Source organism: Hippopotamus amphibius, chromosome 3 (assembly GCF_030028045.1).
Source record: "Hippopotamus amphibius kiboko isolate mHipAmp2 chromosome 3, mHipAmp2.hap2, whole genome shotgun sequence".
Taxonomy (NCBI): Eukaryota; Metazoa; Chordata; class Mammalia; order Artiodactyla; family Hippopotamidae; genus Hippopotamus; species Hippopotamus amphibius.
This window is the reverse complement of record NC_080188.1, coordinates 46,971,165-47,032,112: the sequence shown is the minus strand read 5'-3', so window position 1 is coordinate 47,032,112 and position 60,948 is coordinate 46,971,165. Positions and strand designations below refer to the sequence as shown.

General features: G+C 36.4%; 2 protein-coding genes across 4 annotated transcripts; one reads left to right on the top strand and one right to left on the bottom strand.

Annotated features, from left to right (window-relative positions):
• Positions 1-1,455: 1,455 nt before the first annotated feature.
• Positions 1,456-18,205, bottom strand: THAP6 (THAP domain containing 6). Of its 2 annotated transcripts, none has more exons than XM_057726837.1 (5): positions 18,133-18,205; positions 17,089-17,191; positions 15,646-15,853; positions 11,361-11,486; positions 1,456-4,184 (listed from the first exon to the last, which is right to left on the bottom strand). In XM_057726837.1, exons 2-5 carry the CDS (start codon positions 17,166-17,168, stop codon positions 3,930-3,932), a joined length of 669 nt encoding a protein of 222 aa, XP_057582820.1. In that variant the 5' UTR covers positions 17,169-17,191; positions 18,133-18,205; the 3' UTR covers positions 1,456-3,929. The 2 variants fall into 2 exon arrangements, with proteins under 2 accessions (XP_057582820.1, XP_057582821.1); XM_057726838.1 differs by lacking the exon at positions 18,133-18,205 and adding an exon at positions 17,650-18,055.
• Positions 17,972-34,954, top strand: RCHY1 (ring finger and CHY zinc finger domain containing 1). 2 transcript variants are annotated; one of them, XM_057726834.1, is made up of 9 exons: positions 17,972-18,453; positions 23,406-23,525; positions 23,951-24,066; positions 29,391-29,469; positions 30,926-30,970; positions 31,081-31,139; positions 31,231-31,257; positions 32,224-32,344; positions 34,307-34,954. In XM_057726834.1, the coding sequence occupies exons 1-9, from the start codon at positions 18,364-18,366 to the stop codon at positions 34,433-34,435; spliced, it is 786 nt and encodes a 261-aa protein (XP_057582817.1). In that variant the 5' UTR covers positions 17,972-18,363; the 3' UTR covers positions 34,436-34,954. The 2 variants fall into 2 exon arrangements, with proteins under 2 accessions (XP_057582817.1, XP_057582819.1); XM_057726836.1 differs by lacking the exon at positions 31,231-31,257 and having other exon boundaries at positions 17,976-18,453.
• Positions 34,955-60,948: the final 25,994 nt, after the last annotated feature.

Below are 60,948 nucleotides of genomic sequence, written 5' to 3'. Positions count from 1 at the left end.
GAAGTTTGAGGAAGCAAAGTCTGGAGGTAATCAGGTGTAAGCTTCCAAGAGCCCTCTCAGCATAGCACTTAATTCCTATAGTATAGAATTGAGACAATACATATGAAAGCCTGCCTACCAAGGAAGCTCATGAAAAATTCAATGTCCAAGTTTTACTGGGGGCTGGTCACGTAGGCACTCTTTGCCTAAGACACTCCCCAATTCCAGACTCCCGAAAGGAAAGCAGGTGTTCAGTATAAACCACATTGTTTCTACAAACTGTTAAGGCACAGAGAGCCCCTCTTATCAGTTAGGGAATGGTGGAAACCCTTCTCAAAGCCAAATTCCCAGATGCCAGTCAAGAGCCAACCTCACAATCAGGCCTAAGGATAGCAGTCTCAGACCTGCTACGTTAATTTCTTTTTTTCGGATCCCTCGGCTTCGATTTGTGTGGGGTTGGCAAAGTGCCACCGGTACAGATCTTACAGGATGTAGGAGCAGTGGCCCCCAACATATCTCCATTTAATTCACCACTCTGGCTCTTGGAAAACTTAGACAGATGCTGCAAGATGACAGCACACTAAAGCAAATTCAACAAAGTAGTAGACCAGACTACAGCTGTGTGCCAGATGTGACATCCTGCTAGAGTTGATTAACATGGCTCTGGGTACATAGTACGCGATCAGTGATCAGTTGGGTGCATGCTTTGCCATCCCTATAATAAAACAAGATCAGAAACAGTTCACATTCACCTGGAATTAATAAAAAGCGATGTTAACAGCCTGCATTATAACTCTCTTGCTTCTGCTATAACTGAAAGAGACCTAGACCAGGTAGACATTCTACAGAAGATCACTTAGTTTACTTTATTGATGGATTATGTTAATCAAATGGGATGAGCAAGATGTAACTAGTAAATTTGAGGCCTTGATAAAATATATATGCTCTAGAGGGTGGGATAAAACTCATGTAATTCAAGGGGCTACAACATGAGTAAACTTTTGGGGGAGGAGTGTCCAGTGACCAGGGGCACATTAGGACATCCCCTGTAAAGTAAAAGACAAATTAGTACAACTTGCATCTCCCACTATGAATAAGGAAGCACAATGCCTAATAAGCCTTCTGGGTTCTGACGGCACAAACCTAAGAATACCGTTCTCAGCTATATACTGGTGATGTGAAGGCTGCCAGTTTCGAGTAAGGCCAAAAGCAGGAAGGAGGTATATGGCAGATCCATAGTGGTAGAAGCAGCCCTGACACTTGGGTCACCTAACCTAGCAGACTCTAAGATATTACAGTTATTGGTAGAGGAAAAAAAGTAGCAGAAATTAAAGTAAAACCATCGTATACATACTTTTGATTTTTCTCTGCTCATTATATTGAATAATTGAATATATAAAAACCACACAGAGCACATTCATGGAAAAATATTTTATTTTTCAAATATATAATGAATTCTTTACCACTCAATTATTTCTATAATTTTATCTTTTTATTAAAACAAAATACATATTTTTAATACATTTCATCTTTTCTCAAAGGAATGACTATGGTATAATTGTGATTATCTTTACTAACCAAAGTCTATTTCCAGAAATTTAAACTTGATATGGAGAAAAATGCCATATCAAGTCCTTTGTACCTGATTTGGTGTTGAGGTTGAACTGGTGTATTGGTTTGTTCCAGGATCCAGAGGCTATTCTGAGCTTGAAAGCAAAGTGAAATCCAAAGGTTGGCCTTGGCTGCTTAAGGAACCTCTGGATGGGGTGTGACAGGTTCTGCTCTGCACAGGACAGTTCTTCCTCAGGCTAAGCTGGAATCTCTAGGAACAGTGGACTGAGGTATGTACTGTGTTCAGGCATTTGTTTGGGTGGCAGGTGGGGAGGACCCTATTTCTTCTGTCAGATTTCTATTGGTAGCCATCCACAAAAATAAAGGGCAAGTGGGTAGCTTCTGGTTCTTGATGATACAATATTTTGCCCACAGTTCTCTCTGTCTCAATGATACCAAGACCAACACAAAAGAAGACAAAAGCCAAGTTCAGTGTGAACACTGAATACAAGTAGTAAAAGTGACTGTGGCAAGTGTGATGATAGTGGCAGAAACTGGGAACTGACTCTTGGAAAGGTCTTCTGGGCTTGATTTATTCTAAGCAGCCAGTAGAGATCGAGGATTTGGACACACTGTGTTTGGATCTATCCTCTTACTTTTCTCCACTGTCCACTGACTTTAATCTTTTTACTCAAAAACAGGGTGGGAGAAAGAGTCTCCATCTCTATCACAGAATCTCCATAAAACTTAAGATCATACCCAAACTTCCCATTAGAGTGTCTACTATGAATTCAAAATTAAATGTAAATCAAATAAGTAATGGGTAGCTAATGAGTTTTTTTTTTAAGGTAGTAAAAAGATAGGACCTCAGTGATATCTTCTTAGCATAACGCTAATCTTTCAAATGTGTGTAAAATCCCATTTAGAGGGAAGGTTTGGAATCCTACATAAACATATAATGTGTTAAAACAGAAAATTCTTAAATATAAAAAAATTCAAGTGACCATAACCTTACTGATATTAATATAACACAAAACTACAATAAACATTTTAGCACAAAATGCACTTCATTTCTAGTTAACATACTGAAATAACTGATATTCAAATTGTAACTATAATAGCATAGACGAGTGAATGAAATTCATGTATGTACATATGCTTCAAAGTAGAATCTGGCTTTGGACTAGTAATTTTTATTCTAATCCACAGTACCTATGACTCTTCATTTCAGTTGTTTTTACTAAGAAATTAGGAGATAAACCTAAATTTCTGACCACTGGATCAATCAGAAAATAACTAAGAGTTATTCTTCTATAAATTCAGTAAGAAGCTATTCTAAAATTGCTGTTTACTTATCTATTTCTCTAAATAAAAGTTCCTGGATAGTGATCTACTGTCCTAATTAAAGGAAAATATTATATCCCTCTCTCCAATTCCTATTTTAACTAGAAGAGCCACATCATTATTTTTAATGGTTTCTTCTGTATTTTGTATTTTAAAAAGATGTTAGTAATACTGCTTTCTGTAAAAGTATCCAGTTACTATTAAAGTATTCAAAGTATTGTAAGTATCCAGTTACTACTGGCATTCAGATTTTGAAGATATAACTTAAGATATACCTTTATGATGAAATAACATTCATGAAACAAACTGTTCAGAAGAACTGTCAGAGTAACCGTTTAAAAATCAGATTTATGACCCTCTTTAAAAATTTGTTAAAGCTATGCTGGTTTACAACAAAGTACTCCTAATGAGAAGAAATGATGTGTTGTACTGAAAAAACAGGACCTCATCAGGGGTCTTCTTAACTTGGCTCTGAACAACTTTAAAAGCCAAAAGATCTGCACCATATGTTGTTCTCAAGGTCAGTACCATGGAATGCCCTGTAAAAAGATCCTTTGGTATTACTGATAACAAAAGCACCTTGGAATGGATCCAAGATGGACATGTGTTACAAATGAATTCTGCTTTGTAGTAAAGTACAGTTAAAGTACAATTCAACATACTTACCATAAAGCCTACATAAGCAAAGGTACTCATTTGAAGCCAAAAATCTGATGCTGCTGAAGTGTCCAGTTTCTACTACAGCTTAACATGCCTTATTTGCAATCATTTCCTTAGTCCTACAGAATTTTCTTGATCTTTTAACATCTTACAGCAGTGACCTGGCACTAGTTTAGGTCTATAAAAACATAATTGTCACAAGTCACCCAAAAACATGATAATCAGCACAAATTTCTGCACATCTTTAAAGAAAGCCTTTGGATACTAACGCTAACGCATAATGCTGCAGAGAAGCAAAATAGATGATGGGTATTATTTCATAATGGTAAATGAGAATTACTTTGTAAAAACCTGTACCAATATCAGTTTTAGGTAGAATATAACATGAAATTATTTCATGAAATATACTCTTGTTCTATGCTCTCCTGACACCACTCCCAACAGAAAGCTTCCAGTCTATTTGCTGTTTCTTGGCTGATGAGACATTCATCCTTTAATTCCCTGATTGTCTTCCTTAATGATTTTTGGAAACGTTTTTCTCGGTCTAAAACATTCCGCAGACTTTTCTTGGTATCCTCTAGCTCGCTGATCACATGATCTAATTTATGCTTAAGTTTCTTTGGACTGTCCATTACACTGTAGCTATGTTCCTAAAAACATAAACACCAAGTTATTAAACCAGACAGACAAACAGTGAGATAAAAAATTATAACTAGGCCTCAGCTATTTTTCCACTTACTATGCTTAGAGAAGAACTTTAAGTTGGTGATACTAAGCGGTTTAAAGAACATAGGAAAAGGATGGGGGTAGAACAGTATATCAGGTGCCTAGGGCCTCCCTCCTTGCCTAAGGCCAGGCATACACAAGGAGTGCAGAATCCTGTGGATGGGAAGCATCTCTCACCTGGAGGTAGGTATCTGCTTATGAACAGCATGACGTTTGAAATGACTATACAGCTTTTGGTCCCTAAGTGTGGAGCTGCTAGGTTTAAGTTTTACCTATCAAAAAAACTTAAATTTTTAAACTTTTAACTGAATTGCTTTATTTTGATGTATATTTCACTTTATAAAGTATGACAGGAAAGGAGCACTGAAGCAGGTCCTCAGTCTGGGTGTTATGGATTTAGAGAGGACTCTGGTCTTGGATTTTTAAAGAGATACTTTAATCTCTCAATATTTATTATGGTTATGTTTATATTTGCTGGGTATAATTTTTTTCATTCAGAAACAACACTGACATATCTTATAAATGTAACATAAAATAATTTTGAAAAGCTGTTACTTAATATTAAAATTAGTGACGAGGACTTTGCGTTCAGCCAAGATGAAATAACAGAGACTGGACTGACTCCTATCTAAAAAACCCCAACACATGGGCCAAAAGATGTAAAAGTTTTGAAGATAAATGGACATCAGGCAAGGAAGGCAGAGACTGCAGAGAGATGGGAAACAAAGAGGTGAGCCCTATGACTGTCCAACTTCTGCCCTGAGAGAGTTCTAGGCCTCAGTGCAAGGAGAGGAAAACCAGGCAGAGCTTGGTAGATTGAGTTGAGGAGATAGTGCAGAGTACCCAGAGAGACCAAGGTGGCAACAGTTCACAGGGCAAAGTACTAGAGAGGAAAGAGCTGCACAGAGAGAAAACCCTGGAGATCTTCAGAGGCTCCCCCTCAAGTACTCCTCTGAATAAGATCAGAGGATGTGTGCAGGAAACTGCTCAATGCTGAGGAAAGAGTGACCAGGAAAGATCAGGAGTGCCCTGAGCTCACAAGGCATAGACACTACTCCCACCAGCCAGACCAGATTCTTGGGGCACTGAGTAGATTATACAAAAGTCTTGCTTCAGTGGTGGAGAAAAAATAGCCAAAGACTGAGCACTGTTCCAGTCCTGCCTAACAAAGCAAAATCTGAAAGGATCAAATTGTTTCCAAATCTAACTATACCCCATAACAAAGCTCAAGAATACAGGATACAGGGCTTCCTTGGTAGCACAGTGGTTAAGAATCCACCTGCCAATGCAGGAGATACAGGTTCAATCCCTAGTCTGGGAAGATCCCACATGCCATGGAGCAAATAAGCCCATGCACCACAACTACTGAGCCTGTGCTCTACAGCCCATGAGCCACAACTAATGAGCCCTTGTGCCACAACTACTGAAGCCCACATGCCTAGAGCCTGTGCTCTGCAACAAGAGAAGCCACCACAGTGAGAAGCCCACACACTGCAATGAAGAGTAGCTCCTGCTCTCTGCAACTACAGAAAGCCCGAACACAGCAACGAAGATGCAACGCAGCCAATAAATTAAAAAAAAAAAAAAAAAAAAAAAAAAAAAAGAATATAAGACACAGAATACCCAACATCCAGTAAAATAAAATCCATAGTGTGTGGCACACAAAATTTACCAGGCATGCAAAGCAGCAGGAAAATATGAGCTATGATAAGAGATAAACCAACCCAGAACTAGCAAATGTTAGAATTAGCAGACAAGGGAATTAAAGTTATTAAAACTGTATTATTGCGTATAAAAACAGATGATTGAACTTGGTGTACCCCCCAAAAAAATAATAAAAAAAATAAAATAAAATAAAAAAAAAACAACTGTATTATATATGTTAAAAAGTTAGGCAGAGACGTGAAAGATACAAAAAAGAATCAAATAGACACCTAGACATAAAAATTACAAGGTGTGAGGTGAAAAATACATTGGCGAGGGTTAATGGCAGATTAGATATTTCAGAAGAAAAGAGTAGTGAAGGTGAAAATATAGCAATAGGAACTATTCAGAGTGGACTACAGAGAGAAAAAGAGAATATTTAAAACACAAAAAAATGAACAGAGCATCAGTGAGAGATGGCACAACTTCAGACAGCCTAACAGACATGTAATTAAGACTCCCCAAAGGAAAAGGAAGAAAAGTTGATGTAGAAAGAAATATTTGAAGAAATCATGGCCAAAATTTTTCCAACTTTGATAAAAACCATAAACCCACACAGATAAAGAAGCTCAACAAATCCCAAGCACAGGAAACACGAAGAAAGCTAAACTAGGGTATATCACAATCAAATTATTTAAAACCACTGGAAAAGAAAAATTCTTGAAAGCCAAGAAAAAAAAAAGAACTGTTAGGTACAGAGGATAAAGATGACAGTAGATTCCTGATTAGCAACAACGCATGTGAGAATACAGTGCAGCAACATCTTAAAAAAATTAAAAATGACAAACAAATCCCAAAACTTCAACCTAGAATTTGATACCTAGTGAAAGTATCTTTCAAAAATAAATAATGATTTCTCAGCTTAAATAATGATTATTTAGAAGACTGAATAATGATTTTATAAAAGCTAGCTGCACTGTAAAGAATGTTAAAGCACAGCTTTACATCATCAGCATAGCTGCACTGCGAAGACTGTTAAAGAAATCCTTCGGACATAATGATACCAGATGGAAATATGGACTTACACATAGGAATGAAAAGCCCTGCAATGGAAAACATGGGTAACATGTAAGTTTTTTTCTTATTATTTAAATCTCTTTAAAAGATAATTTACTGTTTAAACAAAAATAATATAATGTAGTGTGGGGTTCACAGCATATGTAAAGTGAAATGTATGATAGCAGTAGCAAAAAAGGTTGGAAAGGAGAAATAAAAGCATACTGTGATGACTCATATACTATATGCTAAGGGGAATAATATCACTTATCATGTAGCCTGTGATAAGTTAAAAATGGATGCTGTAGACCCCAAAGCAACTAACAAAGAGTTATGGCTAATGAGTCAAAAAAAAGGAGATAAAATGGAAGTGTAAAAAAAATTCAGTTAATCCAAAAGAAGGCAAAAAAAAAAAGACGAAAATGAGAACAAAGAACAAATGGAACAAAGAGGAAATAAATAAGATGACAGATTTAAACCAAATCATATCACATTAAGTAGTGATATAAAGTATATAAAGAAATGTGATAATAATCACATTAAGTATAAAGAGTTTAAATAATCCAATTAAAAGGCAGAAATTATCAGGTTAAATTAAAAAAAATCAAGACCCAAGAGTACAGGTTGCCCAGAAAAAATGCACTTTAAAGATAAAAAGACACAAAGAGGTTGAAAGTAAAAGACTGGAAAAAGATATACTACAATAACAGTAATAAACAGAGAGCTAGAGTGGGTATATTACTATCAGAGAAAGCAGATTTCAGAGCAAAGAATATTACCAGGGATAAAGAAGGCCATTTGTTACTAATAAAGGGGTTAATTTATCAAGACATAAGAATACTAAATATTTAGTACCTAATAACAGCTGCAAAATGTAACAAGCAAAAACTGACAATTGTAAGAAGAATTAGACAAATCCACAATTATACTAGAAGATTAACAGCTCTCTCTCAGTAAAAGATAGAACAAGTAGACAGAAGTTAAGAATGCGATTTGAACATTATCGATTTGACCTGACATTTATAGAACATTAGAGCTGACATCAGCAAACTATACATTCGCCATGACAGACAATATTGTAGGCTATAAGTCTCAAAAAAAAAAATAAAAGTATTCAAGCCATACAACGTATACTCTCTGACCACAACATAATTAAGTTAGAAATTAATAATAGAAAGATATCAGGGAAATTCCCCAATATTTGAAAACTATATAACGCACTTCCAAATAACCCATGGATCAAAGAATAAATAAAAATGGAATTTGGAAGTATCTGAACTAAATGAAAATGAAAACATATTTAATTTGTGGAATGCTGTTAAAGCAATACTTAGGGAGAAATTAATATCACTAAATGCTAACATTAGAAAGGAAGAAGCCTCAAATCAATGACCTCGGCTTCCATCTTAAGAAATTAGAAAGATGAGCACATTTTACTAAAATTAGTAGAAGGAAATAATAAAGATGAGTGAAAATCAGTGAAGTTGAAAATAAAAACAATGAAAAGAAACAAATAAAAACAATAAAAGCAAAGAAAAATGAGAAAAATCAGTGAAAGCTAGTTCTTGACAAGATCAATAAAACTGATAACTCTCTAAGCAGACAGACAAGCAATAAAAGAGAACAGCAACAAATTACTGATATTAGAAATGAGACAGATGGTATCACTACAGATTCTATATTGAAAAGATAGTAAGAAAATGTTTTGAATAATTTTAAGCTGATAAACTCGACAACTGAAATAAAATGCACAAATCCCTTGGAAGATACAAGCTCCTAAAAAAACTTTCCCACAAAGAAAATTATGGTCCCAGATAGTTTTACTGGGGAATTCTACCAAATATTTATAGAAGAAATAATTGCAAATCTATACAAACTTCTCAAGAAAACTGAAAAATAAGGCAATATTTTCTAACTTGCTCTTTGAGGTTAGCATTATGCTGATGCTGAAACCAAAGACATTCAAAGGAAAGAGAGCTATAGGTCATTATTCTTCGTGAACATACAAGGAATGATTTTAAACAAAATTTTAAATTTAATCCAATAATATATAAAAGGGATAACATCATGAAGAAGTAGGGTTTATTCCAGGATGCAAGGTTAGTTTAACATTAAGAAATTAACTGGGGAACTCCCTGGTGGTCCAGTGGTTTGGACTCTGTGCTTTCACTGCCGAGGGCCCGGGTTCAAATCCCTGGTGGGGTAACTAAGATCCCACAAAGCATGCAGTGTGGCCAAAAGGAAAAAAAAAAAAGAAATCAATCAGTGTAACTAGTGACATTAACAAATTAAAAAATAAAAGCCATATGATCTCTCAATAGACATAGAAAAAGCATTTGACAAAACTAACATTCCTTTCTGATAGAAATTCTCAGCAAAGTAGGAATAGAAAGGAACTTCCTGAGTAACAATATGGATGGACCTAGAGGGTATTATGCTAAGTGAAATAAGTCAGAATGAGAAAGACAAATACTGTATGATTTCACTTACATGTGGAATCTATAACACAAAGCAAATGAACAAAAATAAAGCAGAAACAGAGCTGTAGATACAAACAGGTGATTGCTAGAGGGAGAGGGGAGGAAAGAAATAGGTGAGGAAGTAAGAGAAACAAACTTCCAGTCAAAGGTATGAAATGTACAGTGTGGGGAATACAGTCAATAATCATGTAATATCTTTGTATGGTGATATATTGTAACTATACTTACTGTGATCAGTTTGAAATGTAGAGAAATACGGAATCACTATGTTGTATAACAGGAAGTAACATAATGTTCTTGGTCAATTATACTCCAAAACAGACAAACTCATAGAAAAAGAATTCAGATTTGTGGTTACCAGAGGCAGGGGATAGGGGAAGGGAGAATTGGATGAAGGCAGTCAAAAGGTACAAACTTCCAGTTATAGGAGAAATAAGTACTAGGGATATAATGTACAACATGATAAATATAATTAGCACTGCTGTATGTTATATATGAAAGTTAAGAAAGTAAATCCTAAGACTTCTCATCACAAGAAAACATTTTTTTCTGTTTATTTAATTTTGTTTTTATGAGATGATGAATGTTCACTAAACTTACTGTGATAATCACTTCATGATGAATGTAAATCAAATCATTACTGTGCACTTTAAACTTACACAGTGCTATATGTCAATTATACCTCAATGAAACTGGAAGAAAAAAAATACAAAATTACTTCCTCAATCTGATAAAGGGCAGTTACAAAAAACCTACAGTTAACATCATATGAATATTTTTAATAGTGAAAGACTGAATGCCTTCCTCCCAGAATCAGGAGCAAAGCATAAAGATCATTTCTCAGTACTTCTATTGAGCATAACCTTGGAGGTTCAAGGTAATGCAATAAAGCAAGAAAAAGAAATGAAAGGCATTCATATTGGAAAGGAAGAATTAACACTTTGTTTTTTTTTTTGGCCACGCAGTGTAGCTTGTGGGATCCTAGTTCCCTGACCAGAAAGTGAACCCCGGGCCCTCAGCAGTGAAAGCTCAATTCATTCCCATACATTAATAGTAAATAAAACAATACTGTTTATAATAGCATCCAAATATATAAAATACTTAGGCATAAATCTGATAAGAGAAATGAAAGACCTGTACACGGAAAACTACAAAACACTGATGAGTGAATTTAAAGGTCTAAATAAATGAAGTGATACAATGAATTCATGGGTTAGAAGGCTTAAAATAGTCTCTTAGTAGATGTTAAAATTGTAATACGCGTCAATTCTTCCCAAAGGGATCTGCAGACTCAACATAATCCCAGTTAAAACTCCAGTAGGATTTGTGTAGAAATTTACAAAGTGATTCTAAAATTCATATAAAAATGCAAAAGACCTAGAATATCCAAAACAACTTTGAAAAAGAACAAAGTTGGAAGATTAACACTGCCTAATTTCAAGAATTATTATAAAGCTATAGTAATCAAGATAGTAAAACAGATCTGGATTCCAGGCCTGGTTCCAACATGAACAGGCAATGAGATGGATAAATAAATGCAAGCTTCAATAACGTGTATGTGTATGACTGTCCTTCAAGAAAACCTAAAGACATGACTACTTTTTAAATTAGATATTTCCATACAGAAACTACAGTACTTAAAGGGAGGAATTTATTTTATTGGTTGAAATATCCTTGTGAAAGCATTCTTTGAACTAACTATGTAACAAAAGATTAACTACCTATGGATCGTTATTGCAAATATATAAATTATAATGGCCCAGGGAAACAAATATTTTTGGATATTACATATTTTAAAAAAAAATCTGAAACACCTAAACTCCTAGTTTTTAAATAAGATTTTGAAAAGCTTAATCCTAATGGACAGGACGTGGTCATCTTAAAAATATTAACATTAGCCCAGTAAGTAACTTTACTTACAAAAACGAACTGGGACTGGAATTCTTCGATACACGAGGAAGCACCAACAAGCTGGTGATCGTGGTTTGTAACTGGAAGGGCTTCGAGGGTGAAGTTTTTCCTACAATGAAGTTTTTCTCTTTTTCCCTGTTAAGAATAGTTAATAACAATCATTGTAGATTTTCTGTCCTTCTGAAAATTTTTAATCTTATTAATTCTTAACTTTGTGTAGTAAAATTAACATATTTCTTTTTATGGGAATTGCTTTTAAAAGTCAGTAAAATTTAAGTTCATTGAGATTACTTTAAACAAACTTCCCCAAAATAACTCTAAAGTTTATCTGGAAACATGAATTTTCCTGGAAAAAAAAAGTGATAATGAGGGAAGATATACCCTACAAAGTATTAAAAATATCCTACACAGTAACAATAGTTAAAATAGCATACTACTCTCTTTGAAAAATCTGAATAGATCATGTAGATAAAAGCCTTTAGGATAAAAAATGGCATTCTAAATAAGTGGAGAAAGGCTATAAATCATGAAAAAAGGAACTAATTATGAAAAACAGTTATATCTTTCATGTATAATAAATCACAAAGAAACTATATATACTGAAAATTTATGTAAGAATGAAAACAATGAGGAAGTAAAAAAAAAAATACATGGGAAATACATAATCTTAAGGGGGAAGGCTAAATTCAGACAGCACAAGAGAAAATATAGGACTACTTAAAAAAAAAGTCTGAATTTCAAACAAAACAAAACAAACCAACCCTATTATTAGAACTAAAGACAAATAACAAAAAGTAACTGCAACATAGATGGCAGTTAAATGACTCATATCTTCAATATCTAGTGTTCTTACAAAACAGCCTAGAAAAAGACAAAAATAGAAGAGGACCTAGATAAATAATTCACAAAAGAAGAGATAAAAATCTATAATAAACACATGAAAAAAAAGGCAGAAACACACTAATACTCAGAAATAAATTAAAACAGTAAGATGCCATTTTTACCTAACAATTTTAGCAAAGGTTAAAAACACAAATTACACTGAGGATTAGGGTGAGCAGACACTTTTATATATAACTTATAGGGGAGGAGATTGGTATAAGCTTTATGGTGGGCCTTTGGAAGGACTGTATCAAAAGCAAAAACCTTAAAAATGTGTATAGGGGCTTCCTAGGTGGCGCAGTGGTTAAGAATCTGCCTGACAATGCAGAGGTCACGGGTTCGATCCCAGCTCCAGGAAGATCCCACATGCCACGGAGCAACTAAGCCCGTGTGCCAAAAAAAAAAAAAAAAAAAAAAAAAAAAAAAATGTGTATAACTTTAGATCCAACAATTTTACTTTCAGAAATTTAGTTTGAGGAAATAAGGATATGTACATAGATTCAGCTAAAATAATGTTCATTATAATGCTTTTTAAAACAGTGAAAGATGATAACCTATATACAACAGTGAGGACTGATTACATAAACTACTTATTGTTCACACACAGGATCAACCATTATATGGTCATTAAAAATATTCTATAAAGATGACATCACCATGTACTAGCAAGGATATAGAACCAGAGGAACTTTTATAAGCTAATGGTGGGACTATAAATTGGCAAAGCCACTTTGGAAAACTATGGCAACATCTACTCAAGCTGACCCTACGACCCAGCAATTTTAACTTCTAACAGAAGTGTACATATACCCTGTAGAAATGTGTACATTTAAGTGCATCAGAAGACATGGACAAAAATGTTTGTAGTTGCACCATTCATAACAGCCCCAAAGTGAAAATAATTCAAATGTTCATCAACATCAGAACAGAAATTATAGTTTATTTATATAATGGAACATTACAGTGCAAAGAAAATGTGTGGCCTAGCATCACATGCTACAATGTGGATGAATCATAAGAACGAAATGTTGAGCTAAAGGAGCCCGAGTACAGACTATGTACCACATGACTCCATTTACATAACTGACAGTGATAGAAGTGAGGACAGTGGCACTTTTGGGGGTGTAGTGACTGAGAAAGAGCATGAGGGAGGCTTCTGGGGCACTGGTCTGAGAGGAGTTACATGAGTGTATTCACTTTGTGAAAATCCATTAGTCTATACACCTATCATGTGTGCACTCTGTCATATATATGTTGACATCACCATAAAGTTTAGTTAAAAAATTGATGTTCCATATTAAGTTCCTCTTAAAAATGTGATCCACTGAGCTGCAACACAATCATGTGGGGGTGCTTGTTAAAAAGTGCAGATTCCTAGACTCCAAACCAAACTTGCTGAATCAAATTCTTTGGGAAAAGGGGCACCGGATTCTGTATTTTAAGCAAGCTCCCTGGATAATACTTACATAGACTAAAGTCTGAAAGCCACTGTTGTGGGAAAAAAAATATATTTTTAAGAGGACATTTGTCATACCTTCCTCTTGTTCCTTTTTTTATGGCCACATGGCTTGCAGGATTAGTTCCTCGACCGGGGATTGAACCTGTGCCCCTTGCAGTGGAAGTGCGGAGTCTTAACCACTGGACCACCAGGGAAGTCTCCTTGCAGAAAAATGTTTAACAGCATGGAAAATAGTAGTTAAGAGTGAATTTTGGAGTCAAAATGCCTGGGTTCAAATCCAGCCTCTGCCATTTAACAGCACTGTGACTTGGGGAATGTATTCCAGCTTTCTGAGCCTAAGTCATCTCAAGTGGTCAAATGAGAATAGTTGTATTTAACTCTTATAGTTGTTTTGAAGACTAAAAGAGTTAATATATATGTAAAGTGGTTAGAACAGGGGTCTGGCACACAGCAAGCATTATATGAATGTTGAAAGAGTGAAGCAAATAATAAAAAGGATATACAGTATAATTCTATTTTGTAAGAATATATAAATATAGATGAATTTATATATAAACATACACATACAAATGACTGGAAAGATATACATCAAAAGTGTTAACAGTACCAGGACTTCCCTGGTGTTGCAGTGGTTAAGAATCCGCCAGCCAATGCGGGGGACATGGGCTTGATCCTGGGTCCGGAAGATCCCACCTGCCTCGGAGCAACTAAGCCCGTGAGCCACAACTACCAAGCCTGTGTGCCACAACTACGAAAGTTTGCTCATCTAGAGCCCGTGCTCCACAACAAGAGAAACCACTGCAATGAGAAGTCCGTGCACCGCAACGAAGAGTAGCCCCTGCTCGCCACAACTAGAAAAAGCCTGTGTGCAGCAACGAAGACCCAACGAAGCCAAAAATAAATAAATAAAATGTTAAAAAAAAAATGTTAACAGTTATTTCTGGATTGTGTGATTATTGTTAATTTTAATTTTTTTGATTGTTTCATCTAATTTCCTATAATAATAAATTCGCTGTTATTAGGAAATGGTTTTTGAAAGTTAGTAATTTATGGTCTATTTATTATGCCCATATTTCTTAAGGTCCTCTTAACATTACAGATGACACCCTGCTATATGAAACAAACCCTTTAGAGCAAATTGCACCCTTTAGAGCGAATTTATTAATATGGAAGAAAGTGAGGCAGACCACCTGGGAGTAGGCACTCTTCTAAACTACTTCCCTTGTTTCCAGCTGTCAGGAAGGAGACACCTTTCAATGGAGGTTCACTACTACTGTGGGAACCCACAGGCTCTCCCTAAACTTTCCACTTTAGAATCAGTCAGTCTCTAAAGTATCTGGAAACAAATACACTTTCAGGTATGTGAAGTCAAGGGAGATACTGAGGGTGAAGCAGCCCACCCATGGCACTACTATCACTGAGAAAAAACAGAGAATTCAACTAGAGTTTACTTAAACAATCCTTTAGTTTTCTTTTTCTGACCTCTTCTCTCCTTTCTGTCTCCTGTTCTTATCTCTTTTGGTTTTCCACCTTCTAGTCCTACCTTGGCTTTAAGCTTGAATGTATGTGGCTCTAAAAAGTAAACTTTGGGCTTGTTAGAGGCTCTGCTTTTGACTTCTGCTCCAGTGTGAGGAACACTGCCTGCATGGAACTTCAGTTCAACCCTCTCATGTTCCGCCATTTTTTAGACACAAATCTTGAGCTATACCAACTCCTAAGGTAGCCTGCTTCACCAAACCTTAGTAATGTACAGATATTTCTGAGTGGCTACTGGTAAAATACTCCTACTACTCATTACGAAAGCTTAAGCAGCAGTTTACAAATCTAAAAACTTAAAGTTTTCAAATTCAGATTAATAAGCAAACAATAAAAATGGTAGCAAGTGTGCTGAAGTTTCTTAAATACTACCATAAAAAGTGAGTAACGATGGTAAGCAGTACCTCATAAACAAACCTGTAAGTGAGATGGGGAATCAAAGATAGAAGGTATGACTCCAGGTTTCAGTTTAATATTTGGAGCGCTTCTGTCAAAATCTGTCTTCTTAAAGTGCCTTGAACACAACACATCTCCTTTTTTAGGCTCCCAGATGCCTGCAGCATTCACATCAAGTCTTTTCATTGCTAATACCCATTTTCTTTTGACATTTTCATCTGTGGGGAATCTAGAAAAAAATATTTTAAAGTTAAACACTATGCATATATATGTGAATTGAGGCTGTGCCTAAATTGATTTTTTGTTATTACTCTTAGGAACTGGAATTCAGGAAGCCATCATGATTCATGCTTTCATAACTTTCAGTTTTAATAGTTAATTTTTATACCAAACATGCTGCAGGCATATGGCCCTCATTTAAATCTTTCTCATATTATAAAGAAGAAAAGTTTCAAAGGACATTTAACACCTTACAGTAAGATCCACAATTGAAGGTTTTTCTTCCTCTATAGATGATAAAGAATATCACCTGGGCCTTTTCCTATCTGAGGAATTTATCCCAGATGAGCAGAGAGACCTGTACTTTCACTCTTCTGCCAGTATCAAAAAGTTGCTTAGTAAAGCATTTAATACAAAACAGGGGTATAAACGCTTAGTGAATGAATGCAGAGAACGCCTGCAGAGTTTGGAATTCTGGAGATCAAAACTATTTTGAGATCTGGAGGCCAATAACCATATCTTTTCCAATTTTCCAAGCTGCTTCAAATCCTTTCTTGAATAAGGTAGGGTATACACACTCATTTTTGATTTCCTTATACCTAGCAAAGTAGGTAGCAGATCTTCCTCTGGCAAATAGCATAGTGCCTGGCACAAAACAAATGTATAATTATAAATCTTATTGCTCCTTCTTTCCTATGCTGTCAGAAGAATGACTAAAATTCTAAATTAGGACCATCTTGGTTTGTCTGCAATATAGCTAAAGAATCCTTGGCCTGAACTTGTAATTTATATTTTTTCTCTATAACACAACCTTGATCTATTTCTAAACATCAACAGAAACATGAGCTTGATCTATTTTTAAAAGACAATATATTTGGGCAAAGATACTTCAGATTGTAAACCATATGTAAACAACACTGAATTTCTTTGATGGTATGTTAAAATACAAAGTAATAATAGCAAAAATGAGTTTGATGATATTTTTGTTAATCAGCCTGTGATACCTCTGCAGGTATCTTAAACTTCTAAACTAAATTATGAAAGTGTGAAAGTATCACTGTCACTTCAAATTCAACTAAAAAGGTTATTTAAAAAGAACCTGAGAACTAAAGTTCAAAACTGAAGATCTAGGGGGTATAGCTCAGGGGCATAGCATTTGGCTGCAAAATTGATGATTTAAACAGAACTATCTTTTGCTTTTTCTAACAGTCAGAAGTACTTGGCTTAACCACAGCAGAATCTTACACGTGAAACGTCAGTCCTTTTAACTTGGAATTCGGTAAACATCGAGAAGCACACCCAATGGCCGAGCAACATTTCACCATGGTTTTAGCAACTCATACCAGAACTGAAAGAAAATTAAAAGGGTAAGCGTTAGTAACTTCAAAGCTAAGGGGAACACATTCACCTGTCCCAGTACATTCCAGTGTATTTTAGGTAACATGAAATCATGTTAGAAAGCCAAAGGCAAATATTTTCTTCCAAATCCTGCAGCTCTGCTCATAAAATTTTCCAGGGGTTTGGCTCTTTAATAAGACAAGTCATATTTAGCTATGCATTGAAGCGCCGGATTTCAGTTTAGGAAGCTGGTACATTTCCCTTCCACCGCTTCTTACGGCACCATGTTCCCTCTGCCACCAGGCCTTGGCACACTGACTCTTCCTGGCACCCTATCTCATCCTGAGCTCTCAGCTCATGTGGTGCTTCCCCAGGGAAACCTTCCTTGACACCCAGATCCCCTCTAGTATTAGCTCTCGGGGAACACACATTTCTCCTTCCTAGCACTTCTCAAAGCTGCAATCCTACATTTATTTCAGAGACTCTGTGATGGACGTCTTTCTCCTCCACCAGTCTGTGAGTTCCCTGAGGGCACGGTGGGGCGTGCGTCTTTTCTCACTTTTGCCCCCACGGCGTAGATGGTGACTGGCACAAAGTAAATGCTAATATATACATTGAAGGAATTAGGACGTAAAGGAGAAGAGGACGTAAGCAAGGAGCTCGGGGCGCTGGCGAGCGCCTGGCTACCCAGCTGACGCGGCGCGCGCAGTGACCCGCTCAGAGCCTGGAGGCCAGGCCAGGCCGAGCTCCGCCCCCTTCTCGAGGCTCCGGCCGCCACGGGGAGAGGGAGGGGCCACCCTGTCACAGGTGCGGATGTGGCCGGAGAGCGGCCCTTCCTCAGGGGTGACCCGGCATCTCCGCGCCGCCGCGGTCCTCCAAGGCCCGAACCACGCCCAGGGCGTGGGCGGGTAGCGATGGGAGGAAAAGAGGAAGCCACCTAAGAATCATTACCGTTAGCGGCGAAGGCAGCTACTAACGCCGACGACGATTACGCCTCCCCTCGCTTCCGCCCCGTCGGCCCGGGAACCGGAAATCCGGCTGCCCCGGGTCACGTGCCCCGCTGCCATATTGGCTCCGGTGGTAGCTGTAGCCCGGAGGGGGTGGGCCAGAGCGGCGCTGCTTTTCAGGGCGTAGTTTTCATCCTGGGGAAGGGTCTGTTGAGTTTGAGGGGAGGTGGAGGAGATGGCGGCCTCGGCGCGGGAAGATGGCGCCAGCGGTCAAGCGCAAGGGCGGCGGGGCTGCGAGCACTATGACAGAGGATGTCTCTTGAAGGTGACGACTTTAATGGGCTCTTCCCCTACGAGCTTCCGCCGGGCTGGGGGCGGGTGAGCAGGGCGGTTAGGCTTGGGCTTAAGTTTGAGGTTAAGCTGTTGTCAGGATATCTTCACCTCTGACTGGGTATCTGCTGTAGAGAACGTTTTTGGCAAGGCGACCACAGGCCCCACCTTTCCTCGTGCTTTGCGACAGAGCTCTTGCTTGGGAAGAGCCTGGCCTTGCACATTGGTTACTTTATCAGTGGGTTCATTTGTTTAGTTTTTCGCTGCTGGAAGTAGACGGAGGCAGCCCCAGGCCTGTGCCGGCTTTTCTCCAGGATCTCTTTCAGGTGTGTGATGAAGTAATGGAAGAAGGGTAAGAAAGTGGAGAGTCAGCATACGACTTCATCTCCTGCAGTAAATAAGTTTTACAGCTTGCCAGCTTCATTTGAGAGTCAGTGAGTATGCCTGAGCCTGTCAAGAGAAAACATGTGTGAAATAGGAAGACAGTTATGTAATTGCCACTGAATAGGGAATTATGTATAGGAGAGTGTCAAGTATGCGTATATTGTTACTTCTGCTGTTTGAGAATAATTCTTAGTCAATCTAGAATTTTACAAGTTGGCATCCGTTCAATTAAAGTTCATTAATTTTTCTTGCAAGAAGAGGTTTAAAGATTTTGCTTAGAAAGCTTGAGCTTTGCAGTCCCACAGCGCTATCCCTAAACTTTAGCTCTGCTGGTTAATAGCGCAGTACTTTTGAGAAAACTACTGTTTAATGCCCTACATATAAAATATGGGTGAGAGAAGGTCCTGTAAGTATGAGGCCTGTAGGGATAACGTAAAGCCTTTTCTGCAGGCTGTGGTTTGGTGACCATTCCTCCACTGTACTGGATGAGGAAGCTCTTTTCATTCACCAAGTATTGTTTAAGGAAATTGAATGCAATCCGTATGATTCCATCTCCATTGAGATGTGTTAGAGTTTCAAACTTGAGGTCTAAAACTGAATTCAGCATCCTGGTCTGCCTCTCATTTCCCCCAAGAAACCACACAAATATCTCTGTTTCATAGCACTCAGATAGTTGACCCTGAGTATCAAATGCTTTTTTGCCCATGCTCCCCTTCCCTTAAATACCGGAGACCAAGTGAAGAGTTTTAAGAAGGAACTAATCAACTAAATTAAATGCTGCTGTTTACATTTGGCAAGGAGGTCACTGCTGATCTTAACGGGAAAAGTTTGGGACAAAGCCTGATTGGAGTGGATTCAAGAGAATGGGATTAGTGGAAATGGAAATAGCCTTTATAGACAATTGTTGGAGTTTTGCTGTAAAACAGAACAAAAAAAAAATAATGAGGCTGTAGTTGTTGGGAGATGTGGGATCATGGGATTTTTTTTTCCCCTTAAGAATGGAGGTGCTGCAGCATGTTTATATATTCTTAGAAATGGCCCCCCAAAATGAGAACATTTATCATTCAGGAGGGAGAGGAAAAATTGTAGGAGCCCTGTCTTTGAGTAGCCAAACAGAAGATGGGATCCAGTGCACAAGGAGAATTGGCCTTAGATGAAAACCTGGACTGTAGACTGTAACAAAAGGACAGAATGTGAGGTATATTTGCAAGTAGATTGATAGGGTTTGTGGGAGAATATTCTCTTTTGATTATCTCTGTTTTCGTAGTGAAATAAGAAGCAAGGGTGTAAGAGAGGAAGAAGAGGTTTTTGAGGTTTGAAGAGAGAGAAGATGTGAAATAATCATCTAGGTGTTAGGCCCTGGGCTCTGCAAGAATGAAGGAATTGACTAGGGAAACATGGTAGTAAGGGCCTACTTTTTCTTAGTGGTTGTGATTTATATCTGAGAACAGCCAGTGTGGTGGGGCTTTTGCTCTAGCCATAGTCAGGTGTTCCTATGCAGGTTAAGTAAGAGAGAATTGGATTTAACCAAAGCTGGGATTCTGGGTAGGTGAATATGTAAAGAGAGAAGGAAGGAACTAGGGTGTGTGCAAGAGAATTGGAATGAGTTGGAAAGGGAGGAGGTAGTGGTTAGAGAATTTAATGCTTGAAATTAAGATACAAACGGGATTCAGTTCTTGTTCTAGAGCAGTGGTTCTTAAGGTGTGGGTGCTTGGACCCCTGGGAATTCCTGAGGCCCACTGGAAGACTGTTTTCTAGTACTAAGACATTATTTGTCTTTTTCAGCATGTGTGAAACTAATGACTAAAACTGCTGGCATCTTAGCATGAATCAAGGCAGTGGCACTGAACTGTACTACACCTGTAGTTTAAAAAAAAAAAGAAAAGCCAGTTTCACTTAGGAATGTCATTGATAAAGCAGTAAAATTATTAATTGTATAAATTATCAAGCATTGAATACATGTCTTTTGTATGTTTGAAATGGGACTTTTTAAAAAAATTATGTGCAGAATGTTGTGTTTTTTTTTTTTTGACAACTGAGATAATCACATTTTAATCTGTTCAATTAAACACAGTAGGATTACTTTTTTTTTTTTTTTATAATTATTGGGTGGTCATCTGCCTTTTTATTTTATTTTTTTTATTTTTTTAATTATTTTTTGGGGGGTACACCAAGTTCAGTCATCTGTTTTTATACACATATCCCCGTGTTTTTTTTTTTTTTTTAAATTACTTATTTATTTACGTATTGGCTGCTTTGGGTCTTCCTTAGGCTTTTCTCTAGTTGTGGCGAGCGGGGGCTACTCTTCGCTGCGGAGCACAGGCTCTAGGTGCATGGGCTCAGTACTTGTGGCACACGGGCTTAGCTGCTCCACAGCATGTGGGATCTTCCCAGACCAGGGATTGAACCCATGTCCCCTGCATTGGCAGGTGGATTCTTAACCACTGCACCACTAGGGAGGTCCCATGAAATGGGATATTTTTATCAGGCACGTTTGCAAACTTACATTACGTGGTTGTTATGAGGAAGAGCTGTTGTGCAATTGGGTTATGAACTGGACTGGTTTCTTTTTTAATGGGACATTTTTTATTTGAACTATGGTTATTCAGACTTCGGTATTTGGTGGACATTTTCTTGACTAGGAAGGAAGTGAGACTGTTATTACAAGGAAAACAATCAGCGGTGATAAAATTCAAGCTTTAATGTAAAAATTAGAATTTTGGAGAACTTGTGTTAGCCTCTGTGAGCTTGAAAGCTTCGCAGTACTTAAAGACTTTTCTGATAAGATGGCTAGTGATGTTAACAAATGTGATTTTTTGATATGGCATGTCAAATGTGGGAGCATTTGGAAGATCTGCATACTTCATTGAACTGATATTTTCCAAATGACCAGGGGATGGATAAAAGGTCCATTCAAAATGCAAGATAGACCAATGGATTTTAATGTAACAAAGGGAGAAAAGTTCACTGATTAATTTCAGATTCCATGTTGCAACTACCTGTTCTTAAGAGTTGTTGAGTTTTGGTTTTAGTATCAGAGAAGAATATCCATAATTTTCTGAAAAGGTTATTAAAATACTCCTCTCTTTTCCAGCTATGTGTTTGTGTGAGGCCGAAATTTCTTTATATACTTCAGCCAAAACTGAGTGAGTGCAGAAACAGATATGAGAATCTACCTATTTGGGGGAAAATATAGCTATTTTTCATTAAAATATGTTATGTATGTTAACATGTAATTGGTGTGTTGCTATTATTTTAAAAGTAATAAATATTTTAAAAACCTGTAAGTTTTAATTTATAATATGGTAGGCGTCAATAGATATAAATTCACATAAATAAAAGCTCTTTGGGATCCTCTGTAATTTTTAAGACTGTGTATAAAGGGATTCTGAGACCAAAATGTTTGAGAACCACTGTTCCGTGGTATGACTGAGAATATGTGATTGAGGAGGGTTGGAGGACCAAGGCCATTGGAAGTGAGAAAGGGAGCTGAGAGTTCAGGGTATTGGAGGGCTTATCACTGTGGATGTGCAGATCACTAAGATTTAGGACAAGAGTAATATTGGAAAGAAAAGGAGCCAATTGAATGATAAAATAAGGAAAGAACTGGGTTATGGAAAGTCATGGCTTAGAAAGTCTTCAGAAATGAGTGAATCTGAAAGGTCACAGTGTACTGGAAAGTGTAAGGTTAGCTTACTGGCCTGGAGACTTCTCGATTGTACTAGTTATGGTAAGGGTTAATTTGTTGAAACAAAAAGACCCAGTTGTAATGTGAATTAAAGAATAAAGAGTTTATTTCTTTTCACCTAACAATTCAAGGTGAATGATCCAGTTTGGTAATGAGGCTCTGTATCACATGATCACCCTAGGGACAAGTTTTTTCCATTGTATTATTTTGCCACGGAGGAGGCGGCATGCCTGGTTTCTTAATACACAGGCCCAGGAGTGGCACTCATTTCTTCTGTTTGTATTCTTAGTAAGAACTGAGTCATTTGGTCACAGGTAACACCAAGGAAACTAGTAGAGCTGGGCAGTCATGTGCCCAGGAAGAAGGAGACAGCAGATTTTGTTGGACAGATGGTAGTCTTTGCCACTCTTGAAAATAAGGATTGTCCTTTACCCTTATTGCATCCTCTAAAGTATCAGACACATAGTTGATGGTTAGTAAACTTAAGTGGACTAAAATATAAACTTTATAATATTTAATGCTTTGGGGTTGAAGCTGGTACATGAACTTATCTGGAATGTCTAAAAAAAGCTGCCTGCCTGCCATTTAGGCTGAGAATGAGTTTAGGGTGCTGTAGGATTAGATTTTCAGTCTAGGGACTTCAATCCTTCACAGTTCTTCTGTCTTTAACTACGAGGCTGTGTTCAACTTGGTGCAGGCATATAGGTGTTGAAGGGAAAACAGTGAAATGTTCTGTTTAGTGTCAATTTACCAAATGATCCATTGGTTGTAATCTTTTGACCTTGTTCCAGGAGGAGGAGGAAAGAAATTTCTTTTTGTGTTGCAAACTTGTCTTTTCTTGCTGCTTATAACACTTTTTCTCCCCTGGGGAGTAGGCACCTTGCTGTGACAAGCTTTATACTTGCCGGTTGTGTCATGATAACAAAGAAGATCATCAGCTAGATCGGTTTAAAGTAAAGGAAGTGCAGTGCATAACCTGTGAAAAAATTCAACGTGTAAGATTTTATCACATATTTCTATTTTCTTTCTTTTAAAAAAAATTATCCCAAGGTGGTTTTAAAAATTTAATCAAAAATATTGCTAATATGACTTCTTAGATCTTTTTTAAAAAGAACTTTTATTGAGATATAATTATATAATTGACACAACAAACTGCATATATTTAAAGTGTGCAATTTGATTTTGATATTTTTTCTTATTAGTAATGTTTACATGGCAATCCCAATCTCCCAGTTCACCCCACCCCCCGTGCTTTCCCCGCTTGCTCTTTAGCTCTTAAAGTAAGCCATATCTTGGATTTAAATGTATAAAAACTTATAAAACTACATGTACATTAATAAAAATTCTGGATATTTAAGTAGTAATTCAAAATGTTTTGGTAAGTTTATTCTGATTTTTTAGTTACATGTGTTTTTTTTAGGCACAACAGACTTGTGAAGAATGTAGCACATTGTTTGGAGAATATTATTGCAGTATATGCCATCTGTTTGACAAAGACAAGAAGCAGTATCATTGTGAAAACTGTGGAATTTGTAGGTACTGTATGTAAAATGTTCTTTTCTAATTACTTCTAATATAACTGAGCAATAATAGTTTTTAAAATCAATTTAATTGGAATATAATTATTGATATATCTTATAAAATGCATTCATTTTAAGTGCCCTGTTCAGTAATTTTTGACATATATGCTGTTACTACCAACACAAATCAAGATAAAAAAGTTTCCATTATTCTAGGAAGTTTCTTCATGCCTTCATCATTTAACTAGCCCAACAACAATTGTGTGCCTATTTAAATTTTAATTTTGGGGTAGAAAATATGCTTTTATATGAAGTGTTTTATAGGCAACTAAGGTAAAAAATTAGGGTAGACCTTTCCTTTTTGAAAATTAGTTTAAAAAATTATCAAAAGTTTTGATAAAATCTGTACAGGCTTAAAAATTGGAAAATGCAGAAAAGTAGAAAGAATGAAAATATTGATAAAACAGCCTGAAGTCCAGTCACCCACTGACAAACTACTAATTGACATGTTGGTATATAGGAATCTTTTTCTTTCTAAAAATCCTGAAGTGTTAGATATATACATAAACATGTATGTAACATATGCATGTTTTAAAGTATGCTAATAGAACAAGCCACTCATTTTAAGAAATAGAATGTTACCAATACTGCTGGAGCTCTAAGTGTTCCATGTTAATCCTTTTTCCTTGTTTCCATTGGAAAATTTTAAATCACTTTCTTTTCTTTTATGTAGTTGTTTTTAAGGAAGGATAACAAACATACCAAAAGATGTAGCAATCATAAACAAACAACCTTTTCTAGTTTTTAACTCTGGAAGTTTGATTTGGGTCTTTTTTTTTTATATCTTTCATGTTTTGGGTCTTTTTTTATATCTTTCATGTCTATACTCTTTGAACATATGGAATATAATAATAATTGGTTTAACATCCTTCTCTGCTAATTCTAACATCTATGTCAGTTCTGGATTGATTTTGATTGATTGATTATTCTTTTTCGGTTGGGTTTTCCTGCCTCTTTCTGTGACTGGTCATTGTTGGATACCAGACATTGTGATTTTTACCTTGTTGGGATCTTTTCATACTCCTGCAAGTCTTCTTGAGCTTTATTTTGTGATGCAGGTAAGTTACTTGGAAGCAGTTTGGTACGTCTGGGACTTGCTTTTGTAATTTGTTAGATGGATCTGGAGGTGTGTTTATTCTGGGAATAATTATTCCTCACTACTGAGGTACTACTGAGTACCTTCCTGAGTGCTCTACCCAGTATTCCATGAATAAGGTTTTCCAGTCTGCCTGATGAGAGTAAGCACTGATCCTGGCCATTTCTGAGTGCTGAGCACTGTTCCTTCCAGTTCCCTTGGATGGTTCTCTCCCTGGCCTCAGGTAATTTCCTCGCATGCATGCATGGATGTGTGTGCTGCTAAATACTTGAGGGGGCTCCCCTGTGCAGCTCTGTCCTCTCTGGTACTGTGTGCTGTGAACTCTAGCCATCTTGGTTAACTTGGACTCTCATCTTCTCAATGAGGAAGTCTTTCTGGTTATGCCTTAGTTCCTCCAACTCGTTCTGCCTGAAAGTGCTGTAGGCAGTAAACTGGCGCAGTTATAGGGCTCACTTAATTTACTTCCTGTATCTCACAGATCACTGTCCTTCATTGCCTAACGTTCAGTGAAACTTGTTTTATGTATATATTTTGGGTTTTGTGGTGGTGGTTTTAGGCAGGAGGGTAGATCCAGTCTCTGTCTGTTATTCTGTCTTGGACAGTAGTGGAAGCCTCCCTGCAGGGTTTTACTTGTGGAATTTGACAGGCTGATTCTAAATTTCACCTGGAAGAGAAAATTCACATAGCTAAGCAGAGTTTGAAAAGGAAGAACAACAAGGAAGGGGATTGCCTTTCCACATACTCAAAACATGATAAAGTTAGAGTAATTCAAGTGGTACATTCTTTGTACAGAAATAGACAAATAGATAAAGGGAAAAACAGTGTGTTTGTGAGAGAGAGTGTGTGTGTGTGTGTACATTCACATATTAACACATATGAATTTATAACAAAAGTGGCATTTCAGATCAGGGGAAAGGATATTAGGATAATTGATTATCCATTTGGGAACAGAAAATTGATTACTAAAACTGTTCATTCATTAGAATATGGTTTTAGCATGTTGTGACAGAAACCTTAAATAACAAGTGGCTCAAAAAAGGTAGATGTTTATATTTCTTATGGAAAGTCTGAACCATGTAGTTAATTAAATAGAAGTCCAGGTTCCTCTTATTTTTTTTGCCCTGCCATCCATAAGATATTTTCTTGTCTACGTAGTTTAGAAGAATTCATATTCTGGTCAGTGGAAAGAGGGAAATAGGTGAAGGGAAGGTACACCCTTTTCTCCTAAGGGCACAGACAGAATTTTCATTTGTTTCTTCTGTTCACACCTCCAGAGAAGTTAAAAAATAGTTTTTATTCAGAACAGCCCTGTGCTTAGCTAAATGTCCTATTGTTATACAAGAAGAGGGTAAGAGAAATTTGGGGACAACTAGCAATCTCACCTTTATACTATATTTCAAATGGATGAAAGAAAAATATAAGAATTGTGTATATAAAATTTAAAAATACAAAAGTTTTAAAAATATAAAATTTATATATATATAAAATATAAAAAGTATATAGAGAAAGATGTTCATGACGTATAGGTTTCAAAAGTCTTTTGAAAACCAGAGGCAGAAGCATAAACCTTAAAGGGAAATATGTCTTTTTTATTACATAGGAATTAAAATGACTGTATGACAAAAGATGTAAAAAAAAAAAGATTGATGACATACCAGAAAAATAATTGTAACGTTCAAGTGAAAATGATTAATATCCAAGATATGTAAAGAGCTCCTTTATGTTAGGTTACATGAAAAACTAAAACTACCACATGATACCATATGCAATTCTGCTCTTGGCTACATATTCAGGAAAAATGAAAACACTAACTTGAAAAGGTACATGTACCTAAAGTAGCCTAGATATGGAAGCAACCCAAATGTTCACTAACAGATGAATACATAAAGAAGATGTAGTGTACTCTCTCTCTCTCTCTGGAATATTACTCAGCCATTTAGAAAAAGAATGAAATTCTGCCATATGCAATGCCTTGGGTGGACCTAAAGAGTATTATGCTTAGTGAAAAGCCAGACAAAGACAAATGCTGTATGTTATCATTTATATGTAGAATCTAAAAAAAAAAACAATGAATGTATACAACAAAACAGAAACAGACTCACAAATATAGAAAACAAACTAGTGGATACCAGTGGGGAGAGCGAAGGGGGGAGGGGCAAGATATAGGGGTAAGGGGTTAAGAGATAAAAAGTACTACATATAAAATAGCTAAGCAACAAGGATCTATTGTATAGCACAGGGAAATAATAGCCATTATTTTGTAATAACTTTAAATGAAGTATAATCTGTGAAAATATTGAATCACTGTGCTGTACATTTGAAACTAATATAATGTAAATTGAGTATATTGGTCAGTTAAAAAAAAAGAGCTCCTTTTTTTTTTTTTATATTTATTTGGCTGTCTTGGGTTTTAGTAGCGGTATCTTTAGTTGGGATCTTTGTTGCAGCATGTGGGATCTTTTAGTTGTAGCATATGGAATCTAGTTCCCTGACCAGGGGTTGAAGCTGGGCCCTCAGCATTGGAAGCATGGAGTCTTAACCACTAGACTACCAGGGAGGTCCCCAAAAGAGCTCCTTTAAATGGATAAAAGACAAACACTAGTAGAAAAATGAACCTAGCATATCAGCAATCTGCGGGAGAAATTCAAATGGCTCATGAACATTAAAATATGCTCCATGTCTCATCATTTGAGAAATGCAAATTAAAATAACTTTTTTTATTTGTCTGTCATATAGGTAACCAGTGTTGGCTAGGTTGTGGGGAACATGGGTGCTGTAACACACTGTTGGTGGGAGTATAAATTGCTGATATGTTTGGAGGTCAGTTTGGCTGTATCAGAACTGATGATGCAATGTCCTCTGACCGCATTGTTTCACTTTTCGGAATCTTATAAAAATCATCATGTTGGTTGAGTGATGTCTGTATACAGATATTTATTATTGTATAAACTAAAGATAGTAAATTATATCAATAAAAGAATGTTAAAAAAATTATGGTATATGCATACCATGTAATACTGTAGAACTATGAAGAGGAGTAAAGTGGTTCTGTGTAGTCATACAGAGAATACTCTTCAGGAAATATTGTTCAGTGAAGAAACAAAGTTTCAGAACAGGATACACAGAAAGAATCCATTGGCCTCCCAGCCCAGCGTTCTTGGCCCCACTGGCCCAACTCCTGAGCCTGGACACCCAGGCCAGGCTGTGACTGCCAGCGGGCTGGGGAGAATGCAGCACCAGGCCTAGGGCTTCCTGCGCTGCCCTCTCTCTATCCCGCCTTCAGTCCTAAGTCGTTAGCCCCCTCCCTCTGTTTCCAGCAGTTGTCTTTCAGCTCTCAACTTGGTGCTGTCATAGACCCCGACCAGCCCCTTCCAACCCTGATAAACATTGTCGTCATGTCCCAGCCCAGGATACTGGCCTCTGGCAGTGTCCCCACTGGCCTCCAGGCCCAGAGTAGGGCCGACCTGGCCTCCGGGTCTCCCTACATCACCTATGCTTTTGAAAATTACGAAGAACTTCTCTGGTGGTGCAGTGAATAAGACTTCATGCTCCCAGTGCAAGGGGCACGGGTTTGATCCCTGGTCAGGGAACTAGATCCCACATGCATGCTGCAACTAAGAGTTCACATGCCACAACTAAGGACCCTGGAGTCACAACTAAGGAGCTCGCCTGCCACAACTAAGGAACCCTGGAGCTGCAACTAAGGAACCCATGTGCTGCAACTAAGGAGCCCTGGAGCTGCAACTAGGGAGCTCTGGAGCTGCAACTAAGGAGCCGGCACTCCACAACTAAGTAGCCTGCCTACCAGAGCTAAGACCCGGTGCAATCAAATAAATAAATGTTGAAAAAAAAAGAGAAAAAATTACAAGCCAGTTATCTTGTAAAACAAAAAAAAAAAGAATCCATCTGCGTAAAAAATAAAACCCAAAGTGTGTGTGTCTGTGTGTGTGTGCGTGTGTTTGTGTATGCAGTTTTACAGAAAAAAGACGTGAAAGGTTAGATACCATTCGGTTCATAGTGCTAACCTTTGGGGAGTGATGTTGGGGAGGTAGGGGTTTGCCTCATATTCGTCAGTGTGATTTGAACTTTGTTTGCAGTGAAATGAAACATATATAATGAACAAATTATCGCTGTACTAAACGTGTCAAATCTTTTGTTTTTCATGTGTTTTTTTTTTTTTTTAGGATTGGTCCAAAGGAGGATTTTTTCCACTGTTTGAAATGTAACTTATGCCTTGCAGTGAATCTCCAAGGAAAGCACAAGGTGTGTGATTCAGTTTGCATGATTTAAAAAGCATTAGTGTTTTTGAAAACAGCTGAAATCATGATTTGTTTAAAAGCATGCTAATTTTCAGATATTAGTATAATCATGTGAGCTTTTATTTTTAAGCAGTATTAAGTAGATGTTCTAAAGTATACACCTTAGAATATCTGATCTGCAATTCCTTTTCTTCTCTGTAGTGTGTAAGAATACTTACATCAGTTATTAGTATAATGTAGACAACTTCTGATGTGGCTTATGGATTCTTATTGGTACTAGTTTTAAGGATAGCTTTTAAAAAGTATGGTACAAGAGAAATACAGGGCAGTGTAACCTTTTGTTAACACAACACTCCAAGAAAATTCAGTATTCCTTTCATAATTAGACTGAAATATTTTTTATTTGGTTGTAGAAATTTTATGTCATGATTGTAGGCCCTTTAAAAATTGTTTTTCATTAGGAGAAAATCTAATAAACTATAATTTATAGTACTGATTCTGTTGAATAACTTAGAGAATGGAGAGACTAATGAGGGTGTTTTAAAAATAGATACTAGATAATAACTGGCCTAAAATACTAAGGTGGTAAGATGAATAATGAACATAGGGGATATTGTGACAAGTATAAAGGGGAAACAGTGGAGCTGAATAAAGATGACTCCCAAGGTTTTTAGTGCTGGCTTACAATACTTGATTAATAGATTATGAATTTGTAGGAGATAAAAGATCAGATTTGGTTTTACAGACTTGAGTTTAGGGCGATAGCAAGATATTCTGTGTTGTCTTAGAAAACTGTATACTCATTTTCCCTTGTGGTATTTTTGTTTTGTTTCTTAGTTATTTTTTATTGTTTATATTAGTAACTGGTCTTATCATCTACTCAGGTGCTTACTTAAAAAACCCGGGCATCATGCATGGCTTTCTCTTACCTCCTCACACCTAATCAGACACTCTCTTGTCAAGTTAAGAACTCAGGCCTTGTGGGCAGCCTTTTGGAGCTAATATAGTTCCACCTCTTGCTAATATGTAATTTGGGTAGTTCTTTAGCTTCTCTAGGCCTCAAATACCTCATCTGTAAAATGGGGTAATAATTATACCTGTTTCATTTAGTGTTGTGGGAATTAATTGAGGTAATACAGGTAATGACCTTGGCATATGGCATGTAGTACAATCTCTATAATATGAACTGTTATTACTTATCTATAAAATGAAGATAATTTGAATCATTAAGATGTATTAAGCAATTTCATTGTTTCAGGTAATGTGCAAAGCCTGAAATAGTTGTGAGAGTTAACTGTTCAGTTCTTGTCTGACATATAAGAAACGTGTATTAATGTTCATTATTACCTTTAGTAAGTTGGTATTACTGTTTTCTTTTGTTAGTTTTTATTATTAATACTATTGTTATATCATTTCCATCTAGTTAAGCTTTTGATAATTTTAGTTTTGCTTTTAAACAGTGTATTGAAAATGTTTCCCGGCAGAATTGTCCAATATGTTTGGAGGTAAGCTTTAAATATTTTTTACTTTGAAAACATCCCCTCTTGAATTTAAAATACTGGGTATTTATAGAGTCTTCATGTAATTAAGCAACAGCATTTATTTTCTTTTACAGGACATTCACACATCCCGTATTGTTGCTCATGTCTTGCCATGTGGACATCTTTTACATAGGTAAAGTAACTTTGGTTTTTTTCCTCAAAAATGTTTGGAAATAGTGGGGATACTTTTTGCTTCATTAAAATAATGTTACATTTTCTTTCAGAACGTGTTATGAAGAAATGTTGAAAGAGTGAGTGTTTCATGGGATTTTAAAAAAATGTAATTGTAAAATGTCTGTTTTCTTTTTTCTTTTTCTTTCTTTTTTTTTCTTTTTTGTTTTTTTGAGGGGAAGGGGAAATGGGCCAACCTTGCAGTTACTTATGCCATATTGGATATGGTAGATATTTCTCTTGAGATGGGTAGGGTAGATGAGTAGTGTTAGATTGAGCAAAGCATGTTGGGGGACATACCTTTGTCCTCATATTTCTGTTATGCCTTATCCCATCCTGCAACTTGAGACAGACACCTCTCATTTTCTGGCTGTACTTACTGGGAACCTCAGTCTGTCGTAGTGTTGTAAGAAATAAAAATGCTGAGGTGTGTTGCTCAAAATTCTTAGTTGTTGTATTGGCACAATATAATGACCTGCGGAAAAAAGCTGATAACAAGATTGATCTAATGCTGACTTTGTTGAAGGGAAAGGATGCCAAAGTGAGATGCAAATAGTTAGGAAAGAGGAGACTGTGTAAATGTATTTTGGTCCTGCAAACTAATAAGCAGAAATTTTAATTTAAGATCCAAATAGAAGGGAATTTTTTCAGAATTTTTAGAAAGGAAATAATATGATCTGAGTAAGTTTAAGAAATACAATCTCTCCTTTGCTTGAATATATTAAGAAATTGAGGCTGTTTTGCTAAAAAGTAGTTTAATTGGTTTTTAAAATATATTGAGTATATTCTACAAAGAATGTTGAGTAATTCCTCTCCAGTTTAGTGAACTGATGAAAAAGAAGTAGGTTTAAAAAATACCCTATGATACAGGATTTAATTGAAAACTTTTATATAATGAAAGCTTTTGAATTTGTAAGATGATCTTGAATATAAAATAATGCCTGTCTTGGATGGTTTTTGTACCAGTTAGCATGTATCTTCTTGTATACCTGAGTTGATATGCTCCCCACTTAATGTCTGGAAAATAACTCTTTTATCTTTCCTAGAGGCTACAGATGTCCACTGTGTATGCACTCTGCTTTAGATATGACTAGGTACTGGAGACAGCTGGATGATGAGGTAGCACAGACTCCTATGCCATCAGAATATCAGAACATGACTGTGGATGTGAGTAGAATCAATGCTTAAAAAACTTCAGGTTCCTTGTAGATGTTCATGTTTATTTTTGCCCTTTTGCTCAAATCTGTCTAAAAAGTACCATTTGGGCATAGATGCCAATGTGATGATTAATGGGAAGGACAAAATCATCTTTAAATTTTGGTTACTCTGAACTCAAAAGACCAGGAAAAAAATCTAAGAATATTTTTGTGGAATTCTTCCCAACACTAGATGGCAGGCAAAAACTTTATTCTGAATTATTTACATATTATTTAGCAGAGTCAGTTGGTAACGTAACTGAGTAGAGGTGGATTACTCGTCTGATGTTTTAATTATTTTAAATTTTATTTCAAGCAAACATGTTTACTGGGTTTTGCTTTTTTTTTTTTTTTTTTCTTGAAGATTACTTTTTGGTTTTTAATGTTTATTACCCTTATTATTCTAAGACTTTATTTGGTCTTAGCCTGTAATCTAAAATATAAGAAGTATTTCTGTGCCTTTTGCCTTGTGGAGAATGATCATCTTTTCTCCATTAATTGAGATGTGCTGCTATGTAGTCTCAGCACAGTATATTCAATTACAGATTAGAATTGGAAAGTAGATAGCTTCCTGGTGCTTTCATAATTTTTGAACATATGGATTTTCAAAACATCTTCATTTCAGATACTTTTGCACAAAAAGATAAGTACCACTTAACAAAGCCAAATAAAAATTATGTTTTGGTTTATTCACACTGGAGCATTTCATAGTTCATGTGGATAATTGAATTGTTAGTAAGGTCAATGAAAGATCACTTTTGTAATACTGATAGTTGTGTCATGTTTTACTCGCGGCTGTAGTGTGCTATGTTCTGTTTAGATCATTTTTTAAAATAACAGCCTAATTGAGATATACTTCACATACCATACAACTCGTCCATTTAAAATGTACAGTTCAGTGCTTTTTGGTGTATTCTTGGAGTTGTGCGAACATAATCACCATCAATTTTAGAATATTTTCATCACCCCAGAAGGAAACTCCATACCCATTAGCAGTCATTCCTTAATCCTCTAGCTGCAGATAACGAGTAATCTACTTTTACAGTTAGATCATATTCTTTTTTTTTTTTTTTCTTTTTCTTTTTTTTTTTTTTTTTTTTCCTTTTTGGCACACGGGCTTAGTTGCTCCGTGGCATGTGGGATCTTCCTGGAGCAGGGATCGAACCCATGTCCTCAGCATTGGCAGGCAGATTCTTAACCACTGCGCCACCTAGGAAGCCCTAGATCATATTCTTAAAAGAAATACTTTCCAAATTATAATTTAGAGAAAATTTGGATGTTTTCTATTTATTATGGTGTGGCTATTCTAAAGCTAATGCTTTTCTCACAAAGTAATGTATTGATCTATTTTCAGGTTAACAACTATTTTATTTTTCAGAATCTCAGTACTAGAAGAGATTAGTTCCTAAGTGTTGTCATTTTAGGGACAAGCCGAAAGCTTTTCTTTGTTCAACTTCAGAAAGTACTCTTTTGGACTTTAATTCATTCTTAAGGCATGGAAGACCAGGAACTTTGTATATTAAAGAATAAGCAAAAATATTATAAGCATGTAAAAATTAGTTTTATTAACTAAGATAATTTTCTGTGTCAATGAAAAATAATGAAATTATGTGTTATTTTGAATAGTATAGGTGTTGATCTGATTATGCCTATGTTAATTTTTGTGCTAGTACTATTTATGCTATTTGGGAACTATTTTAAAATAAAACTTCTTAGCTGAAATCCACATTTTCATTTTCTAAATTCAAAGCTACCCTCTTATTAGAGGTTTCAGTGAACAAATAAAAGGTATTTCTATTTATGGAAATGTTTACATTTACATATGTATGCTTTCATATCTTCAGTGTGATTTTTAAGGAATTGTTTTGAGCAGACAATGCCACTTTCTATCTATAAGGTGTAATATACTTAATTTGACTTCATCTCTTTTCAGATTCTCTGCAATGATTGCAATGGAAGATCTACAGTCCAGTTCCATATATTAGGCATGAAATGTAATATTTGTGACTCCTACAATACTGCTCAGGCTGGAGGATGCAGAATTTCAGTAAATCAGCAATGACGAGCCTATACTGCACTGGAAAACTCAGCATTTTCTGATACAGAAAAAGGCTATCTTTTGTCGTAATGCATCAGAATCTATGCATTAGAGTTGATGTGTTTTGTATTAGTGTCACAGCATAAACTCATATTACAAGACAAGGATTCAGGGTCTCTTTGTAGAATTATCATAGCTCTACATTGAATAAAAGCCACCATGCGTATGTTTTGATTGGAAATTCCTTTGGTATCAGTTGTTTGGAAGTCAGTGATGTTTGCCACTGAAATTCACATCCGTAAATGTATTGTACTTCCAGGGAACTTTAAGTGACACTGCACACAGGATTCATTTCTAGTTCTTGATAGAACTGTACTTAATTCTCAGTATTATTCTTGACTCTTTAAGGGCTGTGCTATGATGAGAATATGTTCTGTTAAAGTTTAATTACATATACTTTAGAATTTTCTAAGACAGTCCTTTGGATCCTGTAAATGTGAATTTTGATGTAGTAACTGCTAATAAAATTATATTGAAACAGTATTTTATAGAAAGTTTTTTCCAAGGCTGTCTGTTTTTGGTTCAGAGCAGTCCTCTTTGTTTTGAAGTATTTTTCTATAAGAGTAGTTGGGAAAATTGTAAAATAATAGAACTCTCCTAAGCCTTAAGAAAACCCATCAACATTGAAAATAATTGTTTTGGTTGCCCAAAGTTATTTTTGCAAAGAATAATTTATTCTTTCAGTCAGCAAGTATTTAGTGAGCAACTGTTGTGTGCTGGGGATGGTTCTAGATGCTATAGATACAACAGTGAACAATATAGACGAAAGGCCTTGATCTCATGGTGTTACATTCTAATGTTCCTTGTACTTGACTAGCTTTTCCCTTGTTTTTCTCTATGTATGCATTGGTTGTCTTTGTTGTGAATGGGGTGGATTCTTCTCTAAATGTTTGAAAGTAGGTGTGGATTAGTGGAAGGGGTATGGAATGTAACTGTTTCAGGGACTTGTGATGGAATTAAATATACTTCTTAATTCAGGAACATGTTACACAAAAATGTTTGATGATCCTGAGCTTTTTTACAGTAGTGTCCCAGTATCCAACTTAGTCTGTTTATGAAAAGCTTTAGGTTAGGAAGTAAAAAGTGTACATATCAGTCGACAGGTACTTACTTAATTAAACACTAATTATGTTTCCAATTTTGAGCTAATGGTATCTCCTGTGAATAAGGAAGATAGCCTTTTAAGTAAAAATCCTAACATTTCTGGTACATTTGTTTCTTTGTTGAAATCTCTTTACTTGGATAAATGCAGCAGTATTTGTTTGTTTTGGCAGCTGATTGTGGCCTGTGGGAATCTTAGTTCCCCGACCAGGGATTGAACCTGCACCCTCTGCAATGGAAGTGCGGAGTTTTAACCACTGGACCACCAGGGAAGTCAAGGCAGTAGTATTGATTTCCAGTTATGGGCCCAGATCGTCTTTATTCTGTCCTGTCTTCCTGTCTTCCGTGTTCCGATCTTCTTGTGTTGCCTGCCTTTGTCTGTTTACTCAGCCTGGGCAGAGCACTGGTGCTGATCTTTTTTTTTTTTTTTAAGTTATTTTATTTATTGGCTGCAGTGGGTCTTTGTCGCTGCGTGTGGGCTTTCTGTAGTTGCGGAGAGTGGGAGCTGCTCTTCGTTGTGGTTCGAGGGCTTCTCATTGCAGTGGTTTCTCTTGTTGCAGAGTATGGGCTTCAGTAGTTGCAGCACATGGGCTGAGCAGTTGTGGCTGTCAGGCTGTAGAGGGCAGGGTCAGTAGTTGTGGTGCATGGGCTCAGTTGCTCCACGGCATGTGGGATCTTCCCAGACCAGAGCTCAAACCTGTGTTCCCTGCATTGGCAGGCAGATTCTTTTTTTTTTTTTTTTTTAATTTTATTTATTTATTTATTATTTTTTGGGGGTACACCGAGTTCAATCATCTGTTTTTATACACATATCCCCGTATTCCCTCCCTCCCTTGACTCCCCCCCACCCTCCCCGTCCCAGTCCTCTAAGGCATCTTCCATCCTCGAGTTGAACTCCCTTTGTTATACAACAACTTCCCACTGGCTATCTATTTTACAGTTGGTAGTATATATATGTCTGTGCTAGGCAGGCAGATTCTTAACTACCGTGCCACTAGGGAAGCCCACTAGTGCTGATCTTGATTTGGGGAAGGAATGGGATATCTTGCTAGGTATTACCAGTCAGTATACAAATAGGAAAAGACTAGTTTTCCAGTTGTATTACTTTTTATTTCTGTTATCTAATCCTGCTAAACTAATTTAAATCATACTGTTGCTTTTAATCATAGAATCATTGGCTCTTTAAATAGGAGTATTCTAATAGTAACAAAGCTCTGATTTGAACATTTGCTGTTTGCCAGGCTTATACATTAGTGTTATTCGTGATCATTCTGTAGGGAAGGTGTTGTCTTCATTTCATAGGTGAGAAAGCTGAAGTTCAGAGGTTAAATGACGTGCTTGAGTAAGTGAAAGGTACTCAGTTTTGGAGCTGGGAATCAGATCCAGGCCTCTGATCCTAAACCCACTATACCATGCTGCCTTTGACTGAAACTTCGATTTTGCTAAACTGCCCTTGATAGCTAAGTCATCTGTCATGGAGGAGCTCATGATCTGATAGACCTTCCATGTTTAGATATCTTCTTTTAACTCTAAATCTGGTTAGTTATATCTTCTACCCAGGATGCAAATTTGTCCAAAATAATGCAGAATTGGTATGTAAAAGCTTGTTTATGACATCCAGTCATGTGCTTGAAGCAGTTTTCAAATATCTTTGAAGTTTACGTACCAAGGGTTTCTTCAAGGATTCGTCCATGCCATGTCAATTTAGTGCTTAATATCCTTCAGCAGTTCTCATTCACAATCAGAAGTTCCTTAGCATTCAATATGTAATACTTAGAATGGAAAATCTTAAAAATGTTTTTGATTTGTCCTGATTCAAAAATATCTTTTTTGTAGGAAAGAGGTAGGCAAAAAAAAAAAAAACCTTTCAGAGATAACTACTGTTAATGTTTTTTAATGGGTAGCTTCATTGTTTTCTTGTTCATAGAAACTTTAAAAAGCTTGGAGGAATGTTAAAAATGCTTAGTCTCATCTAAGGTATGGTAGTGTGGTTGAATTGTCTGTCCCTTAAATAAGCTAGAGCAGAATTGTCTGTCCGTAAAATAAGTCAAATTGCCTTGCCACAAATTTGTATATATAGTGTACTTACTTTAAAAACTGGTAACTCATATATTTATTTCTTGGTGCATAGAAGTTTGTTGTCCCCTTTTATCGTTAATGAAGTGTGTATCAAGTTGTTTACTTTTTAACTCTTGTAGTTTCTAGAGTCTTCTTAAACAGTATGTGGAGTTCTGTATGGTATTAACTTTAGCTCATATTTGAAGTAGTAGTATGTTTATGGTGTCATAGATTTTAATTTTAAACTCTTTTTTTTCCACTAAAACCTATTTTCATATTGTACACATATTTAATTTTCTTTTAATTAAAAAAATTTTGGTCATGAATCAAATGTGAGTAATGAGCCAACATCCTGTCTTGTAAGTGCTTGATACCTAATAGGTGTTCAGTCGTGAATAAATTAATTTGAAGTGAATTAACTTAAAATGGATGTTTATAAATCTGTGCCATTTCTTTAATAATCTCTGCTAAGTTCTCTTACAGTTTTTGGCATTTGTATTATTTCACTGAATTTATTTCTTACTAAGTGGATTTATTTCTTACTGTCATCTTCATGTGGATTTTTTCCCATGTGCTTGTCCCGTTAATCCTTTGTATTACATGCCAGCTGTGGGCAGGTCTGCTTTTGTAATTTGATCTTATACATCCCTTTTCATTCCCATAATAGTTTCATACCTACTTGGTTATCTTCCATCCGATTTCAGTTTCTGTCTCTCTCGTCCATCCTGCCAGATTACTTTTCCTAAACTTAAACTTGTTATAATGTAAGTCAAAATAATGTACAGGTTCCTTACCATATATTTGATTAAGCCCAGATTCCTCTCATTGAAGTCTTCACAGTATTGTTCCAGTTTTATTTTTCAGTTTTATTCATTATTCATTTACGTATATTTCTTAAACACACCTCCTTTGAATTTTTGCTCTTCGCCTTTGCACAAGTGGTTCCTTCAGGAACAGTCATCCTCAGAAAAATATATTTGTCAAAGGCCTGCCTCTTGCTAGTTCAGCTCAAAGTTTACCTTCTCCATGACTGCTCATTAACATCCAGAACTCTTTTTTAACCTCTTCTTCTAAACTGTAGCACTTTGTGTGAGTCTTAAAAGGACTTAGCATTTCCTTTATTATCGTTGCCTTTCTCCTCATTCCAGCGTTGTGTATGAGAAGGCATGTATATAAAGCCTCCCGTGGACAAAGCTGGGGTAGGGGTACAACTAAAGCTACTGAAAGCCCAGTTGCCTTGCGGAGGACAAATGCAGGTGGAGGTAAGCGAGGTTGGCTGTGGCAGCACACTAACCCAGTGGGTTTGTGGGTAACAGAGCCTATATTACTTTTTGAGGACAGTGGTGGAGCTTTTCATCTCTTCAAACACCTTGCTCATAAGAATTAATTGAATTTCTAGTGAAATTAAAAAAGAAACTTGTTCCCAAGTGTTACTGGGAATTTGATACAAGTCTGTGTGTGTACATGTATGCAAAAATTCCTTGAAAAGACCCCCAGAAATGGTTAGTACTAGAATATATTGATTGAAGTATGATGATATCATATCTTTCTCAAACTAGAAGACAGGAACCAAGTCATACTGGAATCTGATGTGTAGGTTCATCTACTCATTTATCCCATTTACCAAACATTTACTTTGTACCAAGTACGTGCCAGGCACAATATCTAGAGCTGGATTATTAAAAAAAAATGAGTAAGACAGTAAATGACCTCAAGTTGTTCCTGGTGTAGGAGAGGTGGGTGTGTGGCTGGTGGTGGTACAGGAGTGCTTTTGCTGATTTCTAACAGCCTCAAATGGCTCAGTAAGTCGTGAGCCCTTTAGAAACAGCCTCTTCAGGACAACTTTTTGGCTTGGTTCTGCCACACAGGGACCACAAAATTATGGTCTTTGGGAGGTTTGTAAGCCTGTGACTTAAACATGTTCCCTATTTTAGAGTAAGCAATTAAACTTAAATTCCTGTGGATGGAAACTAACAGGCACACTCTGTGATAGGTGATACACAGGGTCCCTGGTGTAACACCTGTCATTCCTCAGTCCATTAAGGATTGTCCTTGTTCAGATTTTGTTGCTTAGGCATGCCAAGCATCTACTCTTGTAAACCTCTGATCAGGATCAAAGTATCAGGCTGTAGCATTTTTTTTTCCTCCCCCAGAGGCAAACAATATGATACTCAAATTGAAGTCAAAACTTCCCTTAATCACCCACCTGCTTTCAACTATTCTAATTTTCACTTTGTCCTTTTTCCCATCTTGCATATTTTATTTTTCTAGAGTCAGAATTCAGAATGAGCTAAGTATGGTAAACATTGCTTTAGCCTCTTTAGAGGACCTGCTGTAATTTCAACCATTGCTCCTCATCCCCTTATGTGTGTGGGGACCCGGAGGAGCTGAGCCTGCCTAAACGTGGAGAACCTTGAAAGGAAAAGATAGTTCTGGATCTCCCCCCCACCTCAGTCTGGTCACAACATCAAAAGATTTCTTTTGGAAACCCAGCCACGAATGCCCTGGACTGTTGTCCACCCCCCACCCCACTTGGCATCACAACAGCATTTACTTGAAATCTCTGATTGGCATTTGTCTGCAATCAGTCTGCATTGCTTAGATTATTTACACTTTAATCTTGTAGAGTTCTAATTTCCTTTAGAGCAAATTGTACAGTGCCAAGTATTGAACTTAATATGATCTGTGCCTTAAAGTTTTAGAGAGTTATATTCCTCTGGAGTTCTGAATCAAGTTCTGAATCAATTGAGAAGTAAATAGGGGAATCAGATATTGCTGCTAAAGCTGGAAAGGAGATTGAGGCTTGGAACTAAGACCAAAATGAGTTTTCCCTTCCTTGTTCTAAGCTGAATTTACCCAGTCATTGATGGCGGGCTTTACTCCACAGGGGAGTCTGTGTCCTGGGGAGCGGACCAGTGAGTCCTAAACATTGCAACAGCTGGGGATGAGACTAGAGCCAAGAAAGGATTTAGGCCATGCATGTGCAATGGCGTTTTCCCAAATCTCACCATGTATGTGCAATGACTCCCAAATCTCACCAGTATCAGATAACTCCCTCTGATTAGGGTAGGGTGAATGTGGAAGCCATGGAGAGAAGGATGGAGGCTTTCTTAATACTTCCACCAAAGGGGGCAGAATGGATTACCTGAGAAAAGAATATGGAGAAATCTCTGTTCCAAAGACCCTGAGATACCCTATTGTCCTGATATCCATGGGCTGGAAGGTAATCTGAATCTGGTCATACCCTGTGGGCCAAACGGAACTTGTAGAGGATGAGATAAACAACCTCTTCCTGTTATAGACTCTAAATTTGGCCTGACCTCCAGGGATGATGACACCAGGCAAAACCTACCTTCTGCTCTGTCATCTTGAGAGGCAAGCAGTGCTGGCTGGAGTAAGTCTGTGCCCTTTTTTTTGGTTTGTTTGTTTTTAAAGTCAAATCATTGATATTCTAGGAAAAAGCAGTATTTGTTAGAATTAATCTATCTCCTTTTGACGTTTTTCTTTATGAGCTGATGTATTTCTTTGGGGCTATTTCAGTTGTGAAGATCAACAGATTTTTAAAAAAATAATGGAATCATAGATTTTAGAGCTGAAAGACCATATAGTCCAGCCCACTCTTGGTTTTGCTTGATCAGACTGAAGCCCAGCAATCTTCAATTTACTTGCCCAAGCTTTCTATGAAGGCCTGTAAAGGAAAAGTTTCTTGTTATTTTCTGTACCATTATCTCCTCTGAGGCTCTGTATAATGCACATGCGTTGGAGGTAGGAATACATAGTGTTGTCCCCTTTGGTAAACATCAACCCAAGACATATAGACCAAAAGAGGTGATCTGGGTTGGGCAAAGATGGGAAACATGGAGGAGTAAACAGAAGTAGTATCTTCTCGAAGCTATACTTCCCGATGTCATAGTGGGCATTGCAATCTAGGTGTATTTGTTTATCCAGACATTTGGACTCTTAGGCTAGACTAAAATTTTTGGAGAGGGGCCAGGAACAACTCTGAGTTACCCAGTGTCATGAATTATATGTTGTGTGAGCAGTTTGATGTAATAGAAATTGCTTGAACTTTGCAAGCAGAGGGACAGAAGTTCAAATTCTGTCAATCTAATCTAACACATCCTGTGACCTTGGGTCAGTTCTCAACTTCCCAGACATATTACTCTTTGTGCAATAGGGATGGTAGTGATAGCCTCATAGGGTTCATGTGGTGAGGTTTAAATAAGATAAAGTCTAAAGCACTAAAAATAGTGCCTGTGTGTACTGGGCCTTCAGTAGACATCAAAGCTCATATTCTTCCTGTTTGCAGTATTGAGGTGATCTCCGGCATGTGCTCGCAGTGCACTGTAACAATGTCCCCAAGTCTCCAGTGACTGAAACCAAGTCTGGGCTCTACCATTATCACCTGGATTCTAGCTGAGGAGGGTTTGGGAGTATGCTCAGGGACAAATCGCTTCAAGTGGATTGGGCCATGCTCTTTGCTCTGCCTAGAGGGCCTCATAGCCATGAGACTCTTCTAGCACAATACCAGGAATGTGGTCCTGTTCCATTCAGCCTGCAGCCCAGAGCTCTCTAACCCCTTGAACATCCCTCTGACCCTGCCCCAGAGCTGTTAGACTCATTTTTCCACTGAGGAGGACAGAAACTGGTTGCTTTGTCCTTTATGAGGAAAGGTTTTTTTCTTCTCTCCCCACATACAGGTTTCACTTGGCAGGTGAACCAGTCTTTGGATTTGGAACATTCCGAGTGACTCTGCTCAGCTGATTAGTTGGTTGGTGGATCAGTCATTCCAGTTGTGTAGACCTTGAACTTTTTATAGGGGGAATCCATCCTCTTTGTAAAAGTAGCTGATGGATTTTAGTGAGGTTGTGATGAGAGACATTACTTTTGGGATCACTGTAATACATTTTGATTTCTCAAAAGAACAAAATCGTTCCTAAATTTAGAAGAGAAAGAATCTTCTGAACTTCAAAATGGTTTTATTGTGGATAGGAGACTTGGATTACTTCCTAATTTCTCTGCTGAGCTTGGGGCAAGTAATTTTCCTGGCAATCAGTTTTCTTTTAGGTAAGAGCAATAATTTCTAATAATAATTCTTGATACATTTAAAGATGTAACTCTCCCCACACCCCCCACCCCCAGCAGTCATAGTTATTTCTTGGGCAGTAGAGCAGAGTGGTTAAGGACACAGACTTTGAAGACAGATCACTGGGACTTGTATCCTGGCTCTGCCTTTACTTGCTATGTGACGCTGGGCAACTTGTTTAACCTTTCCGTGTTTCATGGGTTATTTGCGGAGATTAACCTTACTTACGTAAAGGGTTTAGATGAAGATCGCTGTATTATGATATCTTTGATATCTGCTGCCTCTTGAGATTCTCTGCCTGGCTCCCCTTTCCCTTTCCTACTTATTACCATTCAGCTACACACCCTGATTGGATTTGCATTCTCTACCATCTTGCCCAAATTAAGCCCCACAATTTTCCTCTCTTTTCTGATTTATCTTTTTACATCTGGATAAGATGTTTGGCAGCCTATGGTACAAGGATGCTGGAGACTCCTGCAGGGAAAATGAACCCAGAGTACCTTAAACTTTGTTTCCTGACAGCAGAGGGTGCCACAATGTTTCTGGTGACAGGAATGTTTTGTACAGAATGATTTTTTTTTTCTACCTGGTACTTAAAAGTAAGAGCTTTCCCAGGATACTGACATTGGGAAATTTTATTGTCCATTATATAATAGTGACACAAACATCAAGAATGCACAGTCTTTGAACAGTTTTAAAATTTAATTAAGCATGTCTATTACCACAATATTTCATATCTGCCTGTTTGTAATTCCTTGGGCCAGGTTTGTAAAGGTAGAGTATCTTGACGAATATAGGCCAGTGTAATCTACTGCTATGTCCTTATACATTTTGGGATGGGCAAGAGAGAAGGGAGGAGGAATCGTGAGCAGTCAGGGGTGCAGGCAGAAGTCTGGGAGCAGGCAGCACCAGTGCTGGAATGATGTAAATCTTGGTGCCAAGAGGAATCTACCAGCTGAGAAGGGCCAGATGGATGATAGCGCTAAGCGGAAAAGTGCTGTTGCTGACAATTGGGAACTGGTCAGAGCCAGAGAAACAATTGTGCATGCCAAGGGGGACCAAGAGTGTGGCAGATTGAGTTTTCTAAGATGGCTGCAAAAAGATCTTCATTCCACATGCTCATCTTCCAGTGTGACATTGATACTCCTCTCATCAAGACTTGGGACCTTCTTTTCTCCCCTTGAATACGTATGACCAGTGACTATGGTTGAAGTGATGTTTCCTAAACTAGGTTATAAAGGTGATAGACTTGCTACCTGGGATATTACTGGGATGCTAGCCCTTGGTACCTCACTACCACGCTGTGTGGAAGCCCAGGTCACATGGAGAGCCCACTTGTAGGTGTTCTGGCTGACAGTCTCAGCTGACATCCCAACCAAGAGCCAGCAATGATTGCCAGATTTAGGAGTGAGGAAACCTTCTGATTGTAACTATGTGACAGACTGTGAGTGAGAACAGTCCAGCTTAACCTAGTCTGCTTCAATCCACCGAGTTTTGGGATGATTTGTTCCCCAGCATTAGTAACTGAAATACGAAGTTAAGGTCTATCAGCCAGAGGGGCTGGTATAAGAGAGTTAAGTCATGGCTGAATTTCCAAAGTAAGAGCTAAACAATGGAAAGGAGCTTGAGCATAGAAGAAGGAGGGAGAGGGAGGATGGGTAGGTGATAAGGAAGTCTGTAATGAGGTGTGACTGGTCAGGGTTCTGTGACATGGCAGACTGCTTACCATCCTGCTCTTCTTAACAGTAAGCCTGGTTGTAGCCTCCTCCACCCTGCTTCTAACTTTTTATCATTGAAAATATAAAACATGCAAATGTGGAGCAATTAATACCGTGAACCCCATATTCATTGCCCAGTTTCAACATGATCAACACATGGCCAGCTTTATTTATACCCTTACTTACTCTCTTTACCCATTCACATTATCTTGAAGCAAATCTTAGGCATAATATCATATTATCCCTACATATTTCAGATACAGCTCTAAAAGATAAAAACACAACCACAATACTATTATTATACCTAAAGCAATGAAGAAATGAACAATTATATCTATACCTCTCTCTATATATATCAACTTTTGTGTTTAAATCAGAATCTGAATAATATCTGTATCAGTACTGCCATATAAATATAGTGCAATCTACATATGAATTTTAAATTCTGATTAAAAAAGTAAAAATAAAATTAACTTTAATAGGCTTTATTTAATCTGTTGTATTTAATCTAGAAGCTTGATCAGATTTAAGTTGAATTTGTGTCAAGACTACTTGTATGTTATGTTGTGTTTTTCCATTAGGAGACACATAATGACTGACAGTCAATGATGAACATTGTCTTATACCCAGTACATTATTAGGGGTTGAAGATTATTTTACTATTCATCTTTTGTTTATGCCTGAACATTACTATAAAGGGAAAACATTATTGTAAGGAGAAAACTCCCTCATCCATTTGATAATGTAAATAACAACTCTGGCTTGATTTTTTCATTTTGTAAACTATTGCTTCAAAATCACATAAAAATCAGTAAAAGTGCCTCCTTTTTTATGGTGAGAGTTCTATGCAGATTATAGTTTTTCTTAAAGTTATTTTTGTTTCTTATCATAAGAGTAACACATGTTCATGATAGAAAATATGCAAAAGTAGAAAGAAGAAGAGAGAAAAACAGTTGCCTTGAGTTATCTCACCCAAAGACAACGCTGCAAACATTTTGGTTTATTTTCTCACAATCTCTCCTCTAAGCATTAAAAAAAAAAACACCCTATTTGTAACCATAGTGTCATACATATTTGTATCCTGCTCTTTTTCATGTAATAGAGCAAACATGCTTGTGGTAGTACAATCATTTAAAAGTCTTGCACAATATTTCAATTTATAGACATTAAGCATTTAGAGTGTTGCTGATATCTTTTCATTTGTAAATGTGTGATGAAGAGTGATGTATTTCACTCTTCTGTGTTTCAGAGACCATTCTTAGGAAATGCAATTTATTTCAAAAAGCTATGAAAGGTTATGTGCAATGTAGCATAACAAAATCAAATAAGAACTCCACAATCTATTCACTCAATCACCAAGTATTTATTGAATTTCTGCTATGTCTCTATTCTAGGCACTGGGATACAGTGCTAAACAAAAAGACACTGTCTCTTCCTTTCATGGGGCTAATACAGTCTGCCCTCTGTATCTGTGGGTTCCACATCTGTGAATTCAACCAAACACAGATCAAAATATTTGGGAAAAAAATTCCGGAAAGTTCAAAAAGCAAAGTTGAATTTGTTGCACACTGACAACTATTTACATAGCTTTTACATTGCATTTATGGCTATTTATGTAGCATTTGCATTGCTTTAGTTATTACAGATAATATAGAGATAGTTTAAAGCATATGAGAGCATGTGTGTAGATTATATGCAAATACTGTGCCGCTTTACAGAAAAGACTTTTGGTATTCTTGGGGCACGGATGGGGGTGGTGGTGGTCCTGGAACCGACACCTGTGGATACCAGGGGATGACTGTGTTTCAGAGTGTGTGTGGGAAGACAGACAATAAACAAGTAAAGATGATTACTTTAGACAGTGATAAATACTATGAAGGAAATAAAACATGGAGGGGCTATTTTAGAAGGAGTAGCTCTTTATGGGGTCTCTGGCTAGAGACTGTTGGGAAGAGTTGGAAGTGTGGGGAACAGGGATGAAGCAGGCAGGGAGGGAATACGGGGATATGTGTATAAAAACAGATGATTGAACCTGGTGTACCCCCCCCAAAAAAAAAATAAAAAAAAAAAAGGAAAAAGGATACTAAACTGTATGAACATTCTATTGGTAGGAGAGAGAACAAACATTTTAGAATTAAAAGAGGTTTAAAACTGCCAGGCATATAACAAGGTTCTCAACATCATAAGCCATCAGGGAAATGAGAATCAAAACCACAATGAGATACTACTTCACACCTGCTAGGATGGCTATGATCAAAAAGACAGATAACAAGAGTTGATGAGTATGTGAAGAAATTGGAGCCCTCATACATTGATGGTGGATATGTGATAAGGTGCCACTGCTTTGGAAGAACAGACTGGCAGTTCCTGAAAAGGTTAAACTTAGGGCTACCAGCAATTTCACTCCTAGGTGTGTACCCAAGAGAAATGAAAACATATGTTCACATTAAAACTTGTACATGAATGTTCATAGTAGCTTTACTCATGTTAGCCAAAAAAGTGAAAACAGCCTAAATGTCTATCAACTGATGAATGGATAAACAAATGTGGTATATCCATATAATGGAATATTATGCAACCACAAAGAGGAATGAAGTACTGATATGCAGTACAACATGGATGAACCTTGAAAACATTAAGCTAGGTGGAAGAAGCCAGTCGCAAAGGACCACATACAGTATGATTCCATTTATATGGTGTCCAGAATAGACAAATCCATAGAGATAGAAAGTAGATTGGTGATTGCCAGGGGCTGGGAAGTGACTATTAGTGGTTATGGAGCTTCTTTTTGGAATGATACAAATGTTCTAATATTGATTATGGTACTAACTGTGCAACTTTGTGAATATACTGAAAACCATTGAAATGTACATTTAAATGGGTAAATTTTATGATTATGTGAGTTACCTCTCAATTAAGCTGTTATTAAAAAAGATCTGCCAGCATTGCACTCCAAAATGTTTCCAGATAATACGATGCCTGGCATTTCCTTCAAAATAATCCATTACTGGGGGCTAAGATTCTAGACGAATCACAATTGGGAGCTGAGCTGTGGGTTATGAGGGAGTTCATTATAGTGTTTTCTCTGGTTTTCTATTTATTTGCTATTTTCCATAATAAACAAAGTATTTTTTATTTAAAGAACTTTGGTTCTGGGGTAGTTGTTATTGCAGGTCATAGCCAGAATGAGAGTCAGAATGGCTTGGTTAATAGCCAGGCCTCTTTCTGGAGGCAGTCTTTGTATTTTATTTTATTTATCTATTTTGTTTTTCTAAATTTTATTTTATGTTAGAGTATAATCGATTTACAGTGTTGTGTTAGTTTCAAGTGTATAGCAAAGTGATTCATTTATATATATACATATATCCATTCTTTTTCAGATTTTCCCATATAGGTTATTATAGAATGTTGAGTAGCGTCCCCTGTGCTATACAGTCCTTGTTGATTATCTATTCTAGAATAATCTATAATTCTATAATGGATTATCCATTCTATAATAGATAATCAGCTATCTATCTAAGATAATCAACTTCTATCTAAGTCCAAACTCCTAATTTATCCCTCCCCCTCATGTTTCCCCTTTGGTAACCATAAGTGTTTTTTTTTTTTTAAAGATTGATTGATTGATTGATTTTTGGCTGCATTAGGTCTTCTTTGCTCTGCATGGGCTTTCTCTAGTTGTGGTGAGCAGGGGCTACTCTTCATTGTGGTGCGTGGGCTTCTCATTGTGGTTTCTTCTCTTGTGGATCATGGGCTTTAGGTACACGAGCTTCAGTAGTTGCAGCATGCAGGCTCTGTGGTTGTGGTACATGGGCTCTAGAGCACAGACTCAGTAATTGTGGCACACGGGCTTAGTTGCTCCAAGGCATGTGGGATCTTCCCCGACTAGGTATCCAACCCGTGTGCCCTGAATTGGCAGATGGATTCTTAACTACTGCACCACCAGGGAAGCCCACATGTATCATTTTGAACTATGGTTTTCTCCTAATATATGTCCAGGAGTGGGATTGCTGGATCCTATGGTAGTTCTATTTTTAGTTTTTTAAGGAACCTCCATACTATTCTCCATAGTGGCTGTACCAATTTACATTCCTACCAAGTGTAGGAGGGTTCCCTTGTTTCCACACTGTCTTCAGCGTTTATTGTTTGTAGACTTTCTGATGGTGGCCATTCTGACCTGTGTGATGTAATACCTCACTGTAGTTTTGATTTTTTTAAAAATTAATAGATTATTTATTGACTGCTTTGGGTCTTTGTTGCTGCACGCAGTCTTTCTCTAGTTGTGGTGAGTGGGGCTACTCTTCGTTGTGGTGTGTGGGCTTCTCATTGCAGAGCACAGGCTCAAGGCTCGTGGGCTTCAGTAGTTGTGGCACATGGGCTCAGTAGTTGTGGCTTGCGGGCTCTAGAGCACAGGCTCAATAGTTGTGCACAGGCTCAGTTGTTCTGCGGCCTGTGGGATCTTCCCGGCTCAGGACTTGAACCTGTGTCCCCTGTATTGGCAGGTGGATACTTAACCACTGTACCACGAGGGAAGTCCCTGCAGTTTTGATTTGCCTTTCTTTAATTATTAGTGATGTTGAGCATCTTTTCATGTGCTTTTTGGCCATCTGTATGTCTTTGGAGAAATGTCTATTTAGATCTTCTGCCTTTTTTTTTTAATTGGGTTGTTTGCTTTTTTGATATAGAGCTGCATGAACTGTTGGTATATTTTGGAGGTTAATCCCTTGTCAGTTGCTTCATTTGCAAATATTTTCTCCCAGTCTTTGTATTTTAAATCCTGGTTTTGCTTCATAACTCTAGGCAAGCCATGTAACTTCTATATGCCTCAGTTTCATCATCTATGAAATGGAGGCATAAAATATGCATTTAGGGATGTTACAAGGATTAAATGAGTTAATATTCACAAAGTGCTTGGAACACTCTGATATTTAGTAAGCATTACTGTATGTTTACCTTTTCATTAAAAAGAAGAAAGAAGGGATACTGGTTGCAACCCATTAAATTGATTATATAACAAAGAATTCAGTTTTGGCAACATCACCACCATCTTGGAACTCTGCTGTTTCCTTCTCAAAATGCATTTCATTTTATATTTCTGGTATCTTGTGCATAGGGCTGGTGTTAGCACCTGCACCTCCATCCTCTTCCTTCCCTGAGTGTGGGTGTCCTCAGTGACCTGAAATATATTGGCTTGGAGACAGGATCATCTCTCTCAAGTGAAACCCTTTTGATTGACCACACATAGTTGATCACAAAGAGAATGAGTTCTTTCCTATTTTTTTAAAAAAGAACTTTATCTTTCCTCCTTTCTCGCTTTAAAATTGAGAATATGATTTTGCTTTTGAAACATCCATACTTGCTACTCATCTACTGGGAGACGAGTGCTGTTGACATGCCCAAAGGAAAGTGTTGCTCGTGTGCTAAAGCAGATCAGGAAGTGATGGGAAGCCTGTCCTCCTCAGTCAGCTGTTCCCAGACACTTAGCATCATTTGTCAGATGCTCTGTGAATGCTTCTCCATAGACTGTGTTGAATTAGACAGGTCCCCTCTGGCTGCCGTTCAGTGCCACCTTACACTTACAGTTGACCCTGGTACCCATTTTCCTGCTTGCTGTGGAGTAGGAGGAGAGAGGAGATAATTGTGCTTCTCAGCCCATCATTATGTTAAGTGTTTTCTGCTCTGGTGCTTGAAAATTCTCTCTGCCCTAAAAGCATGCAGTAGCTCCAGTTAGAGGGTCAGGTACAGGTTTCCTTTTTTCTACAACGATAAGTACTTTTGGTGTCACTTGTTCTTGTCAGGAAAGATTTTCCACTGCCTTTTCCTCTGTGGCTGAAGCATGACTCTTGGTTCTGACTCTGGCCTTGGGTTGGGTCCATGGACGACCTCCATGGAGATACTCTTGACTTTGCAGAAGGAGGCATCAACTTTTCCTTGCCATCCACTAACCCGCCTCTCACCCACTTTCAACCCCATGAGCCATAGACATGCATCCATTCCTTTAATTGTTCAGTAAGCATTTATTGATTTTCTACTACATGTGGAATGCTGCATTCAAGGCTTTCGGGTCTCCACCAAAGTGAAGGAAGGAAGAAAAGAGAAAAGGTGGTTTTTGTCTTTGGGGAAAACCCAGTTTCTAGTTGGAGAACTAAAATGTATATGAAAAGTTTTAATAGCAAATTATCAGTGTCTATAAACACCTTTCTTGCTTACTTGTAACCCTTATAACATCCTCTATCAGGCATTGTAATTTTCCACGTGCAATAGAAACTTACCCTGTCCTTTGTTCTACTTCTATGAGAAGCAAGGGTCTTTACTTTGATGCTTTTGTATACTCCACCCACCCTGACACATGGTCACCACACGCCAAGTGTTTCCTTTCCCTCTTTTCTCCCTTCCTCCCTCTTCCCATTCTCCTCCCTCCCTCCTTCCCCTCCCTCCTTTTCTTTTCTTCCCTTCTTTTCTTCCTTCCTTCCTTCTTCTTTTCTTCCTTCCTTCTGTCTTCCCTTCTTTCTTTCTTCCATCCTTTCTGGTATTTGGATTGTGGTAAAGATTTTATGTGAAGCATTGACATACATAGAGTTACTCTTTTAAGCTCATCGGACCACCACTACCTCATATTGACTCCTGGTTGCATCCTGGCAGGGAGTGGAGAAGCAGGAGATGAGCCTGAAGACATGAGCCAGGTCAGATGATGTAGCACTCAACTGGCATAATAAGTTTGGATTTTACCCAGAAAGTAACAGGTGATTAGTCACACATATTTATTGAATATTTGCTATGGGCAGGCAACTGTTCTAGGCACTAAGGATATAGATGGGGTCCCTACCTTTAGGGTGTTTATATTCCAGTGGGGGAAGACAGATAATAAACACAGAAATAGGTAGTGATAAGTGTTATGAAGAAGGTAAAATAGAATATTGTCAAAGAGAGTGCCTGGGGTTGGGGATGGTTGTTCTAGCTAGAGTCGTCAGATCAGGCCTTTCTGAGGTGGCAACATTTGAGGTAAGAACTGAAAAATAGAGAAGAGGAAATGTATTCCAAGCACAAAGAACAGCAGATCCAAAGGACCTGAGGTGGAAGCAAGTTTGGCATCTTCAGGGAGAGAGAAAGAGGGCAGAGTGTTTGGACCGTGATGGCTGGGGTATGAGTAGAGTGAGATGTGTATGAAGAGTTTGAAGGGTGGCCAGTTCATGTAGGGTTTTGAATGTGGTGTTAAGAAATGCAGATATTTTTTTCTGGTTCAATGGGAAACTTTGGAAAGTTTTAAGTATGATAGTTCATCTAATTTATACTATTAAAGAATATTCCAGTGGTTGGCCGGAGGATAGACAGTAGTAGGGCAAGTCGCAGGGGGACCAGTTAAGAGGCTATTACAGTCCAGGGATGAGATTAGAGTGGCTTGATCATCTGTCATAGCAGAAGGCCACATGGCCAGTAAGTGGTGCATAGAAACTTGCAGATGTCTCACCCATTCCCCTGACCAGTCTATAGCAGCAATCGAAGGCCTTGCAGGAACTCAGATTGATGATGGAGGGGAACAGTCTTTACAACTAGAGAAGCTGCTGCATTTCTGAGGCTGGCTCTTATTTTATTTCTCTGTTTTAACTCATGATCATGCAATTTCATTATGACAAATTTGAAAAACTAGAGAGAATGTTTATTTCCCAGAAAAATATCAACAATCAAAATTGAAAAAAAAAGAAATGGAAAATTACTATTGATGAGAATGAAAAGATGATTCAAGATCTATTGAAAAGACCCAGGCACAGATGGTTTCAGGGCAATTATCTAATCTTTAATAAATGAATAATTCCATTGTTTTTCAAGTGATTCCAGGCCCTGTAGAAAAGACAGATATCTCTCTAACTGATTTCATGAAATCACGATAATTATAATACTGAAACCTGAGAAAGGTAGGAAAAAATATAGACAAATCTCATTTATGAATATAGATGCAAAAATTAAAAATAAAATATTAGCAAAAATAATCTGGTAATGAATCAAAAGAATTTTGATCAAATATTTTTATTTTAGGAATTTAAGGATAATTAATAGTAAGAAATCTGACAACATACTTTATTATATCAACAAATCATATGATTATTTTAATAGATACAGAGGGGTATTCAATAAAAGTTAACTTTCATTCCCAATTAAATTAGAAGTAAAATGGAAACAAGGGAATTCTTTGGGGTAGTACATTTTAGCTGACAACCATTATTTGTCCCATTATTAAAAAAATTAAGCTTTCTTACCTTTATGATAAAAAACAAATATTCTGAGCTTGCTAACCAGCTGATTGCTAACAACTGGCCAGCTAACCATATAAATTTCCAGAGAACCAGTTAGCCAGACAAGTTCTCCTTTTTTAGCTAACCACCAAACTCTTTTATGTTACAAAATGCTCATGACATTCTCCTAATTACTGTGATATGAGATGCTATGAGACCTCAGTTGTTTGCCTAACAGTAGGAAACTGTACACTGTCTAGACTGAAGGTCAAGGGGACGAATGCAGCCTACCCTGATGATTGACTCTCCCCTGCAGTCCTATGTCTTTGTTTACATACTAATTACCAGTGTGACTGGTTATTTCCAGTTTTATTACACAATTAATGAAAATAAAAATCATGCACCAAAACCTGACAATTCTAAAATCAAATTATAAAAACTATTTCTATTAAAATTTGAAACTAATTAGGGATGTCCACTCTCACAATCATAATTAAAACTGATTGGGAGGTACTAGTGATATAGTGAGACAATAATATACAGTAATTGATATAAATATTAGAAAAAAGAGTGAAAATTATCACTTTTTGCTGATGATATGATTTTGTATTTAGAAAATTCAATTAAAAAAAAAAAGAAAAGAAAACCCAAGATACCAGTAAATAAAAACACAAAAGAATTAATAAGAAAATGTGGTTAGGTGACTGCTACAAGATTCTTATACTGATACAAGAATTGGTCATTTCCTCTATTTTAATAATAAGCACTGAGTAAGGGAAGTAGAAGAAATAGCATTTATACATGAGTGACAAAGACTACAAAGTACTTAGGAATAAGTTTAAAAGGAAAAGTGCAGGAATACTATAAAGAAAATTATAAAATCTTCTTGTATGACCTAAAACAAGGTTTGAACAAATGGTTAAAACAATGTTTTAAATGAGAAGGAAATATAACAAAAATGTCAATTTTCCCTAAATTAATATAAGCTGATGAAATTTAGATTAGAATACCAACAGGGCATTAAAAAAAAAACTCTTTGGGACTAGGTAAAATTATCTTAAAGTTTAGGAGTTAGAATCGGTGCCTAATAATAATCACGATAAGTTTAAAACATAGACTAGCAAAGGAGGGGCTCTCTTATCAGTTGTTAGAACGTACTATAAAGCCACTGAAGTCAAAATGATATGGCAGTGGCATAAGAATAGACAAATAGATAAATGGATCAAATGGAGAATACAGAAATAGAACTTAGTGTATTAAAGAATTTAAAATGCAAGAAACTGGTATTTTACTACATGGGGAGAAGTTAGAATTATTTAATAAATACTAAATCTAGAAGAAATCTAGAAGAAAGTAAGATTTACCCTTATATTATGCCATATACAAATATATTTTAAGATTATTTAATATTGTAAATGAAGAAAAATACTGTAATGAAAATTCTGGGAATTTAGAAGTTGTATTGTGTGTGTATGTACTTGTGTGTATTTTTTTCCCTTAAATATTTTTGACTACATTTACATATTTAATATAACTACCTATTTTAAAAGCATCTTTTGTCAATGGTTTCTTTTGCTATGCAAAAGCTTTTAAGTTTAATTAGGCCCCATTTGTTTGTATTTCCATTACTCTTGGAGACAGGTCCAAAAAATATTACTGCAATTTATGTCAGAGTGTTCTGCCTATGTTTTCCTTTAGGAGTTTTACAGTATCTCATCTTACATCTAAGTCTTTAATTCATTTTGAATTTATTTTTGTATGTGGTATGAGAAAATGTTCTAATTTCATTCTTTTACATGAAGCTGTCCAGTTTTCTCAACACCACTTATTGAAGAGACTGTCTTTTCATCATTGTATATTCTTGCCTCCTTTGTTGCAGATTAATTGACCATATGTGTATGGGTTTATTTTCTGGGATCTCTATTCTGTTCCATTGACCTACATGTTTGTTTTTATGTCAGTACCATGCTGTTTTGATTTCTGTAGCTTTGAAGTGTAGTCTGAAGTCATGGAGCATGATACCTTTAGCTTTATTCTTTTTCCTCAAGGTTGCTTTGGAAATTCTTGGTCTTTAGTGGTTCCATATAAATTATTTATTTTTAGTTTTTTAGGATTATTTATTCTAGTTCTTTGAAAAATGTCATGAGTATTTTGATAGGGATTGCATTAAATCTGTAGATGGCTTTGGGTAATATGGTCATTTTAACACTATTAATGATCCAATCCATGAACATGGGATATTTTTCCAACACATCTATTAATTTCCGTATTTATAAATTGAAGACCATGATTTTGCACCAATATCTTCATTTCCAATCCAATATCACAGATATAATCTAGTTTTTTTCCTTTCCATACTCATTTGAAAGTTTAATTGTTAAATTTCTTTTACACATACTTTTGGTGTGAATGTTGAATAATGCATTTTATTTTTATCCCATTTTGGTTATTTGCCATCTTCAATCAGAGAAATGGAAAAGAAAATTAAAAATTAAATATTTATTGTTCAAAATATACAAACTTAAATGAGTATAGAAAAATTTTAAACACTCAGACATTCAGATTAAATTTTTATAAGTTTGTAGAATTTATGGTTCTGAAGTTATTAAAGCTTAAAATTGCATGAAGACTTCAGGGACATCCTTTATTTACTTATTTGATTAATCCTCCTTATGCAATCAATTTCTCATCTCTGCCATCATGCTCACCCCTGTGTGATGCCCTCCTTGCTGTGCCCATTATCCCAACCTCCCATGCCAGGCTGCCCTTCCATGGGGACGCCCTGCTCACCCCGCTGGAACTCTGACTCCCTGTGCCTCAAGGTGGAGGTGACTTCTCACCCTGCCTGACTAAGAAGCTTCTTGTCCTTCTTATCTTCCTAAGATGCCAACTCCATGCTCTGGGCTGCCATGGCTCACTCTCTCCCAGTTCCTGAGGTGTGAATGCCTACATCTCTTAGAAGTGGGCTCATCTAATACATTTAGGACTAAATTGTTCAGGAAAGGAAGGCAGGAAAAAAATGAAAGAGAAAGAGGAAGATGAAGAGAAATAGTTAATTTGTTTTTAACCTTCCATGAGTTTATTCAAAGACATTAATTTCCCTCTAAGTACTATTTAGGTGCATCTCACAGATTTTAATATATGGTACTTTCATTGCCATTTAGTTCTAAGTAGCTTTTAATTTTCTGTTTAACCCAAGCGTTATTCATTTATTTAAATAAGACGAGACTTTCAATCAAACTCTGTGTAAAATGGAAATCTAAAAGTCTTTTTATTTGTTTTCTCTGGGCATGTTAAGTGCCAATGATCCCTTTTTGGCTTAACAAAGAAAATCAACAAGTATTTATATCTTTAAGATACAATTTTAAATATTATCACCAGGGCAACACATTATAAAACAACCAATCAGCATTATAAGCCTCATAGAGATGAGGACTATTTCCCCAGGATATAACAACAGTTTCTGAAGTCTGGATGTCTTACAAATCTTTGTTAGTATTAAAGTTGTCAGGTCAGTTTTACGATGCAGAATATTCTGTGCTTTTCTGGCAGCTTCTCGGAGAAGTGGAAATATTTGCTTCTTATTTTGCAAAGACTTTTCACCAGAGTTAGAAGAATCTCTAGTTTTTCAAGACTGAGTGTTAAAATGTATGAAAAGGAAAAGAAGCAGTTCTGAAAATCCCCAAATTCAGTTTGGAATGAGTTATATAAATTTTGCATCTATTCTAGTAACTTTTTTAGTTTTAATCTGAGAATAAAGTGTTCTATATCTTTGCTCTTTTGTTTTCTACTTAAGCTATTAATTTCTGGAAATGGTGACAAAAATTTCCAAGAAGAAGATTAATTTATTTCATTTTTCTATCAGTTCTCGTTCCATATATTTTTAGCTATATTACTAAGTACATATATGTTTATGATCGTTACATCTTCTTGGTCCTTTGTTCCTGATGCTAATATATACTAACCATATATATCCCATATGATGTTTTTCATATTATATTTTTTTTGGCTAGTATTAAAATTTTTACACTGGATTTCTTCTGGTTTATATTTAACTTGTTTAGCTTTTCTCATCCGTTTTAAAAAATAGATTAAAAAAATTTTAACTAACCACCTGACTCAAGAACTAAAGCAGTAACAATTAAATCTACCTAGTGCTTCTCTTCCCCATCCTCCTATCCCATTTATCTATTTTCCTCAAAGGTAAGAGCTATGCTAAAATTTGTGTATATTGTTACCTTGTTTTAAAAAATTATTTTATGATATATATGTATACATGTATCATACATACATATATGTACCATATATATGTAAACAAAATATTGTTTTTAATTATCTGATTTTGAATTGCAGAAAGAGTGTACACATTGTGTATAGTCTTCTGGGACCTGCTTTTATCACTCAACATTATGCTACTCATATTCATCCATATTCTGTGTTACTGCATCTCATTTTACTGCTGTAAAGTATTTCACCATTTGAAAATATCATCCTATCAAAGGATTTTAAATTTTTTTGCTATTACAAACAGTGCTGTCATGATCTCTTCTTGTAGAAGAGTTTCTTTAGGACACACAATTAGGAGTGGTATTGGTAAAGCATAAGTTATGCAAATATTCAACTTGACAAGCTGATTTTACTTTGTCCTTTATTATCGTCTGTCTGTCTATCTATCTATCTATCTATCTATCTATCTATCTATCTATCTAGCTATCTAGCTATCTAGCTATCTAGCTATCTAGCTATCTAGCTATCTAGCTATCTAGCTATCTGTCTATCTATCATCTACCTGTCTGTCTATCTATCATCTATCTATGTATTATCTATCTATCATCTATCTATCTATCTATCTATCTATCTATCTATCTATCTATCTACCTATCCATCTATCTATTATCTATCTATCTATCTATCTATCTATCTATCTATCTATCTATTGTCTATCTATCCATCCATCTATCTATTATCTATCTATCTATCTATCTATCTATCTATCTATCTATCTATCTATCTAATCTATCTACCTATCTATGCTGCATACAAAATGTTGTGTGTAATCATCACTTTTTTCAGTCTTTCCATATTGTTTTGTTTTCAGTATGGCTCTTGTAACAGCTGTTGGATTTTTTTCCCACCATATAAACCAAGAGTTCAGCTTATATTTGTAATAACGGCTATTATTTAGAGCTTTTTCTTGCTCTTTTATTTTATGCTTTCAACATTTTTTATTTTAGCTTTCTGATAAGTATGCAGTAATATCTCATTGTGGTTTTAGTTTGTATTTTCCCAATGGCTAATGATATTAAACATCTTTTCATCTGTTTATTTGCTATCTGTATGTCTTATTTGGTAATATGTCTCTTCATGTATTTTACCCACGTTCTAACTGGATAGTTTTTTTTTATTTTTGAGTTTTGTGTGTTCCTTATATATCCTAGACACCCATCCTTTGTCAGATACATGATTTTCAAATATTTTCTCCCAATTTGTAGCTTATCTTTTCATCCTCTTACCTGGGTGTTTTGCAGAGCAGAAGTTTTAAACTTTAATGATGTACAATTTATCAATTTTTTCTTTTATGTATCATGCTTCTTGTTTCAAGTCTAAGAACTTGTCGCTAGCTCCAGATTCCAAGGATTTCTTCTATCTTTCTTTCTAAAAGTTTTTATACTTTTATGTCTTACATTTAAGTCTGTGATTTATTTTCCTTAATTTCTGTATAAGGTATGCAACTTAAGTCATGGTTTTTTTTTTTTTTTTTTTTTTGTCTATGAATGGCTAATTGTTCTAGCATCATTTGGTGAAAGGGCTATCATTCTTCCATTGAATTGCTTTTGTATCTTTATCAAAAATCCATTAGACATATTTGTCTGAGTCTATAGCTGGATTCTGTGATCTGTTCCATTAGTCTATGAATCTATCCCTCTGCCAATGCCATACAGTCTTGATTACTGTAGTTATATAATAAATCTTGAAATTGGGTAGACTGATACTTCTACTTTTTTCTTCTTTTTCAAAATTGTTCTGGCTATTCCAATTCCTCTACCTTTATATATGAATTTTTAACATAATCTTGCCTATATATACAATAGATCTTGCTGAGATTTCTAATAGGAATTACATTAAATTTGTATATCTATTTGGGGAAAATTGACATCTTTACTATGTCGAGTTTTCTAGTTTATGAACATGGTGTGTCTCTATATTTCTTGAGGTCTTCTTTGACTTTTTTCGTTAGTGTTGTGTAGTTTTCAGCATCAAGTCCCAGGCATGGTTTGCTAGATTTATACCTGAATGTTGAAGCAATGTCAGTGATATTGTGTTTTTAAATTTTGTTGTCTATGTGTTCATGCTAGTGTATAGAAATAAAACTGATTTTCAATATTTATCTTGTACTCTGTGAGCTGGCTGAATAACATATTAGTTCAAGAGGGTTTTTTATTGTTTTGTTTTGTTTTGTTTTTAGTTTTGTAGATTCCTACAAAGTTCCTTTTCTTGAGTTCCTTTTCACTGGTTAGAAATTCCAGCCCTATGTTGAATAAAAATGGTGAGAGTGGACTTTTTTTTTGTCTTATTTCTGATCTTAGGTGAAAGCATTTAATCTATTACCTTTAAGCATGATGTTAGTGGTGGGGTTTTGTTAGATGTTTTTTATTAAGTTGAGGATGTTCCCCTCTATTTCTATTTTTCCGAGAGCTTTTTTTTTTAATCATGAATGAGTGTTGAATTTTGTCAAATATCTTTTATGCATTGATAAGATCATATGATTTTTTCCTCTTAGCCTGTTAATCTGCTGGTCTACACTGATTAATTTTTGAATATTGAACCAGCCTTGTATACCTGGAATAAAATCTACTTAAACATGGTGTATAATTGTTTTTGCACAACGCTTAATTCTAAATGCTAATATTTTGTTAAGGACTTTCATGTCTATATTCATGAGCAAACTTGGTGTGTAGTATCTTTTTTTTTTTTTTGTACTGACCCTGTCTGGTTTCTGGTATTAGGATAATACTTGCTTCCTAAAGCGAATTGGAAGCAAGTATTATCTCTTCTATGTTCCAGAAGAGATTGTATATAGATTTGAGGTTAAGTTTTCTTTAAAAATTTGGTAGAATCCTTCAGAAAATCCATCCTTTTAAAAATAGACTCTATTTTTAAAATAGACTTTATTTTAAGAATAGGTTTAAATTCATAGCAATATTGTGCAGAAACTGCAGAGTTCCCCACATACCCCCTGCCCCTTACGTGTATAGCCTCCCCCATTATTAGCAATCGTCACTAAAGTGGTACATATGTTACAACTGATAAAGTAATGATACATCATTATCACTCAGAGCCTGTGGTTTACATTAGGGTTCACTTGTACACTCTATGGGTTTGGACAAATTTATAATGACATGTGTCCGGAATTATAGTATCATTGCCCTAAAAATTTATATGCTCTACATATTCATCTTTCCCTCCCCCTTAACTCCTGGCAATCTGTGATCTTTTTACTGTCTCCATAGTTTTGCTTTTTCCAGGATGTCATATAGTTGAACTCATGTAAGTACGTAGAATTTTAAGATTGGTTTATTTCACTTAGTACTATGCATTTAAATTTCCTCCACATCTTTTCATGGCTTGATAGCTAATTTCTTTTTTAGCACTGAAAAATATTCCATTGTCTGGATGTATCACAGTTTATTCATTTACTTACTGACAAATATCTTGACTTCTTCCAAGGTTTGGCAATTATGAATAAAGCTGCCATAAATATCTGTGTACAGATTTCTGTCTGGATATAAGTTTTCAATTCCTTTGGATAAATACCAAAGAGTGTGATTGTTGGGCCGTATGGTAAGAATGTGTTTAGTTTTACAAGGAACCACCAAACTGTTTTCCAAAGTAGTACTATTTCTTTTTTGGAAGTGTTAAAATTATGAATTCAGTTTCCTTAATAGTTATAGGGCTATTTAAATTGTTTACCTAATTTTGGATGAGTTGTGATTTCTTCTTTCTCTGTCCCCTCCATTCTGCTATGAACCATCCACTGAGTTTTTATTTTGGCTTTCTTATTTTATAATTCTAAAATTTTCATTTGTGTTACCTTTATATCTTCTAATTTTTTTTTTGCTGAGGTATAGTTTTGCATTTGTTTTAAGCATGTTAGTAACGCTTTGATGAAGCATTTTTATGATGACTCCTTTAAGATCCGACATCTCTGTCATCTTTTTTTGGCATTTGCTGATTGACGTTTTTCATTCAATTTGAGATCTTTTTGGATCTTGATATCATGAA

Excerpts from the sequence above, each read along its gene's own strand:
- THAP6 (XM_057726837.1), bottom strand. The coding sequence starts at position 17,168 with ATGGTGAAATGTTGCTCGGCCATTGGGTGTGCTTCTCGATGTTTACCG. Across the intron at positions 15,854-17,088 it reads AAAGGACTGACGTTTCACGT|ATTCCCCACAGATGAAAATG; the intron begins GTAAGATTCTGC and ends ATTTTTTTCTAG. Across the intron at positions 4,185-11,360 it reads TCCAGTCCCAGTTCGTTTTT|GAACATAGCTACAGTGTAAT; the intron begins GTAAGTAAAGTT and ends TTATGTTTTTAG.
- RCHY1 (XM_057726834.1), top strand. The coding sequence starts at position 18,364 with ATGGCGGCCTCGGCGCGGGAAGATGGCGCCAGCGGTCAAGCGCAAGGG. Across the intron at positions 23,526-23,950 it reads CCTGTGAAAAAATTCAACGT|GCACAACAGACTTGTGAAGA; the intron begins GTAAGATTTTAT and ends TGTTTTTTTTAG. Across the intron at positions 31,140-31,230 it reads TGTGGACATCTTTTACATAG|AACGTGTTATGAAGAAATGT; the intron begins GTAAAGTAACTT and ends ATTTTCTTTCAG.